The following is a 72089-nucleotide window of genomic DNA, read 5'->3' as shown; positions in this document are numbered from 1 at the left end:
GTCCGCACATGAACAGTAAGAGCAGTATGGCAAATATCTCTTGAATTTACTGCATGTTGCCTATGAATGTCCCTCCAGAAAATACCAGAAATAAATTAGGAAGCCTAAACTGAAATGTCAGCAATGTGCCATGTTTTTTTCCAGAGTTTCCTCTTACTGGAAAGCAGTACTTTCATTGAAGGCAGACAGCCTCACCCACATGTATTGCAGGAAAAGCTGGGAGAAAAAAAAAAGAGGAAATAAGAGTATGAAGGAAGGGAGATAAAGGTGAGTAGGGACATAGGTTAATGTCATAGGGTAGTCCTTGCTGAACATTTGGCTCATATCACCTTTATCAGCTACAGAAGGACCAAAGAGCAGAGTCATACAGGTTTCAACAATGGAATGGCAATAGAAATCTGTGTTAATTCCAGAATTCTGGAATCTCAGTATCCATCTATGGGGTATTTTATACCTTAGTGTAAAGTTAATTAAATCAGTATGCATTTATATATTTTAAGGAACATTTGCTGATGACACAGCTCAAAGTTTCCAGTATTCAGATAATTATGTTAGAGAATGGCTGGTCAGATGGCACAACAAGCTTATTCTAAGCTTTTCTGAAATGGTTTAACCAAAATTTTCAATATACTTATTACATCAACCTCTTAGCATTTGTAAAGCAGTATGACTGTTTTCAGTCCTATGAACTTGCACCGATTTATGCCAATGAAAGAGTAGGCACTGCCGTAAATTCACAGAGTTCTTTTGAATTCCATGGACTTACATCCTTTATGCAAACCAATTACCACATTATGCAGAACTGGTTGTTTACAATCTGTGTTGCAAGTATCAATCAACTTAATGCATTTCCAAGCTAGATTTCCAGTCTAAGCTAATCATCTAAACCTCTGGATAGTGAATGCCACGAAACAGTATTTTTTTCCTTGCACTAGGGCATATTTCTTTTCTCCTAATGTGGATTCATCTGATCTGTTTTAGATGCCTACTTTAAGAGATATGACATCTTACCCTAAAACTGCCAGTCTCTGTGGAGATTTACAGCCATCTGAACAGATTAATTCCACATCAAGCCTTAAAATAAGGTGACTCACCTTTTGGAGAGTTTGTGTGACTCACCTTTTGGAGAGTTTGTAGCTTTTACTGTGAGAATACCCCAGGACATGAATCAGATGAGTAATTTTCACTTACATTTGGGACAGAAGAACTCTTGCCACAATTCCAGGAGCTTTCAAAAAAAGCAGAGATCCAAGAGCTCATCAGTTTGTTAAATAATTGCTTCTTCTTTCAAACCTACAAATGCATATGACCCAAGAGGATAACACAGTCCTAAATTATATGGGAAAAGCGCTAAAAACATTACTTTTAAATGGTATTAAACAGCACCAATGGCCAGAAGTTAAAATGTACAAAAATATACGGGAAACCAAATGGATATCCTGCAGGAGAAGTACCATTTAATCTTTTCTCCTCCATACTCACCATCAGTTTAAAACAAATTAAAAATCTTCAGTATATGTTCATACCTATGAATGGCAGACATTGTGATCCAGTCACTTTAGCTACTCTGTGCTCATTACCTTCTGCTCTATTGAACATATTGAAAATGAGTATGGACAGCGATTAAACACACAGGTATGAAAACTAAGCCTACAAGATTTATTTTATTCCTACAGCATGCTCTGATTTAAAAAATAACAAACAAAAACACAAAAAACCAAAACACACTCAAGAAAAAAAAATGAAAACAAAACTCATTATATATAAAAGAAATTAAAGTAGTAAAGCTATAGCCCTGTAAAAGATGGATGAAATTATAGTGTATATATAGAGATACTTTTAGGATAATATGTTTGAATGTAATAAAAAACAAACAGAAAAAATAGCCAACAAAATACACTGACCCCAGTGCAATAGAAATTTTTAATAGTTGAATACACGTCTCTCACATTCACACGACAAAACACAGTGTGTTAGGGTTAGCACTATCCCATTGCTAGTAATCCTCATCAGTAGGAATGCAGTACTGAAAAACTATCAGTTGCTGCCTTCTGTAAAAGGCTTCAATAATTTTATATTAAAGAAACGTTTTTATGTTTACCCAAAATATTTATAGAATTCTCTCCAGGTATTGAATTAGGAGAAAAAGAGATTTGAATGAGCCATGTCAGAACAAAGAATAACTATTCTATGAGTTTACTACTCAGCTTATTACTCTGAGCTGGCATTTGCTTTGCCACCTTGACAGTCTGAAGTAATTTAGTAGATTGTATACCATCACTACTTTAATTACAATGCTTCGCTGAGCAGTCACTTGTGCACTTGCTAAGAATTTTCTGCTAAGAAATTGTTCTGTCCACTGCCATCAAGCCATAACTTGAGGACTTAATAACAGAAGTACATGTAGCAAAAAGCTACTCGTGCGGAAAGAATGACAACCACTACCACACAAAAAACCACTGCAGTCAGATGCAAAAGTTAAATCTCAGGCACCGAACCAATCCAGCAGCCTCCTGCTAAATGACTCTGTTAGATCTCAGCTCTGCAAAGATGCAGGGAGCCTCCTACTGCAGTGCCGCTTCACTGAGGTGCTTGTAAGGACTGATTTACCTAATCTTAGACCCTCCTGTTTTCTTCACAAAGATATAACCCATCTATCACACTCCAGAATCCTCCATTTCCTAGCTATAAAAAGAAGAAAATTGTATGTGAGAAACAAAAAAGGGTTACTAAGAGAATCCCAGTTGATCATTTCATATAAATAAAATCTTCCTTATGAGAACTCAAAGTAGCTCTAGGAACACTAATTAATAGCTTGCTATTAGCCTTAAAATGGCCTTTACTTGCCCCAGTTTCACAGACAGAGAGGCAGACGATGTTCAATTACTTGTTCAACATCACAGTCTAATTGTGCCACCTACTCTGACTGCAGATTTCTACAAAAAAACCCATTAATTCCCAGCATCTATGGTAAGGATAGAAAGAAGACCAGTAACTTCTGACAACTTGGTCTGGTCCTTTATGCATGGAAACAAAATCCAATGTTTCCTCATGAAAACTAAAGACTTGCATTTTTCAGTATAAAGATATGTAGCAATAAAATTTCCTGAGGCTACTTGGATGACAGTCCAGCTCAGTTTGGAAACAGTTCAGGAAATTTGGCAGGATATTAAAAAGAAAATTTCTAACTATCATAACTGTAGGGGGGAAATCCTTCTCTCACAAACAGTTGCATCTGTGTAATTAAGCTTGGCAGGGATGTTGTTTTCTGGTTCTTGTAACAGAGTTATCAGCAATGGGAGGTAGTTTAAAACTTGTGAAGTAGGACAGAGGCTCCTCCTTTACCATGGACTATGCATTGAGAACACACATCACTCTCAGTTTAATCAATTAAACTTAGTTAAATTGAGTTAAACTAATTTGTATTACGGTATAGGACAGGGGATTATCTGCCAAGAAAACCTTGAAACCGGGATACAAGTGATCGCATGAGAAAAATGTTTCCAGCCAGAGGGCTGCAGCTTCTTTTGCTGGCACAAGGACAGTGCAGTACATAGCAGCTCCAGTTCCAGAGTAACTGAAACCCATCTGAAAGAGCTTGAGGATTTTATCTCTTTATGTGTCAAGCCCTGCAACATAAAGGGTAGCAATTACATAATTTTCCACTCCATATCAATTTGGATTCCTCCTATGTATATCAACATAATTTTCAGTTAACACTTTTTTCCTGCACATGAACTTCTATGTATTTTAATTTTTTTCAGCTCTCTTCCAAATAGATCCTAATCTCTCAGCTGATTTTTTTTCTCAACACACATTACTTTAATGACAATGTTAATCTTCTTATATTAAGCAAGATAGAATTTATTTAAAGAAATTAGATATCAAATGAAAGCAGAGATAAAAAACCTGCATAAAAACATAGGAATTAGCACTACATGCATCCGAGTTGTCTATACACAATTTCTTTCCAGTTGGTATCAACTTTTTAACCATTCACACAATCTATCGTAGGTACTTTTAAGATTTCCTTTATGATTAAGAATTCAAAATGTCAAAACAAATAAATGTCTGTAAATAAACAGACACTAAACATTTATATCAGTGTTCACTTTTTCCTACATAATATCCAATGAAATGTTAAGGAATTTGCATATCAGAAAAACGTCATTCTTACAAGAGTGAATTACTCAAATATGAAAAAAAATTAGTGTCTTTGAGGTTCAAGAAGCAATAGCTACACCAAAAGCCTGGTATACTCCTCTATTAATAGGTTCTGACACATTTTCAGCAGGACTCTGCATATCTAGTTTTTTGTCTCTAAAAGTACACTTATAAATATATTTCCTCTGGTGACACTGAAGTTTTAAGCAACTCAGTCCTCCCTCATCACCCTCTCAAGTGTCCTGGAAAAATTGTTTCTGGTTCCAGAACATAAAAAAATATAAGTGAAACCATGGACAAAAATAGTGTTAGCCTCAGCCAGTCCTTTGCTCAGTTCATTGCAAATTGCCAGAATAGTTCTTCTACCAGGGCAAACCATGCTGATGAGCACTGGAGCAAGGAAAGGTGCATATGTTGCCAAGCAGTTGGTAAGTGTAGCAATTCTGAGAGAGGGATTTCAGTGTCACCAAGCTGGTTCAGCTCCAGAGCATTCCTGAGGGATTTGCTAACACACTGGGAGGTAAGTTAGGGCTCCAGCCAAATGGTGAAATGTAAATCCTACCATCTGTACTAAGACAACTGTCTTTGGTTTTTAAGGCAAAGTCAGAAAAAATATGCATGCATCACTTAGTATCCTTCTGTATGTTTAAAGTGTCATTTATCTTAATTTAAAGATAATCAATAATTAACGAAGAAAAACAGAAGGAGACAACATTTTAAAATGTTTCACTACAATTAACATATTAATAAAAAGTACTAATACAGAAATTCAAGTATTTTTTCCAATTCTAGTTAACTTGAAAAAAGAGCAATTAAGTTTGATGTGTATATATATAACATCTTCATAAACATTTTAAAAACAAAGATATTTAGATAAAGTTCCTAGTTTATTTTAATGAATGGTTACAAACAATTTTTCTCATTGTAAATGCAACCACTTTATGAGGTCAATAACCCAGAAACAATTGAAATATTTTAATACTTATGTCTACATTTTGATCTCTAAATTAGATACACAAATCACATGACTGTAAAAATATTGCAAAGCATTTTTGAAGATTCCTGTGGCAATATCACTACAAACACATTTAATGTCTGGACCAATTCCAATAGCACATTGAAATACAATGCAATATTTCATAGCTTTTAAAATTAAAACAATGGGTCATTAACACAAGGTTCCTTCAGATTGTCTTTACAGAGATAATGATAATATCAGAGAAAGCCTGGAACTGTTATCTTGCTTTTCAGTGTATTCTAAAAAACTCAGATATATTAAGTAAGGCCATACACTTCATGCAGTCAATTCTCAGTGGTATTTCAGGAGAGATTTATCGAACCAGTAGATTGTTTCCTCTCAGATACCACTGAGACATGCTTATGGAATTCTAAGATGTTTACAGTAAATTAGAAACTAATTAGTTGAACTGAAATGCCAGCACCTGCTCCTGCATTATTTAAAAGAATAAAGGAGCAAAAAAAAAAAAAAAAATCAACAGAAAAACATTTAGGGTTTCATAAATGGAGATAATACTTCAGGGCCTGGATTTCTCCAGGCCCATTTAATCATTTGAAAAGGTTGTCAGAATTATTGGGTTATGAAACTGAATCAATGCATCTTAGATATTTTTCCTTCCTGCAGCTTTATAGTCATTATTGTATTAAGATTCTGGCAAACAAGGCGAACAATATTCATGGTTCCTGCCATAACATTAAAAATGCATACCCATTCAGATTTTATGAATCTTGAATTGCAGCAGGAAATGAGCAGTTTAGATGATAATTGACTTGTAAGGATTAGAACCGTTCAGGTTTCCCTCTGTGCAAAGAGGAGGTTCATCTGAGGTCTTGCAGATAAATGATAATTCCTTCAAAACATCACATCTGTCTTTACTAAAAGGTGCTTTTGTTCTGCAACTCTATATTGTGACAATAACAGTTATTAGTAAATCAGATAGAGCAGGCACAGCTAGCCATTTTGTGGTGGTAAAATGAGGGTGAAATCAGATATTAGATACATGTGGTATTTCTTATAATGCATAACAAAATAACCTGCCAAACCTAATGAGTTTGTAATTTAATCAGGAAAGTATAGTACCCAAGCAATTCTGAATGGGAATGCGTACCATCAGTGAGAGAATCAAAGTAATAAAAATGCTCTGAGAAGAACTGTGTTTCATATGGAGAGCAGAAGGGGAAATTTTCATAGTATAGGAATTAAAAAGCTTCTTATATCAGAGAAAATTCCCTAAATTGGAACTTAGAAGTAAAAAAATATAGGTTATTTCATATGCTATTTTGGTTATAGCCATATTTTATTATTCCATTTCAGTGAATAATTACCAAAGTATAATCATCTTTTCTTGCTATCAGTGTGCAAGAAGCAGAAATATCTTCTTTTACTTCTTCTATATTTTTCCTCAAAGTATAAGGCACAGGAACCAAACAAATACCCAGGTGGAGCTTGCTATTGCAAACAGAAGCTCAGAAAGCAACTTCAAGAATATTAGGTTTCATTAACTGCCTAAGATCCCTGTTAACAAATTAAATATTTTAGTTTTCCAGCAAAGTTCTCTGATCTTTTTTTCTACCCTTTTCTATATTTTTTTCTCAGCTTACCCAAATGTCCTCTTAAATTTTGTAGCTACTCTAATTGCTTAATCTGACCTTCAATCAACTCATCAGATCTAACCTGCAATGCTGGTATGCTTAAAAGTCCCCAAAAAGCAAGAAAACTGGTTTTGTACACTTTGCTGGCTATAAATTCTGCTGTGACTTTCCTTCAGAATTTGTCTTTAAATCAGATATCAGACTATTACCTTTTTCATTTTAACAAAAAGAATAAAAATGAATTTGAGAAGCTCTTAAGATGGATCATGTTATTATAATATTCTATTGGAACATGTTTAAAAATATGTTCATGATTGTAATTTAACTGAACCATTCCCTTCAATGTGATATTAAACTTGTTAAGGTGCCATGGCATGTTTCAGTATTCACACACATTAGGTCCCATTTTCCCTATCAGTGAGCCTAATGGAAACACACACCATGCAGTGTTATACTGTGTTCTCCTCACACACTGTGCCGTGTTCCATGGAAGCACCACAGGGGATGGGGAGTGTAGATCCAGCTCACAGGAGGTCAGAACTATTCCCACAGTGCCACAGTTTCATGTCAAACAGAATGATTCCATCAAAAAACTATAAATATTTCCACATGACAGGGATGGGAGTGAATGGTGGAGGTAGAATCTTGCCTTTTTTTATAGAGCAGAAACCTCAGATTTCAGTCATCACATATCCCGTAAGTCTCACACACAAAGTCTAAAACATGGGCACCTGGGACACCTCTTTAGAGTGTACAAGTCTCTCTACCTATATTATGTGACAAATTTGAAGGAGCTCAAACACTTAAGGATTATGTATGTAAAATGCTAACCTAACTTTCTCATGGCTGCAATGAAAAGACAGGGTTACAAGAACACAGAAGCTTTCAAGTGAGGTGGGATTTTTTCTCAGGAAAAAAAAAGGATGATGATGAAGGAATGTTTTCCACTGGCTTTTGGTTTTGGAATATGCTGGTGGCTTTGGAATAATTTTACTTGAAAAATAAATAATCATAGGAAAAGAAGCACCAGTCATAGGTTAATAACATGGACCCAAAAGAAAAAAGCTTAAAGAAAAATACATGCTGTCATAGAATTATAAAAAATGTGACTTGAAACCGTGAGCAGAGACACAAGAGAGGTTCTTATTTTTCCTGTTTTCATTAAACTTGAAATTTGCATAAAATTTCTGGAAAAACAAAATAAGGATATGAAATAGACTCAGGCTTTTAATATCATTCAAAAACATATCTTAGCTCAAACTGGAACTGAACCAAGTTCCAAGTATTGTTTTGATGTTGTTGAACGCTGACATTCTCTCAGAGGCATGCACCTCAGAGGAATGGATTGACCAGGTGCTGAAATCCTTGCAGAGGGATCTCCAGCTCTAAGCCTGACTGCATTGCTTGGAATCTCCCTGCCCTATCTATCACCACATGCGTGGTCAAAATCTTCAGTAAAAACCATCATCTTTTCAGGGTCTTTGCTGTTCTTTACAGTTCTGCAAACACTAGCAAGGAGATCAGTTATTTAGTTGTACTTCGAGTTGAGTATTTGCTGCTTCTAACAAGAAGGATCTTTGTTTCCTAGTCTCCTACAGTGTTGAGCTGGTCACACAAAGCCAAGCCCTCTCCTTACTCAGTAGCACCTGCAATCTCACTGCCTGAGCACGACTGCGTACACGCATACACGTCTGCATGTGTGTGTTCATCCAGTGCAGGGGACAGGCAGGAAGGTCTGAGAAGTTTTGAATCCTGTTTCCCAGGATTCCCAGAGCTGTGGAACTATTCTTATTCCAAATGCAACACTATATTATACATTTCTTCAGTTATACAAGACTGTATGCCAGCTTCAAGGGCACTTCAAAGAGGCTGTGATTCTCCATTTGTAACACTTCCCATTTCCCAGCAGAGATGAAGAAACCCTCCTTGGCTGAAGTCTGAGCAGCATGCCTCACTGTACCACAGTCAGGGCCTTTTGAAACCGAAATATTGTGATTTCCATTATGAAACCAGTTCTGGATTCATGGGCTGGTTGAAAAAGTAGCCTTATTGGCTTGAATTCTAATGAAAATAGCATCAAACGCACTGGAATCAGACAGAAGAAAAAAGTTTGCTGTCTATTTCCTGAAACAGAAATACCTCTATTATTAATTAATCTCCCTAACTGGAGCAATCACAAATAATCCAGGTTTTTTGCTAATCACTTGGCAAGTAAATCAGAAAACCACATCATGCTTCATCAGCAGATAATAAATAATATAATGCAAGTTTCCCTATCTAGACATGTGTAAGGAGTTTGGGAATTAAGAGCAAACCTTTTAAAACAATACTTTCAATACTTGAGCATAATACAATCATTATTATGATAATGTTTTATTTATTATTACTTAAAACATGACTAAGTTATTTTTTGTTTCACATTAACATGTACAAAATTTGCATAGCAATTCCAAGGCACTCTCATTCAAAATCACATTGCTACATCTTTAATGTGGGTGGATTAACTGCTCCTCCTCTAAGTATTGCTGGCTATTCTTTTTCCAGCACAAGTCAATGCATTAGTCAGGCTATCACCACCCTAAACAAATGTAATCTATTTCATGCATTGATTAAGCCAGCAGAGCCTGAAGGAAGATTTCACCATCCAGGAAACCAAATGGGTATTTATAACTTCCATTTATGCTCTTTTTGCATACAGATTGTGAAATTGTAGAGGCAGCATTTTGGTTTCTGACCTAATGTATTCGAATAGAGGGATCAGTCAATTGTGCAAAAGAAGCAAAAAGAATTTAAATAAATGTTTCAAAGTCTAACACTAAGTCTGCCAGTAAGATGCAGTATATTTTAATATAAATATTACACAGGTTCCATTCTGAAACTTGAAACACACCAGCTTTAAAGAACATTTTGCTTCAACTCCTGGACCTCACTGCTGTCACTGCTCCCCAGATGTCTGGCCCTGTGAAAAGCACAGCACAAGATTCGCTCTGAGAGGGGGACTAACAAAAGATTAAACTGATTATAACCCCCACTGTGGATTTTAAGGGAGGTAATGCAAATACATGTATTTCCAGCACCTGTTTATTAAAACTGAATACTCTTACAACTACTCATGGCCCATTTGCAAGTACAACTTAACTCTATTAAATCATAATTCTCTGAATAAAAGATTTTGTCAGCACTTTAGAGTCTTCATTTTCCTCATTTCCAATCCCAGAGATTTCAAGTAGTTCTGAGCCTAGCTGGGATCACAAATTAAAAAAAAATAGTAAAATAAACCATGAATTTGGGTAGGTGGTTTTTATTTTTTTTTTGTTTTGTTTTGGTTTTTTTGTTTTTGTTTTGTTTTGTTTTGTTTTGTTTTTGAGGAAACAAACAGCTAATACAAAAAACTTCTTTGTCTTGTTTAGAAAAGTTATCTCCACAGCCTGCTTGCTGACCATGTCTTGGAGTAGTTACTTAAGGGGAGTCACAGGAAAGCTTGTACCCATTGATTCTTCCCCTTCTATTTTGTAAGATTTTGCCCCTCTCAGAAACAGAATCGTCTGAAGAAGACCTCTAAGCTCATCAAGTCCAACTGTTAACCCAGCACTGCCCTGTTCACCACTAAACCATGTCCCTCAGGGCCACATTCAGAGGTTTTGAAAACTGAAAACTTCCAGGGAAGGTGATTCCACCCCTTCCCTGGGCATCCTGATTCAAAGCCTGACCATACCTTCAGTGTAGAAATTCTTCAAAATATCCAATGTAAACCTCCCCTGGAGCAACTTGAGGCTATTTTCTCCTGTCCTGTCACTTGTTACCTGGGAAAAGAAAACAGCCTTTGTTTGGAAAAAAATATAATAAAATCCATTTTGAAGTGCAAAAATGACAGAAACAAAAAATCATAAAAAGCATTTCAAACAAAAAAAGCATTTTTGCACTTTGTTACATTGCCCAGAGTGACAGACATAAGAAGACCCTACATCTATTTAGAACCCTCCAGGAAAATTTAGGTTAATCTATGTACTGCATGTAATTATGCAAAGAAAAAATAAAGAAAGGATAGAAAGATCAAGATTGTCATGTAATGACACTTGGGAGAAAATGGGAAGTGGAAAGGCTGGACAAATCACAGGATCAGAGCAAGTCTGAAGTTGGCAAAGACCTCTGTAATTTAAGACCAGTCCTGCTCACAGCAGAGTCAGCCACAGCAGTTTGCCCAGGACCGTGCCCAGACAATCCATCTCCAAGGACCAATACTCCACAACATCTCTGGTCCTGTCACTACACACCCCTGAAAGAACTTGTCTCCACTACCCATCACCAGGTACACACTGATAAGTTTCTTCCAGGTGAACAAGTCTGGCTGTCTCAGCCCATCCTCCTGTGCCAAAGGCTACACCTTAATCAACTTTGTGGCCCTTCAATGGACTCTCCAATATGTCCCTGTCTTCCCTGTATGCGTCATTAGCATATCATGTTCACAGCTTTGTTCTCCGTTTGGTACGCAAGGACTTTTGGACATGCAAATTAGAAAGAGATAGCTAAAAAAAAAAAAAAAATAGAGCAGCAAACCTACAGTAAAAAAAAAAAAGGGTTTAATATTCCTGACAGGGCTACTCACAATTCTGCATAATTCCAATCTTCTGTTATGATTACTTACTTGAACAGAAAACATTGTCATCTCAACAAATAGTGCTAACATTTTATTTTTGCAGCCTGTGTTCATTATAATTTAAGTATTACAGTATGCTGTCAAACTTTCATGAAATACATATTTGTGTGGAGAGAGGAGAGGTAGCCCTTTGCTTTTCATTTTTCCAAAGCAAAGCAAATGTGTATGATATAAGAGTACAGACTAAAAAAAATCTTCCCTCTTATTGTATGCATTTTGGTAGTGCAATATAGTATGGGGACATTTTGGATAAAAAAAAAAAATTACAAGTAAAGGCTGCACTGAATTTATTTGTACCATAACAGACAGCTGTATCTTTAGATACATAGATAAGAAACTAACAGTCTGTAAACCCTACTACCTCTAATTTTATGATGTCTAGTACTAAATCCCATCTATGAAACTTGTATATTGAGTGGTGGGAATTTTCAAAGCAAGGATTTTTTTTTTTAATTGTGAACTCCTTTGAGAAAATCTGGAAATATAATTTTTCACATCAGGTTTCCAGATAATATACTACAAATGCTAAGAGCAAGTGTATTCTTCAATGAATCACAGCTATTCACACATGAAAATTCAGTAGGTCTTCTCACACAATTAGGCACTAAATTATGGGGGGGGGGGGAGGGGAAGCAAAACAAACAAATGAATGCCTAAATAAATATCTGTTATAGAATTGCCATTCATTTCTTGTTCACATTCAATTTTTAATAGTGTATTCTTGCCTGTACTAGCTATAAAAATATTAAGCATGTGCCAGTGCAATGGGCATACACCTAATATTTCAGTTTATATCAGCAATTATTCCTACAGTGGGAACAACATATAAAATATTTCTCTCATGAAACACACATGAAATAATTTGCCAGAGTATTTGACCAGTCAAATCTGGTTCATTCTGTTGACTGGTATTGATTCTGAACAAAACAGACAGTGCTGCATTTTTCAAAACCTAGACTCAATAAATTCACAACCACACCAATTGAGCTGACAAACCAGAAGCCATACAATACATTTACATTCACAGCTAGCATGCCTTCTCTGATCTTTTCCCTCCAGACATGAGACTGTAATATGATTTATTCTACTCTATTATTGCTTTCTATGTCCCAGTCCATGTTTTTGCTTAGGGACGCATGATGAATCAACTGCCAGGGGCCAGCACACTGAAAAAGTGAGAATATGAAGACATGATAAGGCGAAAATGTGATTACAGTTCCAAACTGCCCCCAAAAGAAAGTCCCTGTCACCACAGCTTACACACCACAATTCAGAAGACTAATATGAATCAAGAGTGAAAAGTCAACCAGAAATTTTAAGCAGACAACTGAAATAAAATTACACGGTATGTGCCAAAAAATGAGTTGAAATGAGACAGAAGATTAAAAAATCCTGTAAGCTGAGAAAACCTAGCCTGCAATTCACCTAATTTATCAAACATTTTCATCAGCTTGCACAGAACTGTTATCACAACATTTGCATTTCCATAAACTGCTTTCTAGAGCAGCTGAGAAAAAAAAAATTTAGAAACACAGTTATAAGTGTACTCCTCCTTACCACTGCCAGCTTACTAGAGGTTGTTGCCTGCCCCATTGCTGGCAACCAGACACCCCCAGAGCTGCAGCCAGCCCTGGCAGCATTGCCCTGCAGGCTCCCCTTGCTGCACAGAGGGGTCAGCTGAGGGGAATGGCTGGATGCTCTTGATAACAGGAGAAGTATCAGGGGCACCACTGCTGCCCACAGCATCCTGCCATCATTACCATGCTTTATTAAGAGAAAAGAGAACCTTTCACAGTAATGTGGAAACATTTCCTGCAGCAGGAGGCTTTGCTGGAAGGCATCACACCCAAGTACTGCTCTGCCGCTGTAGTGCTGGACCTCTGAACCTCAGTGGGATTACAGTGATAATCACTTTTGACTGAAGGCAGAACAAGACTAAAGAGGGAAAAAGCTCACAACGTGCAAACTGTGTCAGCCCTTGGCATGAAGACAGACAGCTCGGGAAGCTCCTCTCTGTTAACTGGTTGAGTCCACTATTGTTTGTGCTTACCATTGATAAAAGCCACAGATATGCCAGCTGTCCAAACTGAAGGATGAAAATCACCTTCAGACAACTTAGATGACAAAAAGGAGGATTTTTAGAGTTAGTTTGCTTCTCCAGCTCTCATTACTAAAGAAAGTTGTCTTCAAATGTTGACTCTCTTCATTTATTTTAGATACATTACTTAAGCTCAGGTGAATACTAGGATCATAGAATATCCTGTATGGAAAGGCCCCAAAAGGATCATCAAAATCCAGCTCCTGGCTTTGCATAAGACTGTATCAAGAACCACATCTCATGCCTTAGTGCATTGTCACCCCATGTAAAAATTGGGTGAGTTGTTCTAACTATAAAGATCATCTGGTAAGAGCATGTTGAATTTTTGGAGGACAAAATAAGAACAGAAGAATCCCAACCACAAGATAGAGCAGATGCAAGCAGAGCATCACCCCTACTGGACAAACCACCTGGAAGTACAGACTGTGCTGAGTGCCTCTGATCCTTCACCTTTATCTGATGAAAGGTGAGTGTTCTAGAGCAGACACCAGAACAGTGAACACTCCTTCCCCACATGTGTCCTCAAGACAGGTGACACTGCTTTGTGGAGTACATAAAGAATCAGATCCAGACCAAGATCTTTTCTGCATCTGGATGTGATGATATTGAAGGCAAACAGCCTTTAGACAAGTCAGTCAAAATCTACCTATTTTTCATTATAGTATGAGGAGATGCAGCTACATTCTCCTTCTCACATTCAAAGAGAGGGAGACAGTTTCGGGAAGGACTCTAATACTTGCCATGCATTTTTTACCTCAAAACTTATCTACTGACATGCTAGGCACTCCTGCTCTCCCTCCCATCTCTCATCAAACTTAATCTGACTTTTTTGCATGGCTGATGGGGGTGCTGCACACATCTGCATCTGCATGGGGCACTTCCAGGAAAATACTTCCCCAGCACCACAAGGCTAGTAGTGCAGGTGTAATGGCTACACTTTTTCCCTTTGGCAGAATTAAATGTTCTTGTATTATCTCAGCATTGTATTTCTCCAAATGCAGAACAAATTGACCACTTATTCTTAAATTATATATATTTTTTTTCCTAAAGCTGTCCTAAAAGTTTCCAATGAAACTTTTCCAGAAAAATAGACCATGAAATTCCTTCGGCAGAAACTTCAAATCTCTAGAAAAGACTGAAGAAAAGTATCTAAGGAATTCATATAACTCCAAACTTTTCACAAAGAAAAATTCTACTTTCTGGTTAGCTCCGTTCCATCCTCATCAGCCAGGTTTCATGAAAAATAAAGTTATTTTTCAATAAAAAGCCCTTACCTCAAATCAATATTGTTCACCAACAATAGAAACAAGAAATACTTATATAACTAGGAACCATCTTAAATATATATATGGTACCCCACATTAAAATGCTTATATTAATGTGTCTAGCAATAAAGGGAGAAAGCAGAAGTGATGGGAGGCAGAGAACTGACAGAACAGGATATGTTACAGACTTCTGTGGGACTTTTATTATGGTTTGTGAGTAAAACAGTTACTTTTCCATGGTATCTGACTTCTGTAGATTGAGACAAAAAAGCAATAATTAAAATTAAGAATAATATCTATAAAATCACATTTACTGAGATAAAAGCAACATTCCTGTAACTGAGACCCATATGGAAAAATCCTGAGTTAGAGTCTAATGTGGTCCAGTTGATTTTCTTCAGTTAAACAAATTACACTGCTCTCAACAGTACAGAAGGTGTCCTATGATGACCCAAGTGTGCTCCTGTGTACATTTATAATGTATTTAATATTATGCAGATAATATGACTAATAAGATACATAAAGAGTATTTTCAGCCCAAATGCCAGCTGCTGTTGATCTGGAAGATGAAGCCTCTAGATAAGAAAAAAAATGAAAAACATGAAAGTATCTTTTAAAGCAAGTAAATGTGGTATCTTTGACTGTTGCATCCCGGAGTTTGGGTTTAGATTAGGGTTTTTAATTTATGTTAAAATAAGTCAAGTTCTGTAATCCCGCGTTTCCCCCGTGTTGTCCCCCCCCACGGTTTCTGCCCCCATGTTGCCTGTTGCCGGATTCTTACCCCTGTGCCGCTCCTGTAACCACCCTGCCGTCCGGCCCCGGGAAACCCCGTGCTGGCCACCCCGAGCCACACGATCCCGCTCAGCCCGCGGCTCGGTGCCCGCCCCTGCGGGGTTCTCTGGTTGGTCGCTGTTGCTGGCGTCACCGCCACGGCAGCCGCCCCTATTGGGCGGCAGGCCGTGGATCCTCTCACCCCGCCCCTCCATAAAACCCTATCCCGCCGGCACCCAGGCGCCATTTTCTCCCATGCGAGTGCCGGGAGCGGTCGCGTCTTTCCATCGAACCGCGCCATGTGTGACCAATAAACCGTTCCTGCCAAGCACGGAGTAAATGGACAAATTCCTTCCTCTTTGCCGGATCCCTAGCGCATGGTAACAGAGGCTGGCCTGCCCATGTGCCTGAGACACGGAGTCGTGTCCGGGAACCCGCGGCAGCAAACCCCGGCAGCACGTGGAAGCTACGCCACAGCCGGGCTCCCAAGAGCTGCGTGCAGCCGGGGAGAGCGAAAACCCACGCCGCATTTGACTGCAATTGAAAAATATATTATGAACCAAAAATTTATGTTTCACTAGTTCAGCATAGCCCCATCTGAAAAGTTGTGCATTGGGAAAAACAGTTCTCTCCTTTCCAGTGTTCTGTCTTCTTTTCCAAGGAGGAGTGAGTGACCCTGAAGAACCAGTGAAAGATTGCACACATGTGCTTATCATATTTCTTTTATGATGCAAATACAGTGCATCCATAATTTCTGTTGCACTCAAGGAATTGGTTATTAATTTTTATTTAATACTTCTAGGTTTATTTCAACCATTAAAACTCACAGGAGAGCACTTGCCCTCTAAATATCTCTACTAAATAACTTACAACTGTGTCAGACACTTGCCTTGGGCTTAATCACTTTTGGTAGGCACCAGCACAAAGACTTACAGATGCAAACCCTGAGGTCTCTTGTTCAGTTGCAGAGTAAACCCACTAAAGTTTGAATTGCTGGTAAATATTTAATGAAAAAATAAGCTCCTTCAATTTTTTTACTGTCATATTTCTTTTCATCTGTTGTGCCTCAAGAATAATTTCACAGATCAAAATGCATGAAGTAATTTAAAACAATTTTCAAGTGTCACATTGATTTAAAATATTTCCTCTTAAAAGATTCAATTTTTCAAATTGTGTCATGATTATGCAATAATTGGAAGATTCTCTTAACTTCTCTAATTCTGCCTTTTAACACAAAGATATGTGATGATCCCTATGCCTAGGATTAAAGTTGTTTTGTAGGATATGCTTTTGTGAAATTAATCACTGATAACAAAAATGCATAATGAAATTTCTGATTTAGCAGAGGCTAAAATTACTAAGAGAAAAATAGGATAGAAGGGCATCTTGAAACCTCTGTCCTTGATATACAATTGTAAGTCAACTGGCATTTCTGTCTTACTTATTGTAAAAATCCATGTCTTTAAATGGTGATACAGCAAGTTCTCACAGTAACAGAGTAGCCATAGTAAGCATGTTAAGGGAAAAAGTGGAATAAAACTTATTTAAATTTTCAGTGGATAAGGCTTTCTCCATGGGTCTAATGTGCAGCTCTTCAGTATAAAGATGTTTTCTTTTAACAACTGCTGGAGAAAAACCTAGCTATATACACTATTTTACTGTAAACTCCCTGTGTTTACAGTAAAATCCACAAAGTTTAAGTTTGATTAATCTACTTTAATGCACCCATCTCTCACTTCAGTGACAATCATTAGTGTCAGGCTTAATCAAGAACTCCAGATTTTGGACACATGGTAAGGGGTTATCTGGCCTCTGTATTTTTTCAAATACTATAAAGGATTTCTGCACAGAAAACAAACAAAAAGCTAATATATGTCTAAAAATGAACTTTTTGGCCTTTGTTTATAAATAACCAGTGTCAGTCAGCCAGGGTTCAAAAATATTCACTCATGGGTAAGTAGCTAAACTGAAACTATCAAGAGCAATCTCCAACAAGACACCTTAGGGACATAGGATTATATAGGTCTCTAATATTATGTGGTTTCTGCATCCTGTTTAAGCATCCTGGAGCATAGGCAAAGTTCACTGATGTTCCCTTCAACCCATCCTTACATCCTTAACCAAAATATTAAAAGTAAGATAGTCCAAAAATCACAAGACAGAAATTAATTTTTGTATGCTTCTGATGGCTCTTTGTGACTGCAAACACAAAGCAATTGTGAAGCCAGAATATCTGATCAGAAAAGCATTATCTGATTGAAGGAATCCCTGGAATATGTAACATCACTGGCATAAATCCAACATTACTTCTCTAAATTGCTCTGAAGACATACATAATAAAGAGGAAAAAGAAGGCATACCCGAGGTATCAAAATACTGACATATTTTTAGCAGGACACAATTCTGCTGCTTTATGCCAAAGTGTAATAATTTAAGTTTTGAACTGACCTTCCTATTTTTTTCTACACTCCCTTGAACCACAGCAAACCCCGCTCAGACACCCATCATTCTAAGACTGACTGGAATAATGAAAACATAGACTAGGGGCAGAAAGAAAGGCACTCACAAGTGTAAGTGCTATCACTGGGACATTTTTCCAAAAAAAGATGCCTCTGCTGGCAGTGTCAGTTTTCCCCCAGTGTTAAAAAATGCAGTCTTGCATCTTTGTGAAAACAGATCAACTCTCAGTGACAGAAGAGTTGGTGTGTGAACTATTGCAGGAGCTCAACTTTTTTGTTTTCTGTCTCTGATATTGCATGGGATATAACTAACTTTAAAAAATATGTTTAGATTTCATACCCAGTCTTGTCTCACACATTTTATTTGCATCCCAGTGTGTGACCACTCAGGCTACCCAACTGAGTTGGTCATTATCTCACAGCAATCTCCGTATCTCAGTTTTCAAGAGGATTTGTCTGCTCTTCATTAGCCAAGGTCAAATAGGACTAATGCTTGGAAGATTTGTACCTCATTAGCATTATCTTTATTGCCATTATTTCACAAGCTAACAAAACAAAAAGGAATTATTCCCCAGTTAGTCCCAAACATTCCTACCCTTCTCATTAGTATTGGCATAACCCTTTTCTCTAGGGCAGCTCAGAGCTCAGTTCTTGAAGGAAAGGCTGACAGCAGCAAAATTATGGTACCAAAAGGGACAGGCAGAAAACACTCTCCTGATTTATAATCAGATTCGCTTATTGTAACAACCACTTTCTCATTGCTGGACTACTTAGATCAGTTTATGTAATTTGTCACGTACTAGAAACTACTTCTTGTTGTAACTGACAAAGAAGGGTGTGTTCCCTCCCATGCTTAATCCAGAATTTTAACCATCAAATGCTGTGCAGGATCGTTGGCATGGTGTTTTAATTCAACTCCTAATAAAAAAAGAATATTCCCATTCTGAAAATCACTGACCTATGCAGGTATGATCTTTTTTGCACCTCTGAGTGACAGACAAGTAAAAAATACAGTTTCAGGATGAGATGTGACATGGGATCTCACATGCTTCCCATATAAAACTTGATGGTCTTTGCAATTCATTCATGTCTAAATGCATTCAAGAGATAAATCTGAGGTATGATCAGCTTTGGAAGAGACAGACCTAAAAATAAGGCATCTCAAGTGAGTAGAAATTTCTACAGAAATTGAGATAGATGTACTCTCTTAGCAATCAGTGGTCATTTTGTGGAGCATCAGAGGATTTAGGCACAGTTTGCCTTGATTTCTTGATTCTCATAAGTGGATCCTAGCTGTCTAGACTAAGTTGACATATGTACATGCACAAATAGAAGTAGAAAATAGCTATGATGCTTGGGGAGTGCTCAGATAATGGAGGTATTAGATATTTAGCTACAATTACTTGAAGCAAAACAGGATTTTTTAGGTAAATATGGATTCAAAAGTGGGACTTACCTACTTTATTAATTAGTGAAACAGTCACCTCCAGAAAGAGATTCATCTGACTTTAGATAAGATATTGTAGCAGAAGATAGATCACTCTCTTTAGGGGTTTATTTCATCAGCTGTGAAAGAAGTTTAATCACTTGCCTCCACATTTTTAGCTGTCCCTGACAGAAGACAGAAATCCCCACCTTGGACACCAACAAGGGTTTTCATATCACCAGACACAGATGCCTAAGGATCTCATTTCCTCAAGTCTTTTTATGTAGAGAGGAGGAAATGCAGAACACCAATTTTAAATTATTGTTTTGCACACTTTCTTTGTTGAATCTTTTTTGATTCTTATTTCTAAACATAAATTGAAGTAGTCTCAGGGTGGTGTTTTGTGGGCAAATATTTGTGTGAGACACTCTAGTAACATAGTGTAGGTATTTAATACAGCTTCTCTCTTAGGAAAAAAAACCCTCAGGGCAGCAATTCTGCAGTTCATTTGTGTTCTTAAGTACAGTGTCTCAGAAAGCCAAGTGCTAAACTCAGTGCATTTCTGCCTAGCCATCATTACAGGCTTTTGTCTCACCAAGGAGAAATATGCAAAAGTGCTTACAGAGCCATTTACACATAACCAGGACTGCAACACCTGCTCTTAGAGCGAGAGATCATCTGCTTCTTCTGCATCCAGTAGCACCCAGCGAGATAGCTGTGGATAAAACCATATCCTACCAGCTAATCCCCTCATGCCAGTGACCTAGAAGGCTGACAAGTGCAGTGTTTTCACAAGTGGGCCCTACTAACTAATGACCACACATCTGAGTGATAACAGCCCTGTGATAACCTCCCTCTCCCAATCCCCAGCTCAGCATTCAACTCCACAGAGCACACGGGGTTCCAGGGGTTTAGCTTGTCATTGTTATCACTCATTAAAACATACACAAATGTTAAAAATAAAGGTCAACTGGAATGCAGGCTGTAGCAGTCTAGCTAGGATTTTATAAAAGCCTTCTCGCCTTTACCTTACACAGTCTTTTTTTTCCTGTGAGAGGGTTTGACAGATTAAGGGTCTTGTGAGTAGTTTCATTCATAAAGTGGGGGAGATGATTCTGTCCTTTTATCATCATCATAATTTGAAAGAATCCAAGTTACCAAAGGCAGAAGATAGTAAAGACATCTTTACTCCTTAATGCATAATCTTTACATAACACAGCATAATAGGCAGCCTGTAGGGAAAGCAAAGAGCCTGCAGCTGATGTGACTGACTGACACAGCCCACACATTGATTTCACAACTGGTGGCAAATAGACACTGCACTTAAAAACCAGACTAGAAAAGTAAAAAGAGGGCATGACAAAATTCAGGGAAGCTGGAATTTCATACTTCGATCTGCTATTTTATTTATTTGGTTTTGGTTTTTTTTCCATCTTGACTGACTTAAGGTCACCTAACTGACTTGTTATTTAACTATAGGGCTAATTGAAATAACTTTTATTTGACCCTTCTTGCAACCCCTTCAAAGACCATTCAGAAATGGCTGTTCTTCCTTGCAGCTGCAAATATTGTATTAATTCACCCAGGAGAAATGGTTTACCCAGCACTGACAGTCTGTCATGTCCTTATCTGACCTCATCAACTGCTGTTATAGGGGACTGCCAGAGGAATCATTCAGTGCCCTTCTGATTGATTACAGTATTGATTTTTCATCTTCTCCTTCTTCTGCTAAAAAAAAAAAAAAAAAAAAAAAAAAAAAAAAAAAAAAAACCACCAAAAAAAACACCCAGTAAAACCCCCAAACCAAATTATCTATTTTACCAACCACAAAGCCATTTCAGAAGTTTGTAAAGAAAAGGTTGTGATCCTTGACAAAAATATGCAGGTCTAGCGTACCAAGGACTGAGCAGGTATTTGGAGTCTGTTCCTCACCCTAGATTCTGGCCTCGTTTAGTTTTCTACAGCCTACTCCTCTCCACTGAAAATAAACAACCATCATTCTTACAGTAGGATAATCAGACACTTTTTGAAATTGTATACTCATTACATACTGAAAATAAGTAGAGTAGATTGTAAAATTGCAAAAAGCATGACAATTTTCAGGTCCATATATAGGGACCTTAAAACCATTCTTGAATATGAAGAACCAAAAAAACCAATTTCCAATAGATTTTCTTCATAGCATACTTTACTCCTATTAGAGAATTCTCCTAAAGCTTGGTAATCATTTTCCTCTATTGAAAATTCTGCAGTTCTTATATGCACCCTATTTATATGTCATGCAATTAGAACCATGCAAGATTTTAGAGTGAGGCCATTAATATAAGCTTATAAGATGCCTGCATAGACCCCCTACTTGTAACAATCCATCATTTAGGATTTCCATTTGAAAGGTGTTCTAACTTGATTGTTTTTATTTAAGAACTATACTGCTTGGTGAAGCTCCACTGGCACGAGGAAGACTAAGAAGCATAAAAGAGCATGGTAAGTGGTACTTTTTGTTGTTATGATAGGATTTTAAAGTAATAGTTCAGGATATTCTATTAGCTAAACAAAAAAAAAAGTTCAAGAAAATGCATGAAGGAGAAAAGCTCATCATAATTCAGAATGTCATAGCTGTAATCAAACAAAAGACTTGTGTGATTATGCATGAAAAAAATTCTAAATGTCCTTTTTTAAAAAAATGCATAAAGGTTGAGAAGGATTGAAAGAAAGAGGATGCAGATGTGCACTAAGGAACTTGTTTTTATTACATTAGATAGGTGCTCTTATTAAAATTCAGTAAACAATATATTATTACAAATATTTTGATTTGATTTTTTGCACTGTCACACACGTGACAATAAAGCATATTATATCTTTGCATTAATTATGAGACTGAAAAGTGATAATTTTAAATTACTTTAGTCACTTTACATATAAATAACCAGGTGGTACTTTCTGGTAAATAATAAGAAATGTTGCATTTAAATTTGAAGATATTGGGGTAGTAAATTCCATAGTAGTGAGGAAACAGGCACATTAGTTAAGATTAAAAAAAGATTATTTTGCATTCCTAAACTCCATTACTAAAAAGGGATAAATTTGAAAGGTATGAACATTTGTGGGTTTTGTAATCTGTATTGCAAGTTCTAAAAAAATCCTAAACAACCACAAACTCTCCCCATCCCCAGAAGAGCTAAAAATGGCTGATAATAAAACATCAGTTTAATTTAAAAAAGGTCTCATAAGTATGCAAAATATGATTCTGAAACCTGTACCTTTTGATATGTTGTAATTCTGTCACTTTCATGAAGCTACAAGATTTATTTATTGCTTACTGATACAGTTCAAATTCATTTTGCAATAGGACTCAAAGGAAAAAAAAAAAAGCTGTAACTGTGTCCAAACTAAGGAATATAAGAACATAATTTTTTTTCAATATATGAACATTAACCAATTCAAGAAATTATTTTAGAAAATATCTCATTGGTATTAATGATGTTTTCTCATTAAACAGGCAGTTGTGTCAAATGTGGCAGATTAGACTATCACAAAATGGGTGCTTCTACTTTTCACTGGGGGATTAATATTGATTTTACCTTTGAAGCCTTAAAAGTTTGTGATAAAGCATCTTTGTCATTCAGAAAAACAAAAAGAATCTTCTCCAAAATACTAATTTTTGTTAATATATATTCTAACATTCTTTATTAGCATATAACTAATTTTCCCAGAAGACATATGAAACTACAAAATACAGGAAAACCACAGCAGTCACACATAGAATTTTTAAAAATAACACACACAAAGACAGTGAAAATGTTCCTATCATTTTCAATTATGCTGAAATATAAAATATTAGTTTCATAACTAGACTCAAGGAATCTAAGATAATTCATGGCATTTTCATGACAGCTGATATTTCTCTGGCTGGACCCAGACCAAGATTCCAAACAGCAGATCTGGTCTGAGGATTTTGAGGTGGTCTGAGAAGTTATTTGTTTTTACCAGTTTTTCTTAAATGGTTTCTTGAAACTGGCACAGGAAATTGTCTAAAAAGCTATAGAAGAGTGATGGCTGGGTAATATAAGCCCCCAAATTAATTAACATATAGGGTGACATATAACTTCATTCTCAAAGGAAGACATTTAAGTAGATATATAGAGGACACTAGCTAGGCTTTGGAGGCTAAAATGAATGTTTCCTCTGTTCAGCTTTCAGACATCATTTTTCTCTAACTCATTTGCAAGACTACATTTGTAAGGGAGAGAGCTAAAAATAAGTTATTTGGCTAAAAATAGAAACCCAACTGTATTTCTTTGGTGGTTAAATTACTCAGGTGAGCAGCAAGATGACCAGTGCCCTGAAGAACTGCTATGGCTTCAAGGAGAGGAGAGAAACTCTGGTTTCAAATCCAGGAGCTTTAAAGAGACGTATTGCCTTAGCCTCAACTTTTACTGGCAGGCTTTCTAGCAATGGAGTACATAGCACTGACAGTGAATAAACCCTATCCTGATTATGCATTGTTTCCCCTGATGGCCCTTTAAATAGTCAGTGATCCACTGTGTCATCCTGCTTATCTTCAAAGTAGCCTAAACTGAAATGCCTGAAAATCTCAGATGGAAGTGAAATGACTTGTAATTTATACAGTTACTCTGAAGTTCATACACCCTGATAGCTGCACTCTGGTACTATTTTTAATTATATAATGGACTATTTTTGTCTGTAGAAGCAAGTCACTAACAATGGCACAAAATAAATAAAAAATGCATGAAACAAAATCCCGGCTTACATATAAAAACTGTATCCAAACAATAGACAATGTTAATCATAAGATGCTCATGTTTTCACAGCACAGACATTTTATATAGCTTAAAATCTAGCAAAAAATTCACACTGAGAACCATGTTGTCTGTATTCTCACCATAACAATATTCTTGTCTCCAATAATATTTATTTCATATACAGACTTCCACTTGCATGAATCTTCACCAAGGACTGGAGTTTCGCTTTTCTGCTTTCTGTAACTTATTATTTTGACTTTAGAAAAATAAAATCCCTCCATATTATGACCATGTAAAACTTCACATAATTATAGCTATTCAAACCACAAAGACATGGCAAGTAAAATGTATCTACAATAGATACCACCTCTGCAGCAAAAGAGGATTAAAAACATCTCTCCGCAAGATATAACAGATAATACTTTCACTTGAACGACATTCATAAAACTATACTTGTGTTAATTACTGTGTTTCAAAAACATTAAGAAATCCTCATGTACCAAGTTTTCAAATAAGGCATAAAATCACAGAATATGCTGAGTTGGAAGGGACCCACAAGCATCATCCAGTCCAGCTCCTGCCCTGCACAGCACCATTCCCCAGGAGTCACACCATGTGCCTGAGAGCATTGCCCAAATGTTTCTTGAGCTCTGTCAGGCTGGTGCTGTTGGACAGTTTCCAACAGCTTTCTATGTTCTTTATGCTGTGGAACCCAAAACCACACACAGAACTTGAGGTGAGATTGTACCACTTCATAATTTAAACTGAAATGCCAACATGCTCAGTAAATTTAAAATAATAGAAAAAGTTCAGGAGGTAGCTAACAAACTTTAAAGAAGCAAGGGTTTTTTGACTTTTTGCATCTATATGACACAGTCACCTAAGGAAGGCTTTTTTTTTTTTTTTAATTCTGTAATATATATATCAAACTTACAAATATAAAATGATGCATGTAGGTTGGGTTGATTTAGTCAGGGATTTTATTAATGTTAGTTAAGTTTGTTCCTTGTACCCCTATTTTCCCTCAGAGTGGTTTGCTCCAAGTTGTTTACCACAGGAGCTCCTGCCACTCAAACCTGTCAATCTTCTCACCTGACACAGTTTTCTCCTTACATGGTTCTGTCGGTCAAGGTTTGCTCACTCCTTGTCGGGGTGTCAGTCTTGTAACCACTCCCTGCTTCTTCATGAAAGTTCTGCATCAATCACCCCACCTTAGCACTGCTATTTGTCCCAGAACACTGAACTCTGACATAACAGAACTCTGTTATGTTCCCATAGGTTGTTATAATCTATGTCACTCCCCTGTCTTTTGTCCATATTGGCCGAGGCAGGTTTCCACCCCTGTCCGCCCACCCCCTACTTAATCTGTTGCAAGTTCTTTGTCCAGCGGCATTTGCACTGCATTCAGTCCACAGATCATCCCGCCACGCATAGGGGAATAAAAGCTCTTTGGACCAGCAAACAAGTGCCCTTCTCTCATCCCTTCGTCTCCTCTCATTGTGAAGCTACCAAAGCTGCGTTACCCACGCCGCAGCGCTCAGCACTATCAGGGTGGCAGACGCCATTACCCTGGAGTGCCCGCTCACGTGGCGGCCATTCAGCCTCACAAAGGCAGCGCTAGCCAGTGCTTCTCGACTGCTTGAGGTCGTAGCAGGAAGCCACTGCAGATGGGTTCCATTTTGTTCCCTTTTCCTGTTTTCCCATCTCAAAGAGATCTCAGATTCACAGCTGGAAATTGCCTGCTGCATGTTCATCTCTAAAAAAGTAGGTGGTATAAAGTACATGTCTGGCTGAATTGCTATAACACATCAAAGCATCATTAAAAGAAAACATTCCTTAGTTGCCAGTTGTTTTTAGCGTGGACAGACCCCCACCATGCTGCCCCCGCCACACTGTGCAGTAATGTCTAGAAAGATATTTTGGCAATCGAGGGAAAATGGCTACACAGGTTCCCATTATCAATTTGAAAGAAACATCTTAAAAAAAAAACATAAATCTGACAGCTTTACACCATCTGGCACCAAAAGAAATTAATTCTGATTCAAATTTCTAAACTGTATCATTTGTATTTGGCTTTACAAGTTAAAATAAAACCTTTTACATGCTGTCCTAAAAAAAGCAGTCAAGTCCTTTAAGTAAAGCACAGAAAGTATTTTTTTTTAAATAGAGATAAGTGCATTTCACAATCCGTGAGGCTTTTTTTTGGAGCAAAAGCAGTCCTGTGATGTACTATAATTATTGCTACTATCTGTATGTGCTAAAGTTGCTCTGACAGCTCTCAAGCAGGAACATGACCTACTGCTAGAAAACATAAAAAAAATCCCCAAACATTACTAATAATGTTAGTATTACATTAGTGGAATTACGTTATGGTGGAGATATTACGTTAGTGGAATTACGTTTTAGTGGAGATATTACATAAGTGGAATTGATTACTTAACTTTAATCTTTCAGGCTATTCCAAAGAAAAATCTAGAATCAAAACAATCAAAATCTAGAAGTTACAACAAATATTTCCAGGAATTTATAAAGATCAAGACCTTTAAAAGCAAGAGGTGGGCTAGATTCTGCTCTTACTTCTACCAACCACAAGTGTAAATTCTCTTACTTCAAAATTACTGTCATTGCTGCAGAAATTGAATAAGATTTTTAAAGGGAAAGTTCTTCCACTTTGGCACTATCATCACAAGTCATCCACAGCTCTTGTGAGTTTGATTCACATAGCTATGACTCCCATTTACAGCCTACTACGCAACAAAAATTTATGGGGTTTTGCTTACCTGTTAAAAAAAAATAAAATAATATTACAAGTAAGGAGCTTGTAGATTTTGCTTTCTTGACACCATAACTTAAGTCTTAAAGTTCTTCATTAAGTTTCTCTGAAAGCTATGAATGTACAATTTGAACTATTTGCCAATTTTTGACTTGGGACTACTATGTGTATGAAAACCATACAGTTGCTGTAGCTACACTTTTAACTGTAGAATTCTATTTATAAAATTTATTTAAAATTTGCAAATTATAGGGAGAAAGTACTGAAAACATCTCCCACTTTCATAGGTTGCAGCCTTTGCCTTACATTAGTGCTGCAGCCATAGTATGATTCTGCTTACACTGCAGTTGAATGTTTATCTTCAGAATTTTATTTTCCATGTTTGTCTCCTACTGTTACCTTCTTTTCAGAAATTCCAACAGAATGTGGAATGTGCATGTATGATTGCTGCAAGTAAATCAGACACTTAATTACACACAACTAACTTCTTAATATAGGACTCACCTCACCTAGATTGGGGCTGATGGAAAGAATACGTACTTTTAATGATCTGTTCCCTATATCTGGGAATAAAATATATTTTAAATATTTAAAAAATATAGATTAAATATACCACAAAAATTTTGTGAGTTATTTCCCAGAATTTAAAGATGCTAGAGTTAATACAGGTCCAGGTTTGGTCAGCTGAATTCTCTATATCTTGCCCTAAGTACTGCCCAGTATTATTTGCAATATTCTCCCAGGTGGCTGGGAACCAGGAGCCCCCACTTCTCTACCCCTGAGGGAGACACATCAAGTAAAATTTCCTAAATAGCCAGTAGGTTTTGCCAAAAAATTAGCAAATCTCAGCAAAGTATGACAACAGTTAACTGACTGTTTCTGTTCTAGGGGCTGTGGAAATACATACAAAGAATTACAATTCCGTATTCTACTGGAATCATCTCTTCCATGGAACTGCTAAACAGTATTAAATAATACCAGAGGAAAGGAAGGGAAAACAATCCTGTAAATTAATCACCTTCTGTAAGATTATGCTAAATGCTATACTTAATTTCCCTGGGACAAGTCACAGTCGGGGATTACAAGGTCACACAAGCAAATCTTCCTGCAGCTTGGTGCCTATTATGTTAATTCAGCAATGTTTGTTTTGTTTTGTTTTCTCCTATTATCAGCACAGTGGATGTGTTCCATTCAAAACTGTTACTATAGGAACTCTATGGTAACATATAAAATTTTCTTTTCTTTTGGATGAAAATATCAGAAAATTGATGGATAAGTTGTTTAGGTAGAACAATAGGGCATTTGATATTTAATCTGCAAGCACTTAATAAGAAGTATTCCAAGTAATGGCACAGTGTCATTATCATATCACTTAGTAAAATGGCAGCAAATTATTGTATTATTCACATCTCGTTGGGTCCATGCTATTATCACAGAGATGCCTTTAAAGATGACATTTAACATACTCCTTTTACACAGTAAAATGGTTAAAAGCACATTCAAATTTTAAAATGTTTCTGATCTCTTGACAGCTCACCAAAGCATTCTGTGGGCCCCCCTGCCTCTCCAGTAGTTAACTGTAGCTCTAAAACTTCTTGTAATTATGAACGTTGCAGTCACACTAAATTAGACTGACAGTTGAAATACTGATTACTAAGGACTTATTAAGGACTACTTTGCAACCAATTATGCTGACATTTGACTTGATTTGACAGTTGAATTGAGTGGAAGATTCCTCCAAAACAGTAGAGAAAAATTTAATTTATATCCTCATCATTTTAAGATAATTGTTCAGGACAGATTCATTAATATACCACTACAAAATTTATTTTTATCCCAGCTTGGAACACCTATGATTCAAATGATGCACAAATAGTAAAAGCATTCAGTCTTTACCACGTCTGCATTCCCTTATACTTGATTTTTGGTGACTATTACCATGGGATCTCTGGATAAAACAAAACAAAACAAAACAAAACAAACAAAAAAAAAAAAAAAAAAAAAAAAAAAAAAAAAAAAAAAAACAACAAAAAAAAAACCACCAAAATTTAAAGCCAGCTAATAATCATTGACCATCAACATGAGCAAGCTGAAAATAGGTTTTCAAATTTAAAAATATTTTTCCTGTGAAATGATCAAAATTTTTAAATGCAATTATATCCAACTTCCACTGCTATACCATTACATGCAAATTTATTGTCATTATATCATTTCCCTGTAATTTCTCAAATATTCCTGCAATTTAGTGGATTTCACCTGGAAATTCTCTGAAACTCATACTTCATATTTTTTTTATCATCCAAGTAAAAATTAACAAAAAAAATATTGCCCCGTACTTTAAATTCAACTACTATACCTTCAGAGCACAATGTACAGCACAGTTTGGTTTAGAAGATGATTGACAAACATTTATTCCCAAGAAAACATCTTCTTTAATAGAGGTGAATATACACTTAGGGAAAATCAAGAGAGAAAATTTCATCAGTGAAATCTCTAATGTCAGCTGAGGGGGGGAAAAAAGGGAGGCAACAGATCCTTTCAGCCACAAAAGAATCAACAAAATATTTTCACAATATTTTAAAACCTCCTGTAGAATATAAGAAATATCAACAACCTGTCTCAAATTAAAAAATGAATCACAGATATTGTAGGTAGTTTGCTTATTTTTATTTTCCATTGCTGCCTTGTAGATACCAATGCAAAATTCCATAGAGAAAAGTACAATTCAGAATACCATTCTGCTTCTTAGAAGGTACTGATTTCCTTGCATGTTTTCAGGACCAAAACAACTTAATAAGTGAACTGTAGTCTGTGGTTATTGTAGAAATGAACAAAACTCTCTATAATTGACACAATTAACAGAAAATTAAGAGCATAATATGCAATATATGGGCAATAGTCTTCAGTAAAACCTGTTTTATAAGGATTGTTATTATTTTCTAAAGTCTGGTAAGACGCAGATATCAAGCAGCAAGGTTTTCTCAAAAGACTACATTTCAATTCTTTCATTTCTTGTCTCAGGACAAGCCCCATAAACACAAGCAAGGCTGTTGTTATTCAATACTAAAAATGACTAGAATTTTTTCCCAAAACTCAAGGGTCTTATAATGAGTCTAATTAGTTAAGCTTTTTCACACCTTCAGCACATAGGCAAAGAACAGGATAGCCAAAGAGGCACACTCTAAATTGCAAAACGTATTTCTTATCCTGGGCTCAGAAGTCCTTATGTCCATTAAGATAATAAAAAAAAAAAAAAAAAAAAAAAAAAAAAAAAAAAAAAAAACCAAAAAAAAAAAAAAACCAAACCTGCAAATCCTTCCCTGTCAAAGACATCTAATTACAAGTAAAGAAATAAATAAATGAGAACAGATCTTTCCATTTTCCCACTTCTAAAAAGTTATTCATATCTCTTCCCTATCTGAAGAATCTCTTACATTTTTGTACTTGCCTCAGCAAAATAGGTGCTTTGTAATTTACAGGGATATTGAAACTATTGATTAGAATTCAGGGAATGCTGTGGTATATCATGTCAAAGAGCAGTTCCAGAGATGTTATCGTATTTCCATTACTACATGAACTTCATGCTAGACAAGCTAACTAGAGTCCCTGTGAATTGGCCTGTTTGCCTGTATACCAGGGAAACATTTTCTTATTCACTCATATGTGATTGATAGGATGAGATTATTTATATGTCAGTTGAAAAAAATAAATATTTAACTGCAAGGTGAAGTCAAACTTAACTGCAAAATGAATTTTTAAGTTTCTTGGATGTAATCTATTGATGCTAATCTCCGAACACTGATGTACATAGCTGGTTCTCAGCTATGTACATGGAATATTTCCACCACCATGAAATATTTCCTTAAATGGAGGTTCACACAGGAGGTGATGTGGCAATTCCTTTCCACTGACAGTGTGGAAAGATAAACTGCAAAACCTTGGGAAGATATCAAACTGAGGTAGCCATTGTTTGCTTGATCCTAGAGACCAATCGCAAGCCCAGCAGGTAAAAATAGGTCACAACTGAAAGCGAAAAGAGTAAGATACTTTGGTTATTCATTAAGATCATCAGCCACTCTGAGGCTGGGAAAGTGGGATCTGACTAATTTTTATTTACCTAGTAACATTTTTCTTCACTCTGATTAGACGTGATTTAAATCAAAAGATTGACAAAAGTCTTTCCAGCAGCAGTTTAACATATTTCTTGTATTACTAGCTGTCCTTGATGGCCTGTTGCTCAATGGGGCTATGTCTTTACACCTCAAAGAATCATTTGTAAGTGTCTTTGTAGGGAACTTGCATAATTTATACTTACTCCCATAGAATCATCAGCAAATGTTATGCATTTATTTTTTTTATCTTTCTCTTTTTGAATACCAGATTTGTTGGTGGCAAAGGTGGTAATAACTGAACTGGGGAGAAAAGGCAGCTTGTGAATGGAGAACAAAATTCAAAATTACATCTAAAAGCTTCTTTGCAGATTGTTTGAGCATAAAAATAACTTCCCAAGCTCACTAATGCAGTTTGAAAAGAAAGTATCCAAAACAAAATAATTTGGCTTGTGGACACTGAAAAATCAGCCAGGCATTTCAGAAATGCTTCCAGTTTCCTTAGACAGTTTGGCAACTGGGAAATTCTATGCCTAGAGGTGAAAATCAGAGAAAATAAGCAATAACTAAAAGTGGAAATTTTGTTTGCTCTTCACAAATACTGGAAGGGAATTTTCAAATTAAAATAGGTTTTGAAAGTATGTGGTGTACATAAGAAAGACAGCTGTTTTAAAGAGAATAGAAGGAACCTAGTGATTAAGGGATACTGCGATGATTAAGGGATTAGATCATCTGATATTTGAGAAGATACTGAGAGAGTTGGACTTTTTCACCCTAGAAGAAACAAGGTTTAGGATTATTTTATCCATGTGTATAAAAATCTCATGGGAGCCAGTAGAGGGGATGGAGTCAGATTCATATTAGTGGTACTGTCAAAGGACTAGAGGCAATGGAAGGATGTTGATATACAGAAAATTCCACTTGGACATCAGATTTATTTTTTTTTTTTTTTACTGTGAAGGAGGTCAAAAACTAGAACAGATTACCTAGATAGGCTGTTGACTCTCCATCCTTGGAAATATTCAAAAGCCACCTGGACAAGTCTGTGAACAATCCAGGTGACCCTGTTTTGAGAATTCTGGAAAACTCAGTTATTCACTGTCTTCACCTCAATTACTGGTAAAAGGAATGACTGTTTATTATAGCTGAAAAAAATGCCCATGTGCTAGTAGAACCATCATGTCCTGGTTCTACATGGCAAGGTTAATTTTTGCAGTAGCCAGGAGGAGGTACAGCTGGGAGAGGTGGTGATCCTATACCACCTGATATTATTGCTGGCAGGGAAAAGGAGTCTTCCAGGGAGAAGGTGTCCCCTGGGGCTGGTAAAGCATTCAGTGTGAATCATTTGCCCCTTTCTTGTACCCTCTGTCATTAGCCTTGTTGCTGTTACTGATCATTTTCTTATCTCATTGCTGGTTCCAGTAAATGGTTCTTATCTCAGCCTATGATCTTTATTTACCTTTTGTACCTCCAATTCTCCCCTCCTCTGAACCCTTTGGAGAGGGACTGGGGAAGGGGGGCAGTGAGGGAGTGGCACATTTTAAGTGGAATCACTAAAATAGAGAAAACCATTCCTAAACCATAACAAACCAAAAGAAAAGTGGTATCAAGTGCATTTTTCAGTTAAAAAAAAATAACAACTAGATAGCAATTAGGTTAAATTTAGGAATTTAAACTTGATACTAAAATTTGGTCAGCTGAATAGCTCTCTGTGCTCCTCCTGGGGTCCCTAGTCCCGACCTAGGGACTTGGTTCAGTTGGCTGAACAAAATCATTGAACACATTTGAGATTCCCTGGGTTTTTAAGATATTGGCAATATGCCACTTCCTACAGAAGACCTGAGTTCCTCCAGATTGTCATCTGGAGTCTACTTGTGATACTATAGATCATCTTACATTATATTTCATATCGATATTCCTGAAGCTGAGGCATAGTGCTGATACCCACTGATTATGATTACAGCAAGGTGGAGGCACCTAGCACATTGGAAGGCATGAATGTGGACATACCAATTCGTCTCCTCACTTGTGAGCTAAATATGACACATATTATGGATTCTAAAGGGAAGTAAATATCAAAATATCTGCAAATCTGTGCTTAAGCATCCTAATGTGAGAAATATGACCTGAATCTTTAGTGTCTCTCTCAGTAAGACTAATTTTATTAAGACTTTTATTTCTACTATTGTACGAATGTTACATAATTAAGACAGACCAAGAACTTCAGCTATAATTTCATATGCAATAAACAAAATTATCCTCCAGTTTTGTACAACTAAACTCAGGACTATTCTCAGTATCCTTATATAAACTTTTCATTCCACCAGAGAACAAAAATGTTGAAAGTGATAAAACTCATAAGCAGGGGGAAATCTATCACTGAGACAAGTGAAGTACATCCCATTCACTTCAAAATCTATTGCATCATGTGCAAATGTCTATTTGTCTTATGGAAGCCAGTTTGGAAGTGTAAGGGGATAATTAGGAAGAATGATCACATTCTAGCTGGTAAAAAAATGCTTCATCATCTTCCTATTGTCATTATAATTTGCTCATGCATCAAGTTCTAGATGACAAATAAGCTATAGCTTAGGATGCAGTAGTTGCATATCAGTCTATTCCAAGAAGCTATAAAAAAGAGAAAAGGCAACAATTTTCTCTACAATGAGTACAATTGAGCTGTAAATATAAAATAAACCTTTCTCATCCTTTTACATTGTAAACATTTCTCTGTCAAAAGATTTATAGTCTTCATTGCTATCATATCTGGGAACTTATCAATATTCTGCCCATTTCTCCTGGTCTCATACTAAAATTATGCAGTTAAATGAAAAGAGAAGGATTAGGCAATTTTCCTCTGTTGAAGTTCACTATCTCTGCTGAATCAGCTAAATCACTCCCCAAAAGGTAATCCTTACTTGTAATCCTTTCTTCACAGAGCAGGGAGCTTTATCTTGGTGATTAGTTAAGCTTTGAAAAAAGCAAAAATTTCCACCACTGAAAAAGATGTTGTTTGGAGCTAGGAGGTACTCAGAAATTGCACATAATGAAGGTTGCACATTAATCAATATAGCCAATTAACTTCTTTTACAATCAAATTGAAACATTTTTACTAAGGTCAAACTGCTATAAAGCAGTTTGCCAGATGTCTTGCCACTCTTGTTGATTTCAGATGCAAAAAAACCTGCAATTTTCATTTACATGGGAAAATAATTATTTGATGCTGTGCACTTGCAGCTACCCTCTTAATTTAAAAGCCTTTGCTACTTCTGACACATGGAATTTATCACAGACCAGCAGGAGAGAGAGAATTTCACAGAAGCCTTTTGTTAGATCACGGCAGAGCAAAGCGCTCCATGAAGAGAGTTGCACCTCTTAGCAAACACAACACAGCGCAGGCTGCTTGACAGGGAGATGTCTTTTTAGCCTCATCTACAATAGTCATTTTACTCAGATGCTGAGCCCACACTGAAAATTGTCAAACACAATGTATTAACTCCATGTACCAAGAGAATCTCTCTTAAGTAAGGGGTTGCTTAGTGGCAATGGACTTTGTTACATCCCTCTATTTAGCCACACTGTGGCTAAGTACTCTACAACTAATGCAGCAGTGAGTGTTTGCTGACTGCATTGCTAGCAGCAGCTAGCAGTTTAAATGGTAATCATGAAGTTAAATAGACATTTTTAAGACAACATTAAAAACATTATTTTCAACATCCTCATTATTTGCCTTACAAAATGCCATACCTTGGTACCATCTAGAAAAACTTCTAAATCCAAAAGGCATGGCTGTGGTATGGCTATTATGAAATTATCTTCATATGAGATCAGTATTTTGTGCTAGCATAAACTTATTTGTTTTTGCAGGAAATCACATCCAAGCTAGGGAGAGCATAGTGTTGCATTATTCTTGGAAGAGATTACAAGGGGAGCTCAAAGTCTAGAAGTGGGAAGAAGAAAAAAATAATACCTCTTGTCTTTCAGGTCTGGGTTCTTTACACTGGACACATCAATCAAAAGCAGGAATGGGCAGTTCATGCAGTCATGAACACTGCTACAGTGGTACTTGTTTCTTTCACTTTCCACACATCAACACAACAAGGGCAAGAAGGGAGAAGACCATCTATACATAAGTGATTTGGGATTAATGAAATTGCCATCTGGTGTATTCTGTGTGAAAGAGCAGGCAAAGAATACAAAATTGCCGCAGACAAAATCTACCGTGGCAGAGCTTCTTAGCTCTTTAATAGGTGTACAAAGTCACTATGGATCCTGGCTACAGGATCTGAAATAAGAATACATACTTCAGAGTAGATAGAAACCAAGCCTCTGAAATGTTTACTAAAAGATGGTAAGTTAAGTGATTATTTTCATATTAAGTTCATGTTAAATCATATTAAATGCTATCAATAAACTACCAAAGTACAAACATGCAAACCATTTTTTCCTTAAGGCCATGTAACTTCAGACACATTTAACTGTGCTCAAAGCTATGTTCACAACTACTGCAACCACATTCACGTATTTAGTATCTAAGCATGCAAAACAGTATGTTAGAGAGCTGGGAGCTCTTGGCATGCATAAATACAACTGTGAAAATGCACATGCCCTTTTACAAAACACTTGGCCCCACATTAAAAAAATACAGTAATCATCTAATCGAAACACAGGAGCAAGACAAACTTCAGAGAAACAGATTGCCATCGCTCTCATGTAACAGAACACTACCACTTTCTTTCCTTGGTTCAATAAGGTACTGATTTGTTACAAAGTTATTACAGGGAAACTGTGCACTGTTCAAGAGGAGAACTGAACATACATCTCCTTACTTTAAAGTAAACAGCACATGTCCGAGGGCCTTTCAGCAGGGTATTTTGTTTGGAGCTTAGTTTAAATTTAAATCATAGGAAATCTTAGCCAAGGAAAATCATTTTGTGATAGGTTTTTTAATCCTTTCTGAAATAAATACATCAATATTCTTTTTATTTAAGATTATAATTTGATTAAGCTATTTCCAAAAGCACTAGATATAAAATCATTACTGTTTTGCTCAGACACATTACTGTCCACAAGTGCTGTGCAATTTGATCAGTGTGTCACATTGCCTAATGTCTTCAACTTGAAGGAATTACTTGACTGTTCTATTTGATGGTTCATGCTACTGGGGCAAAATGTTAAATAAAAATTGGCATTACTCTTTCATGTTCCTGAAGTCTTAAAATATTTCCATTGTAGCTCTCAGAAGATAGCAACAATATGGGAGATGAATAGCAGGTCTTTTTTGCTTATGAACAAGACACAGCATTAGCAACTAAGTGCACTCATTGATGTTCAAGCTGGAATTTGGGAGAAAACAGAAGGGTTTGATGGAGCTGTAGTTTTCATTTGGCAAGTTTATTTTGAAAATAAAGCTTACGGTGTTACCAATAGGAACACCAACTTCTCCATAAGAAAGTTTAAATGCTCCACAGGGGAAAATTATGTAATACACTTCTAAGGGAAAATTTCTTCCAAGCTTGAAAAGTTGTCTCTCATTAATTTAATCTGCAAATTAGAGTAATACCAAACCTGGCTCTTGAAGCATACTGCCAGCAAAAAACAACAACAACAAACAACAATAAATTGAATGTCTTCATTATGAAACATTTATGAACAGTTTTAATTTCCCTCAGGCTTGAAGGGGTAGTAAGAAAGGACAATCAGAACTACCAAAAATGTGAACTAGGAGTAATTGTGGCAGGATTATGGGCTGTCTTGTTTCCAGTTACTGCCTGGCACATTTTCAGCTGTTCTTATGCTTTACTATGCCCTCTGTGCATCAGAATGAGGAACGGAGCACCACTTCCATTCATGATCAATGCCACCCATACTACAAATGCACAAGATTCAAGAGACTCTGGTATTTTACAGAGTGACATAAATAGTGCCTTAAGGAAAGCATAATAGTTCCCATTAAACCCTGATAATCTAGATTTAAAATCACTTGACATGCTCCATTATGAGATCATATCTTAATTATAATTTTACCAGTTTTTAAGCACTGAGTTGGAAATTTTCCCCGCTAAGTGGTTTTTTTTAATTAAAAAAACCCAAACATTAAATATTTTTTAAAGTAGAAAAATGTATAAATTTTTCCTATGTTAAAACATTTGCTAAACTGTCTTTGAGCAGCTGAGGATGATTCATGTTTGTAATTTGGTGAGGCAAGTCACAAATTGTTTCTTCTCCCATTTACAAGAAAATTTGCCTTTTTCACAAGTTTCAACTGTGAGAGCAGCCTAGAAGAAACAGTCCTTCCCTCCTCTCTATTGTCATTTCTGTTCATGGATACTCTATGCAAGTTGTGGAGACTACAACATGAGAGTAGGAGAGGGAACTGATCTTTGCTGAGATGGGCTGGCAGGGAAGGGGAAGAAGATGCTTGATTTATTATCTGATTGAGCATCCAGAGGAGGGAAAAGTTAGCTGGACAAGGGAACTATGAGGAGAAATAAAGAAATTGAGTAGGAACAAGAACGACAGTGCAGATGTATATCCCAAACATGCATCCTCTTTCCTGGTCCTTACAAGGACACCTGAGTTTCCTTGTTTTTCCTCACAACCACACTCTTATGGGTGGTTGGGACTCCAGGGTTGGGAGTGCATCATGTAGCAGATATAGTTCAGGGCTCTGCTGGGAAAGAAACCTATTCCATTGTGTCTCATCCCATCACTATGCAACTTTGAGAAGAGTTTGGCTTTAAACTCCGTGTACAGAGAAAATGTATTTAACATTACATCCCTCTAAATCTTCTCTGAAAGAATAATAATTGTGCCTCATAGGCCTTTAAAATCAAATCTCCTGACTAGACCCATGGCCTTTATTCAGTGGTCTCAAGGTCTCAAGACTTGTCTTGTTACTATCTACCTTGTTTTCTGTTAAGAATCTGTGTAAGATTAATATTTCTGATTAGCTCAAAAGTAACCTAAGTTCTGTTCCAAGATTATATGGATATAAATTAGAAGAGATTAATCCTTTCCAATGTCTCTACATACTTTGGTGAACCAAACAGGCCCTTTGTTGACCCTGACATCCACTGCCAAGGTGCAGCTGCCAAGGCACCACTCTTTTCTCCTTCCTACCAATCAATGATTTCCATGCAGTCCTTGAGAAACTGAGTATTTGAAGCCAAATCAAGCCCATGCTTTATTTTATGTTTGGATTCTACTAAGTTATTAGTACATAGCCAGCAACAGCACATGACTGGCACTGAGTAACAACCTCACCCAGATTCTTCTAGAAGGGCTATGTTTCAAAGGAATAAATGGGTATGTTTCACATAGGAATCCTGTACCCTTCAAGGGAAATAGAAAGATGTGGGTACAGAACTGGAAAGCACACACTTGATTTAGGACTGACCATCTCAGATATAGCTGCCATGCTTAGATTTCATTCATGGAAAAGAGAATAGCATCTCTTCTTGCTGCACAAATACAGGGAAATAGACTCATTAATGTCTAGAAAACAGCAATATCACATTGATAAGCAAAACAGGAAGCTCTAGAGGGGATTTTAAGAGGTGTGAAATAAATGAGAGGTCAGACATTGAAGAACAAAGACAATATACTGAATAGCTGCTCAGTAAGTTAGCAGTGACTGAGATTGGGATCCCATGAAACATAATGTGTTCCTATAATTAAGGATGATATAATGTGCACACAAAGAAAGAGCAGTAAAAATATGCAAGACAACCTTATTTCCCACATTTCCTAACTTTTGGGTCTTTCCTGGCTCTATTCTTAACAGGCTTCTAACACCCTTTTTATGTGCAATACTCTCTGCTAATCCAACACTTTCTTAAACTCAAAGAGCTAGAGCGAGAGCTGTAAACCATCTGGAACAGTTGCAAAGCAGATTACTGCCAAGAAATCTGTACCAAAGTATGTCCTATCCCACTCCAGGCCTGCCCTGCATCAGCTCTAAGGCTGAATGACTACAGAAAGACACTAATTAGAAAATAACACTTCAAGCTGCCTCCAAAGCCTGCAGTCTTTCCACCTACATCTAAACCTCATTAATATGTCAACATTCAACCATTACTCTGAGACCTTTCATGAAAACAGTAATAGCATTACTTGCTCTGTCATTTAGGGTCACCAGCAAAGAAAGGGTCAGCCAAGGATATCAAAAGGAATTTTCTAAGATGCTCTAAGATCTAGGGTGTTCCTCTGCACCTTATTAAATATCATACAATTATGACAATCAAGCCATACAAAGACACCATATTTCCCTTTTACATTGTCATGTGAACTTTTTATTAAGCATTCCCATAGAGAAATAAAAGATTGAAGGGTTTTTTTCTGATTTATATTAGTAACCTCACTTAATTTCTAACTTACTGTATATTATATAAAATTATTAATTTAATATAAAACTGTATATAAGTCTCAAGACTATTAAATATATATATATATAAAAGAAGGTTACCAAAGCAGTTCGTTCAGACAATTTCACAATGCTAGATGATGATCTTTGACTGATGGATATTATATTGACATAGACAAATTAAAAACATTTAATATCAACATATCCTTCATATCCCCCAAAATCCAAAAGCTCAGAGAAGTCTAGAGTTGATTGGATAGTATAAAAATCTGCTTATAAATAGTTAGCTAACTTCAAATATAAGTTTTTATCCAGGTTATTCAGACTGATTTAGGGCTCATTCCTTGAGAAGGTTCCTACTTGCAAAGCTTTATTTGTGCAAATGAATTTCATGAACACAGAGAGAAAGCAATGCTTTTCTCAATCAAGCTTCCCTTAACTAGAAACACTCTTTTCCCTAAGAAATGTTTATGTCATGCAGGGAAGAATTCACTTCATCTAATCTTTGGTAACTAAGAGTTAAAAATCTCAGCTTGTCACCTTAGGCTAGTTCCTGGGAAGAAGCTGGCCCTTTGAAGATTGCATGTGACTTACACATCAATGCAGGGTATTTCACAAACATATTGTAGGGCAACGAATAACATAATGAAACATAGAGCAGCCACAGTGGATCAGCCCAAAAGCACATATAATCCAACACCCTGCGTCTATAAGTGGCCAAAATCAGACGCCCAAGGAAGAGTATAAGAAAACACAAATGACCCTTGACCTAAGTAATCTTCACGCCTCTAGCTACCAAGGCCTCAATGACTTCCTAACCTTGATGTTTATGTGTTCAATAATATGTGTTTAATAATGTCTTTTATTTTTTCCCGATGAAATGCACCAGACTCCCATTGAACTTCTGTAAGCTTTTAGTACACCCAAATCATGTGGAAAGGATTTCCACAGCTTAGCTAGACACTGAAAAAACACTTCCATTTGTCGACTCAGAGTTTGCCTCCTCCTAGTTTAATGTAATAACCTTGAGTTCTTGTATTGGAAGGGAAGGTGATTGGTCCTGATACAGATTCTTTATGCTTTTCATGGTTTCACAGATCTCTATCATTTTGCACATGAATTTGTTCTGCTAAATCTCCAAACTCAGAAAATGAAGATTACTGTATTAACACACATACTAAGCTTGAATCATGTTTGTTAGCAGGATCTGTGAGCTCAGATGCATTAACTCTCCAGAACGACTAAAACAAGCTTTCAGATAGTCACAAATACCTAGCAAAAGTATAGTCCCAGACTTTGGGGGAGAATTAAGAATGAGAATTAGATAAAAAAGAAAAAATACTCTTTGAAGGAGGGATTTTCATTTCTTTTTTTACATTGAACTATTGTTAATATATACAAACAGCTTCCTCTACTGAGATAGAGGAGTCGCATGACTCATAAATCTGTAGATTCAAGACAGGAGCATCATTTCTTAGTTTCCAATATTTTAATGGTATCTTTCTGATACTTTGATCCTAAGAGGACACATGATTGAAAAGACTGAACATTAGAAATGTCCTGCTTATGTGAAAATTTTCTCAGTGAAACAAAGCCAGCACACTCATGATTACTCCATCCATTGTGAAAGATGCCTCAAGTGAGGCCTAGGAGACTGAGGGCTTGCTGATGGAAGGAAAATGTGGCTGCTTTTGCTGCCAGTAGTAGCAGTTGATGTGGCATATGCTCTTATACCATGCAACGTGATCAGAAAAAAGCACAGAGGGCTGCATTTGCACCCTTGGCAGATGTCACTATTTTCAACTGCCAGAACAACTTTTGGCAATCCAAGTGTAAATTAGATTCGCCTTGGAGTTGCTGTAATTCAGGCCAACCCCACCACCAGCCAGAGTGCAAGTACAACAAAGCACAAAGGTGGCCTAAAACCACACTTGTCCTCATTCATTTGTAATGTCTGTATCTCAGCTTGAGCTAAAAATCAAGCCCACAGCCTGTGGAGAAGGGGAAAGAAATGTGTTCACTAACCAGAGTTCCAGCCTGCTCTTTTCAAATCCCAAAACTGAAGCTGTTCTTTGCCAGTGAAGACCTTTCCTGTCCATTCTGCATGTTCATTAGCTATCATAACAATAATTAATTAGGATAAGAATAGGACATATAAAACATTGTGAAGCTGAAAATTCATTTTTCCAAGAATCACAACCTTTCTCAAGACATGGGAATGCAATAGTGCTGGTCATTCATGGCTGGTTTAACATACATCTGGGAGAACAAGGCTTTCCTGGAAAATCTATCTTTCACAAAAAAATCTTAGCAAGCCACTCTTCTTTCACTCAGTGAGAGGAGTAGGATGCTTGATTCCACTGAGACCCAAATATCTCATGTGGAGTGCAGACAACCTGAGAGGTTTTATGGTTACTTTGCTCTTACTAATCACAATAAGCCTTATGAGTCTTATTCTATAGAGGCACTTGGAGACAATTTTGCAAGATTTCACATTCCATCAACATGGAAAAAGCCAAATAAAATACGTCTGTCTCAGGTAATAGTCTTAAATTAGAGGAGTCATAACAGACTCTAAGAAGCAGTGTGAATTGAGTTCTTCATTCAAGAAAACAGCTACAGGGTGACCTGATTCACAACAGATCCTGGTCTCTTACAGCACAGGAATATGTAATTATAAAAAAAGCCTGGAAGTAGCAAGGATTAAATAACGTTGCCAGGGCAGCTTGTTTCTAAAGGGCTTATTACAGGCATTAACCGCAAATCTGTGATTTTTCTTTTTTCACATGAATTGATGTCATAATGAGGTTTAAATGGAGACTCAGTGTCTACTTTGCCTCCCAAAGGAGAGGGGTTCCCCCTCTAGCCTGGGCACAGTGCCTCCTTCTGCTGTGCTACTTAATGCAAATGTAAACAAAAAAGAGAGTCAAACCATGAGAGCTGAATTCATTTCCAACTGGCTGTCATAGGTTTTCACTTTGGTCTCCTCATGGTTCACAAGGGTCCCTTTCAAGTCTGGTTTATACAGAAGATGCTTATATGATAAAAGGGTAAAACCCAAAGCAGAAATACGGTACTGATTTTGAGATGGAAACAAACCTGCTTATAGAAGCAATCCATGTGAAACATTGATTGTAGAAATCTTTAACACTTCAGTTATTGGAGCAGCTGAGAATAAAGCAGGAAATCTCAAATGAACAGCTATTTTTTTCTACCAGCCCTGAAAACTAATGTTTTAGTATAAATCTACCCTTTCCAACACATATTGCATCCCCTCAGGGCTAGCTCCTGTGTAAGCAGATTAAGTGGTTGCCTATGGCAGCAAAATGTTAGGCATGGCAAAATACTTAGAGACTGCTTATTGTGTGACTGTAAGCTGGGTGAAGCAGACATTTTCCAGTGTTTTGAGGGCTACAAAAACCCTTCAGACACCACCAGTTCCCCCATTTCTTCCATATAAAAGTCAGCATTAAAAATGGCCAGTTTCACATAAATTAAATCAGTTTGGTAAATTACAAACTCAGTGGCAGAGAATAGCAAAAGCCTGTACCTTTTAACAAATAGATAAGAATAATATGGAGAAACCTGATGCTGTAGCATGCTAATTAGTGTTTTGTACTCTTAGACACACTCTTTTTGTACTCTTTTTGTAAACTGACAGAACTATGTCATTTGTGGGTCAATATATTGAGAGCTACAGGGTCATCATCTTGAACTTTTAGCCATGGAATATTCAAGCAGCTGCTGGGTATTTGAGAAGGCACTTGCCAGTCCCAAAGTGGAATTAACAAAAGTATATGTATGTTTATGCATGCTTAGAATCTGATCACAGAGGCTTTTACTCACTACACTTCCTTTAAAAGAAAATTGAGTCACTATAAATGAAACACATTAAAAACTATCTTAGCAGAGAAAATGTTTAACACAGAGAAAGAACAGCCAGAGATGAGAATGCAGCAACAGGGCAGGAGATGATACGTTGTTTCCAGTGCTAAATCTGTTTCTCAGAATACACTCCACCATTGCTCTTTCTTATTGGTTTATACCTTCCTTCAGAGCCGGGTCTGTGTGGTTGTGCTGACTCAGACTAAAACATGAGCCTTCAGCACTGCACCATACTCACCACCCCTCACCCAACAGATTATTCTACACTAGTACATACTATCTATGTTGGCCATGAGTTTTATTCAGTAATTATTATGACAGTGGCTGCATCAGGCAGAACAAGTTACCAAAAGGGTGCTTCAGCTATGCCATTTAGGACATGTGGGACAATTGCAAGCAATTCTTGCTTGAGAAATATAAATGCAAGGTGTAATTGACTGCCATGAATCAGATATGCAGGTAGTATCATTGCTGAGACTGGAGTTCCTGTCAGTATGTCCATGCTAATTCTCTGAGAATAGCTGACTTGCCGTGGCACAGATACTTATGGCAGCACAGGGCTCCATGCAGGGCCACTGCCTGGGCACTCACTCCAGCTGGAGAATGCAGCCTTTTTCACTACACTAGGAGGTTACCCTGGCCAGACAGCTACACTGAGCTGGTGAGTCCAACACACACTGCAGAGGCTAAACTACAGAAATGCACCCAGTCTAGAAGCCATCCATACCTCTAGGAGACAGAGAGCTCCTAACAACCTTTCTTTCTGGCTAAAGTAATTAAAAGCCCTCTGGCTTTATAGGGGTCTGGAGGCTATAAGACATCACTGATGTAATGAGCCACAGGCAGGGCTGCCCTCCTTGGTGTAGGAGATGTCCCTAGGACAGGAATAGGGCTGCTTTAAGAGAAGACGGGAGGGAAATTCTAAACACCGCCTGCAACAGACAATCTTCTTGTAAGTATCCATGCTGGCTTCTTTCAAAATAATATCCAGGCCTCTTGAATTAGTGACTTAAAAGAAACAGACTGATTGCAACCAAATTGAGGGGTAGATTGGTACTGAAGGCATACCTGTGTGCAAGGAGCAAGGAATCAGAACAAAGAGTTTGGAACATGCAAAGGATAGAAAGGCAGACTGGTGTTTGTGGGCTGGCTTTCTTCTTCCTTCAATATATTTTGCTTCTATATTCTAGCATTTTCTATATGAAGTTATGAATTCTTATTTCAGATTTCTTTTCTCACTCTACAAGTGGCAGAAATTTAAAACAAGTAAAGGCTGAAAAGGGTTAAATAATTCCTACCAATAAAAAATGTACTTCAGCTAAAATTCAAGATTTTAGATTCTCTGAATTTATTATTGTAGACATTTTCCAAAAGAATATGGAAATTTGTGTTTCAACTCACTATGGAAATACATTTTTACTACTGGTTAATTTAATGGACTTAAATATTCTCCAGTTCTGAGGAGTCACAGACAGTGTTTTGGATCTATACACACTGCTGTGAATGCACCTCATTGGAAGCAAACAGAACCTTTACTGAATGTCATTAGCCTTCTATCCATAAAAAATTATCCACCACAGACAGAAATTTCAGCTGTAAAAAGCATTGGGTGAATAGCTTTTTGACCCAAATTTTATGCATGAAGTTCAAATTCACAAAATTTATTTATATTTAATTTATCTCACCCTCTTCTCAGGATCCAGATCACATATGTAGGGCACTTTAATTTCTCTCCTTTCTCTGAATCTGAACTCCCCCCAGGAACAGTTCCTTTGCACTAATTATGCATCTCCAGGGTACACAATTTAAACAAGAGCTACCTTGTACTAACAGGGTTGATTTGCTTGTGCTCACGAAAGCAAGGAGAGTGCTTTTCAGGACAGGAGCAGGGCAGGCAAGTGGGGGATTCTCTAGGTTTGTAATTAAAGTATTCTTTCAATAACATTCTGGAGTTGCTGAATGGCTGCAGATTTTTCTCTTCCATTGTAATAATCCTAAAATGCCATTCATTTATGAAAGCAGAAGTTTCATTTCACACATAAATTCTATGAAAGGGTTGTCTTGAAGGATACTGTATTATTTATGGTTGAAAAATATCACTTTTCTCTGTTTTTCCTCTACATTTTTTTCCTCACCCACAGCATGCTGTGATTTTTAGGACTCAGTTCTTACTTTCTACTCATGCATAAACATTTGCAGAACTATGGCCTTCAGTCCTGATCCTGCAAAGGTTCAGTCTGTTCATAAGCCAGTAAATATAAAGTGGCTACTGTCAAGAACATGATTTCAAAACCCTCTAAAATTCTAGATTAAGGACTGTATTTTATGATTTCTCTAAAGCATCTCTCAGAAATGCATTGGAGTACTTTAAAGTAATTCTTGCTAAAGGATATTTTTCACATTTATAAAAATTCATTGCCTCTATACAGCATCCCATCATTCTGCTGTCTTTTAAACAGTCATTAGGTCACTTCAGAGATGGATGAAAAATTTACTTCTCCTGAATTCTAGTAGGAACCCTAAAAAGTATGTGGGTTTTCTGCCACTTTTTATTTACTAGATCCCTGTATTTCTCCCTTTAATCTTCACTGCTAAAAACCTACAGATTTATGTTAGACTGGATTATAATATCTTCTCCATAAATAAAATTACTTTTTTTTCTGAATCAAATACACTATTCCTTTATTTGTTCAAAGTTCTCTATTTCCATTCATAGAGAGGTTATTTTGGGAGCCTAATGAAAAAGCAGAGTTGCTGGTGAGAGTGGCCAAGGACAGGCAGAGTTGGAATGAATGTACATGGACCTGGATGGTCAGAGATGAGCCCTGAGGAAGCCTGTGGCAACTCAGCAGTATATTTATCAGTAAAATCACAAGTAGCAGTCAAGCACAAATTATCTGCCAGATCAGAGAAAGATGAATAAACTTCAGCAGCCAATTGTACCTGTGTTGGCTTTCTGCTTCCATCTTCCATTCACCTCTTCGATCACACACATATTGCTTCAGCTAAGGTAAGAAAGTAGCATCCTGGTGTGGAAATGATTATCAGGCTTAATTTGACTATCAGTTCCCTCTGCTCCCCTTTAATGGGTTAAAAATGTATTTCAGCACCATTGCAGTTATCACAGGAATAACACTGTAAGATAATCTGTCAGAATCCCTTCCAGAGATCTAGCTGCTTGATTCCTGGCAAATAATTGCATTTGCAAGTGCATCAAAAAGTAAAGAGTGTCATCGATGGTTAGGTGTAGATCACCCATCTTCAGGAACTTCCATCATTAAGCAGAGTACTACCTAAAAGGCCAGATAAGTAGAGGTAGGGTCATCAAGCAGTGAACAGCTACAGCAAAGCATTTTTTTGATCATTACAATGACAACAGTACAACAGAGAACCACTCCTTGTAAAAGAACTGGGAAATGGCAGAACATATGATGGTCATCCCATAAACTAAGGAAATACTTGAGTAATTGATGTGTGTGACTTGGTGCATGTGACCCACAAGTACCACGGACCAAGAACCTTACATGAGATAAATATTGCCTCCTAATTCACAGCATAGATTTCAGCATTCCTACCTCAGATCTCTGCTAGTAGAAGTGGAGTACATCAGGAGCTGTCTTGTATGTCAGGAGCTGTCATCTTCCAAAATGAAAAAGTTTGTCTTCTTCTCAATGCTAAATTGAGCATCATAGGATGTTCTGCTGCATTGCCAAAGGCACTCAGCAAAGACCTTCATGAAATTACCTTTTCACCTCAGCATTTCCCATTCACTGGTGCTCTTCCCATATTTTCAGAATGACACTTTACACAGGCACTGCTTTTCTCATGGCTGCATGTGTCCCATGGAGTTAGAAAAACATGCTTTTCAGCCTTAATTGCATTGCTTAACAAGCAGGGGAACAAAAGCCTAGCAGGACATCTGGTTCTTCTCTTGTTCTTTCTCCCAGCTTTTATCATCTGTCACTGTATGCTTTCCCTGAAAAGGAGGCAATGCTTCTCCCAGAGGAGCCTGTTCAAACACAGTTTCATCACCTGATCCTTCTGGAAACGGGGACTTTCACAGGCCTTGCCAACCATGAACTCACGTGGCATAGTACTGAGTCCTGGAGCTGGGATCAAAGAAGTGGAGAACTGCCAGCCTGGGTGTGCTATGGACAGCAGTGTAAGGCAGATGCAAAGGCATCCTCCTTATGTTGATCTTCCAGGGAGCACTTTCAAAGACAGGCCTGACTATGGACATGGAAGGTCTGCCTCAGAGCTGCACAAAGGCACAGAGTTGTGGCACCCCAGCACACTGATCACAAGGGCCTCCTCACCACAGGCTACCCATGAGCTGGAGACATCTGCTGGGTCCAGTGCACGAGTACAGCCTCCCAAGGACACAGCAACCAAGTGAGCTGGAGCTAGGAAGTAACTAATCTGGTATGCTGGGCAGCCATAGTATCAGCCAGCATAAACACCACATCAGGCTCTCTGGCTGATTCAACAGAAATACATCACTGTACAAACATGTGCTCACACCTGACCTAAGCTTGTGGTCATGAATGTCCAGTCTAGACTTAACAATGATGGGACCATTACTTCAGTCATTCTCTACAGATTGCCAGGTGCAGGTGTGGTGGATTTATTTTCTTTTTCTTTTTTTCTCCATAAATCCAACATGACAAGACTCATCCAAGTACATTTCCAAGGGCATCTGTATAGATATATTTCCTGAACATAGCTACACAAAGTACTGTACAGTAGGTTACTTGAAGCATATTGAAATCCAGCATGGCACAGCTTTTAACACATTAAAAAGAAAAAAAGGTGGAATAAAATAAGCATGTAGAAAACATAAATAGACTCTTCAGATCCTAGTTTACTGAAACCCTTGAAGCTAAGCTCCAGTGTCTGCATCCTAACACTGTTTATAGCACTTAAAGTTTGTTAGATTCTTCTCTGATTATTTAAGGACTAATCAAAATTCTGTGTTCACTCTGGCAGATTTTGCATTCCTCTGATGACTAACGACATTCCAAACAAGTCTGAGTACAGGCATTTTTCTGTGACTTTTTTCCTCCTTTAAGATGGATTATGCTGTCATCAGCAGGTGTGAGGAAAACACAGAAGCCCAAGTACTGAGTATAACAAGTAAGCAAGAACTGCATTTAAATTAATTTGAAATGCAAAGCAAGTGACTCATGTCTAAGCAGGATTTTATAGTGCTGGAGTATCTTGGTCCCTCACCAGGAAAGGATAATTGATGCCCAGACTGGGGATTGTCTCTTCTGGCCTAATATATGCCAATATATATTTCTCATTCTTTGAGAACTATTCACATCTGTTACATGAATATATATAGATAGATTCCTTTCATCTAGCTAAATATAAAGTTCTTTTGTGTATAAATATATGTTTCTAACAGATATGTATAAAAAAACATCAGAATTGTATTATACTAGTCCCAATCCTAGAGTTACAGAGCAAAAAGCATCTGTGCTTTAATAATGCTTACTGTTTGTCTCCCTTGTCTGCTTTCATAGCTCACGCTGGTTCCCATCTGCACTAAGACAATGTAGCATAAACATCCTCCAAAAGTCCCTGCTACACATGAGCTACAGTAGCTGCTCTCTCAGATGATGCTCCTTTCAGCATGATTTATACTCATTCTAACTCTTACCTATCACATTTGACTTTGATCCAGTGATTTTTAATGAATTTAGGGAAAGCAAATTATGTGTGACTTACTTTCTAAGCAGATGGTGTTTCACCTAACCAGGAGTGCCTGAGCCCCATCATCTTGTCTTTAGTATTGGTGTCTTTTATGTGTCAGTTCCATGCTGCCCACCCTGCCAGGAGTGTTCTGACCATGGGACTCCTCTGTCACAGGTGGCAGAGCAGGTGAAAGGGTGAAGTTGGGGTAATTAACTGGTCATTAGGTAATGATACTAAATTCATTCACTAAGACAGAGACAGCCTTCATTTACTTGTATTAGGTGTGTCTAATTCACCAAGGCAGCCAAGAGGATTATGTAACTTGAAAGTTGATTTACCTTGGAGAGGGATCTCGCCTGCTGCCCGCTGCCAGGAGCCATGGACAAGCCTCGGGTGGGCAGGCAGGTGGGAAGGCAGCAAGGCACAAAGATGGGTAAGCAGACAGGCAGGAAGGTGGACAGGCAGGTGGGCAATCAGGTGGACCGGCAGGCAGGCAGAAAGGCAGGTAGGTGGGGAAACAGGAGGGTAGGCAGCAGCAGGGGCACAGGGCAGAGCCTGGGAGCATGCAAGGCCCTCCTGACCCACAGTTCTTGCCTGGCTACCAGCCAGCTCATCCAGCAGCCTTTAGTGTTTTCCCCATGTAGCTCACCCAGAACCTACAACATGCCTCTCTTCCTCATCCACACTGGGTGGCAGAGCCAGGGCTCTCCCTGAGAAAATCCCACTGTCCTCAAGGAGCCACTCTCGGCCATGCCTCTCCCTGTGGCCCAGCCTCATCCCTGGCTCAGCCCAGCTCCTCTCACCCCTGCAGTCCCCAGGCACACAGTGGCAGGGCAGGCATGTCCTGTCTGCTGCCCTGGAGCTCAGTGCAATCCCTCTTCTCCCCATCCATCCTGGAGCCCTCCAACCCAGGTCACATCCTCCAACTGACACACTGAGTTGATGATGGCATGCAACAGCCTGATGACAGGATTGTTTTCAACCATAGCTAGAGTAGCACCCACAAAGGGGTGTATACCTCTGACACTGTGAAGTGTCCACATTTTCACATGTATTTCTACAGAAATAGGAGTTCCAGGATACTCTGAAGCAGATTTACATCGATGCCTTTTACCAGTGCTTTGCAACCAGAAAAAGGCTTGAAAGTAACTGTTCACTGCCAAAGTGATACAGGGGAAAATGAAAATCAGGGACTCTTACATTTTGTTTTTTAATCAAAGCCTTTCAATTCATCATTTGAAGTATTCTTATAACTATCAAAATATATTCCAGGTGCTTTATACCACAAATGTTGATCATTATGTAAGTATTACAAAGTTTATAATAATTATGCCTGCAGTTCCATCACCTGGGATGTGAAAAATATGCCTGTGAAGCTCACACAAAGAATGCAAGCACATCACAAAAAGCCACATTCCAGGAAAAATCAGAAGCTTCATGTAAATTCTTTCAAGTGATAAAAAATGTTTAGACTGTTGTACTGCAATAGGAAAAAGTAAATGCAATATCATTAGAGTCACAAATAATTTTTTATTTTTATGTTCTTTTTCTGTATATAAATCCTGAGTATTTAAGGAGTGCAACCCAAATATGTAATATTCTTAGAAACAGTAGGAAAAATTAAAATAGTGAGGAAATAAGTTTTCATAAAATATGGAGAAAATTCAGAGATGATTTACACAAAGGAGCTGGTGCGTTTTCTCCTCCAGCCATTGTACATTGTACACATTGTGGTCAGATTCCCTAATTTAATAAGTTTCACCATTCTTAGTATTTCTTTCTATGCCCTGGATTGTCAACAAAGAAATTACACGAAAATTGCATTTTCTAAAAAAAAATATTTTTCTAGTCCTTTAAGACTACTAAAATTTCCTAAATTAATAAACAACAAATGAAAAGAAACAAGAACTGTGTAAATTTTAAACAATTTGCATTTTGTGCAGATGCACTCCTGTACTGACTGCTGTGCAAACCCATGCTGTTATATTTGTCACTTCAGCCCATGGTTAACTCAGCCAAGGAGTACAAGAAAGTGTAAATTATATTGATGTGGGGTCTTTTACAAAGTCTGTCAGACTAACTTGCACCTAATTACCAATGTGTGGCTCACACCATTTCATAGCACCTCTTTTCTTGTGTTGCAATTTCCCAAGCAGAATTCCTTCCCAAGCTGGAATGAGATGAAAGAAGGAAAGGATACTCCATGTAATGTATCCATACAAAAGACAATGCAAAACTGGGGTCTCAGTTCATTAACATTTTGTATTGCTAAATTTCCCATTTATTTTCCTTTGATTGTACTGAAAGCTTTTTACAAAAGTAATGAATCACAGAGCAAAATGATATTATCACAATCACATTTCCATTCTTATCTGATGCTACTCTGAATTTAGAAGAGTCCTGTAGAGCATGGGCTCTTTTTAAATTTTGCTGAGATCAGTGTGTGTCCAAGAATCTATTTACATTTTTCCATTCACTTCAGAGATATAATCCTAAAGAAACTGCATAGGTCAAGACTTTTCAAGGGAGCTGGTCACATTTAGAGACATTTCCTTAATATATTTAGGTTCTTCAATTTATAATTTCTAAAACCTACTGGAATTTCACTGCTTGGGGGTTGTTTCCAATTTTAACAATTAACAAATAAAATGGGTTTGAATGATCCACAGTAAACTGATCACAATGATGATGGGTTCATGATGTGCTTATAAGTGAAAGTTGAGTTTAAATCTAAGCTTAGATTAAATAAATAAATTTGATATTCCAGAGTCTTGAAGCAAACTTTGTATGCAACCTTTAATATACATTCATCTCTGAAACAGTGGCAAATGATATTTTTAATACAATGCTTTAATGAGGAATCTTGAAAATGCTGTTTTGCTAATCCTTAATTTGCACGAATGCCGTTGTAGATTTTCTGAATACATTCCTGACTTCTGAAATGTTTGGTTTAAAATTTACTTATTTTTATCGTTGTTAAGGTGACTTCAATAGTGCTGAGCAGGGAAATAGCTTTATATGATAGCTGTCCTAACCATGCACATTTAATTACTTCACCTCCACTGCATCTACTAACCATACTACACTTCAACCTCCTTAGGGCATACCCTGTTATTTTCTTCTCATGTTTCTCATCTCTTTCAGATCCCTTTAAACTTATTTTTCTCTTTCCTAATGTTTACAGCACCATCCAATTTAGGATCACCTGTGATTTTTCTCAAAGTGTTTTTTACCCCCGTTTCCAGAATGCAAATGAAAACATCCAATACGATCAGGTCTTACACATGCATTCATACTGATACATAAGCACATATTTTCAGAAAATCATTAGCTTTATACTGTAATGCGCTGCTGCTTACCATTGGTTTGGAGTCTGTGTTGTTTTGGTTTGGGGGTTTTTAATACCTTTGAATTAAGCAATTCATTCTGGGAAACAGCAAGGAAAGCAAAAAAAAAAAAAAAAAAGCTACATTTTCAAAGATTGTGTAAAATAAAGAATTAACTATCTTGTAAACAATGCTTTCTGACACCTTGTTCATGGAGTTTGGTATCAGCACTTGGTCACATCATTCCGCAGTAATTCTTAAGCAACTGGTGACTAGTAAATTACTACATCTGCAATCAGGTCTCGGGTGCTGTAATAGCAGCTATCTATAGAGGTCAAAATACTTCAAATAAACAAACTAAGGATGTAGGTTGTTTCTATGTAAAATATAAAAGAAAAAAAAACACAGGAAAAAAGACAGATGTAGCCATATAAATATGGCTAGACAAGAAGTCAAAATAGCCATTTTAGAATGCAGTGCAAGTAATATTCATTTGTAAACCATCTGAAATTCAAATTTTTGTTAAGTGCCTGCTGATTCCTAGAAAAGACAGTTGGCATTTTTATTATGACTACTTCATTTATTGACTTAATGCTGTATATAATCTTTCTAAAACAAATACACCAAATTAATAATTACTCAAACTCCTGCAATGCTCTCAAAACAGGATTCACTATAGCTCAGAGTTGTGTGTGTGCATTTTTTTTTTCCAAGCAATTTAATTGTATCCTTTAAGATCATTAAGGCTCAGGGTCAGACCAGGCTCTTTATTCTTTTAAACAGATGTTTGGGGGATCCTGGCTGCCCTTTTTTTTTTATCACCTTCTGCTAATTACTATCTGCCTATTCTCTCCACTCCCTGGCTTTCAAGCAGCCGGTGGGCCCCTGAATACCATCTGCTCAAAATTCTGGTCCCTGCCCTCTATTAGACCTCAATAGACCTTAGTCTTTTTTCTTTTCCATTATGGAGATCATGCATGCATTAGGTGGGTCATGTTCCTTTTGCTATACACAGTGGCACGTGCCAATGCCCTTGAGGAATCAGCTGCAGGGATAAATTTACATTTGGCTTGCTTCCCCCAAAACAACATTAAGCTTTTGTTCTCCCACTCACAATTTCATACAATTACAGAGATATAACTGTCTACTTTAGATTATAATGAAATTTTAAAATATCTTTTTAAAGCAAAAGAGCTTAATTAAATGCAAAAAGGTTAAAAAAAAACTACAAAAATTAGAATTATTAAATACCTACTTCTAATTCCTGAATTTAGATAGGGAATTTTCTCAGCTTCCTCAAACAAAAACTAGAACAGTCTTCTTATCTCAGGCACTACTTTCTATAACTTAATTTCTGTATATTTCTTATCTAAGAAACAGTGCATATCAATTTGAAATTATAAGGAAATTAGTCATATTAAATGGCATCTATCCAGCGCTGTTTGCAGCATCTAAAAATGGCAGAAGGGATTCCTCCTATAATAAATAGTTCCCTCCTCATTTTGGTTGGCACTGTAGCCATATAAATTACTTTTTGTTGGCCATACACTGCAGATTACAGAAAGAGATTTAAGGAGATTTGAAAACCCAGAGCAGAGGCTGTTGCTTCCTGTACTGCTATTATGATTAAACCCTGGAGACCATTTTAAGACTGTGTTAAAATTTGCACATCTTTTGTGTAACACACGAGTCTTTGGATCACCCAGTGGGTCACAGTTGGTTGACTGTCTTGCTTGAACAGTTATAGAAAAGCATTCTCTCTCACAGAAGCAATCAAGCTGAAAGCCTGTAGATCAGCCTTCCAAGGCCAGTGGCAGTCTCACTTGTCAGGGTCCTAAAATCTTCTATTGCACTCTTACACTCTGACATATTATGCAGGATTTATCTAACATTTATATGTAAATTATTCTAGTTACAATTGTATTATCTCTACCAGCATAGATTAATATTATTATCTGTACCAAAATGGATTGCTATAATCTACAGAGTATTGATAATTTCTGACTGGCAAAAATCACAGCTACTCAAAGCTAATGCTGTTGGAATAAACAAGGCTGTAAGTTTCTTAAACATAATTTTAATGTGCCATAGTATATTTTATTCTATTTCCCGCTCCACTTGTGCTAGTCCACTTCCACCAGACTGATTTCTATAGTCCAAAAACCTCCCTTAAGCAAAAATTCCATCTACTGGCAAAATAGTTTTTTTCCCTCTTCAAGTCTGTGAATTTCCTCCAAAATATAAATACATTTTCTAATTTATTGCACAGAAGATCTTGTTCTGAGCAAATGCCATTTTCAAACTGGTGACATGTTAGTGATGATAAAGTGTAAACACTTTCCTCTGAGCTACAAAGGGTTTGAAGTAAGAACCCCTTCCAAGCCTATAGATGTCATTTAAAAGATCCATATTGAATTCAGTTAGCTTTCTATCAGCTCCTGGTAATCTGCCTCCACAGAGAGAGGATAAAACACCCAGAATATATTGTATGTCAACTGCTTTGATTATGACATGTTCAGAGTTTTATGGTCTCAGGAATCATGATGCTTAGAAGAGAAGGTTCAGACAGAGCTTCATTGCTTGCCCTGTCTCACTGTGAGTTTTCTGGCATGAAATCAACAGGAACACCACAGGCATACAGGTTTCCTAGTTTTCTTTGTTTTAATGACAAAAAATTGTCTTGCTTCCAACAACAAGTAACAAAATTAATGCCACAACTTTTCCCCATCTTGGGCAAAAAATTTAATGGTGTTTTCTTCTTCAACTACTCTTCCTACTTTGAATATCAGTAACATCCATCAGAAAACCAGGTGATCAGAATGACTAACTTTAAAACTTTTGGAAAAGTGATGAAAACATTTTTCACACAAAAAAAGGATTCCCAAATTCATACAGAAGTGTCATTTCATGTAATTTTGAAAACAACTATTTTTATTCTCAAAAAATGTTTTTAATGCTTTTGTGTTTCAAATTAATTATTTTAAATACTAGAAGACATTTTAGGGATTTTTAAATCTCCCATGGCAATGAAAATAATTTTCTTTATTTTAGAAGTGACTTGGCATTTCAAAAAGAAGAAAGTTTCTTTAGCAGTATTGTCAAAATGTTTAAATGAGATGAACTTCAAAGATAGTATCCAATTCATTTAACATAGACACTAAATTTGCCCTAAAGTTGTAGGCATGTAATGAACCAGACCTTTTGAAAGGTTTGCTTTGATTTTTTTCTATAGAGAATACAGAAACCTTGGCACCACTGAAGTTCTTCAGCAAGAAGGTCCTGACCTCATCCTAGGACCACATATTAAGAATCTCTAGGTTCAATGAATGTAAGATCAAAGAAGGATACAAAATCATGAACTCCAGTTAGAATCAGCACTTAAACTCAGTACTATCTTAAGGTTCCCTCACATGGCTTTCTTGTAGTTGAAAGCTGAGGAACTGGAAGGGTTTGTTTGTCTGCCTTTTGTAGGTCCTAAGAGGCTACATAATTTTATTTATATGTCAAAGACAAAAAAAATAAGAAAATACTAGTGAAAAGAGCCTATAAATCTGGATATGTAATCTCCTACTCCAATCACTGTTAAACCTGCCAGTCTGTGAGAGTTCAAACAAAAGTTAACAAATGCTGACTCAGCTTTAGCTTCACTCAGCATTCAACGTTAATATTTATGAAGAAAACTGAGAATATATAGCTTCAGAAATGTTTGTGCACCATACAAATGGAATGAAAGAGCTACAGCACTCTCCTTGGGAATTAGATCTTTTATATAAACGAGTGTATTCAAAAAGCGTAACTATAATAATGTCATTCTGAAGAATGCGTGTGTTTTCATTAAAGATTTACAAGCTGAATTTGTAATAAAAGTGGAAAAATATTCTGAAGCCTAATTCAGAATAATACTGAATTAAAGGGCAAGTTGTAGGCTTATTTACCTATTAATTGGATTTATTCTCATCCTCAATTCTAAAGGAATTAATTTGAAGGATCATTCAAGACCTGGACTGTTTGTATGTAATGATATGTCTGTCATCATTGTTACAGGTGATCTTCCCATGAATCTGGATCCCTTTGTCATCCAGGGACTCTTGTCACATAGTGAAATGATGTGGAGGATCTTCAGTATTAAGACCCTTAAATGAACTGAACAGTCTTCTTACTTGTAGCAATTGTGGCTGATAAAGCACTCCAGAAGGAGAAAGAGCCTCCCAAATGTTAAAGTTTTTAACAGTTCACTGATCATAGAAAATGAGAGTGCTGATCATCCAAAATCATCTTGCTTTTGTTGCCAGATGTATCTTTAAACCTATTATTGACTGGGTTCATGATCAATAAGGGACTTTCATGTGGAATCCTTATGCAGTTCCACAAGATTTCCCCTGCTCCAGGAGGTGGGCATGGAAAGATGGAGAACAATACATGAAAGATTCATCTTATATATGCTTACACATCTAAAATACACACAGCTGCATCTTAGCTAGTCATCATATATTCCCATTACAGCTGATGAAGGAAAATTAAAGTCTTCAGCAAGTAGTTCATCTAATCTCTATTAAACTGCTAGTTCAGGACGAAAATAATTATTGTAGTTTGCTAAAATGACTAGGTTCCCATGGCAATCAAGGAAGTCTAAGTCTATGTGTTGACATGAAATAACTACTGTCTGCAGCACAGGATATTCTCAGGTCTCTTCTTGACAAGTCAAATTTCTTATTAAGAGGCTTTCCAAATATATCCTATGAAGATAATGGGCAAAGACTCTTTTAGCTGTCACACCAAAATGCAGAAGTTAAGGGGTTTTCATTTTTCTCCTTCCAGAAATAACTTTAAATGTGGGTCAGGGGAGGAAAAGCCTTGTTTCATTTTTGCATTCTTGAATTCAGAAATAATGGACAGTGGCTGATTCCTCTGATTCGAGAAGATGGAACAACTGGCCCTCAGAGCTTTCCAGTACATTTCTGCTCCTCTAGAATAAGTACTTTAGTGCAGAGTCAGCATCCTGTGTAATGTTTCTTACTTAGTCTTTTTTTGGTGCTTTTCACCAAAATCACATTGATTTCTATGTCATTAAAAGAAGCTTTAGAAGACATATGGCTTAAAGGATAGCACTGCTTGGGCTCCCCATAGTGTAGTAATACAAATTCTGGACACATGGGTTGTTCTTTGATGACTTACTTTATTAGGTTTCCAAACCACACTGATGCCCAGAGGGTGTGAAAAGAATTGAAATAGCTTTACACTACTACAGGAGGGTTGGGAGGGCCCCATTTTATGAAACTGAGGTTAACACTAAAATAACATGTGACAGATGGCCACTTTTTGCTACCCATCTCACTTGACCGGTATTTTTCTAACAGTCAAAAGCAATATATTTCTCTTTTCTCATTAGAGAAAAAATCCATAGAAAATATTTTAACTGATTACTTATTTCAGCTTTAATGTTTCTAAACACAGACAAGGAAGAAAATTATATCCTGGCAGGTCAGTAACATTTACTATAATATTGTTAAGAAAAGGGATACTCAACTCAAATGGTTTTTCACTCAACTCCTCTTGTTGAGAAAAAAGCCATTTTTTTCATCTCTAAGTCTTCTGTTTTTATAAGTGTATTGTTTTGAGAAAAGTAGTCTATCATTTTTTAGTTTAGGACATACTCAGTTTTCCGTTATTTAATACTAAATTTTCTGCTTACTCCAATCTTGTTTCTGATAGTAGCCAGTGGCAGATGGACATGAAAAGCTTAACAGAAACCATATAGGTAGTGAATACAGCTTTGACTCACTTAACTCAGTTTCTGGAAATAAGAAGTTCCTGAGCTGAACGTTTCAATTAGACTTCTGTGACCAAGATTTATTCCATAAATTTGCCTAATGCTCTTTTCAATCAGTTTGTATTCTGACCATCACAACACATTGTGGTGACAAGTTATGGTTTTTCTTTAATTACATGTTATGGGGGGAAATGCTTCTTTTCCTTTATTTTAGGCTTGCTGGCTTATAATTACATTGAATAGTCCATATATTTTTTATGTTATAAGAAAGACTATTTAGCTCCTCTGTAGTTCTCACGTCAGTCAGTAGACAGACCTTATTAAACCACACCTATCTTAGTACATTTCTTTTTATTCCATATTAGTTTGTGTGATCTTCTGCAACATTTTTTCTCTCTTCTCTTGGAATATTTTATTATTCAAAGTCCTAGTCTGATGACATTAAGAGCCATGGACTCCTAAGATGAGTGTTTCATGAGAAACAGTCACCTCCAACCATATTCTCAGTCATTTTGCTTAGACAGCTCCTCCGAATTTTGAGACCATAGAATGTTTTTAATCACCTTTTAACAATAAATTCTCCTCCTGTAGTACAGGAATACAGCCTATAGTATAGTATAGTTTACCCTAAGCCAGTCCCTAAGTAACATCTGAAACAGGTATTACAAATATTCCTATGTTTATGCCTCAGCCCTGTCCTGATTTTCATGATCTTTCTTTCTAGTCTTCTCAGCCAAGTTTACTTGAATCATCTACATACTTTCAAGCAAACAAATCAAAACAGTGTCATAGTATCTTCTTCAAAACCGAAAAGTCTTTCTTCCTGATGGAGAGGATTTAAACATCTCTCTCTCTCTCAAAACTATTTTGGTCTCAGAAAGAAAATATTTCCGAATAGTTTTTCTTGCCCCACACCAGGATGCCATTGAGTCTCCTTTCACCATAGTTTTTAATTCCCTCCCTTCAACACCACATGTCTCAGCAATTTTTATTAGTCGTTATTATTCTCAGGTTGCTTCTCATTTCAAACCTCTTTCTCCTTTTTCTAGACTTTTCCAAAACAAATTTTGCAGGATGGGAAATACACAGTATTCTCACACACTTCCACAGGCTTCAAAATCTTTTCTACTATAGAGGACAATCTTACAAGACAAAGAAGGAAACACACATGTCAAAGATTTTATCAACCACAAAGCACAAAACATGTGGTTAGTGGTGCAAAACATACTGCTTTTTCCAGGAATAGAAAGGGTTCCTCTCAAAACTTCTTTGGACAGGTGTTCAAACAGATGTAACCAACTTCAGAGAGTAAAAGGATGTCATGAGTCAGCTTACTCAAACATCAGTAGTTTGAGTAAAGCCTGCAATGCAGCCCTCCTTCCTATTAACTGTGCTTCTTCAGAGGATGCTCTCAGGTTACCTTCAGTTTATAGCATAACCCTTTGCAGCATGTACAATTTTAGCAACAGTGATGAAACTTAGACAATGATAATCCTCCACTAACATTGCTATAAACCTCCATATTCCCATAGGAAATATGGACCTATTATCAACAATCATTGGTAAAATTTCCATCACCTCAAGATGTCACCTTCTGTGAAGCCTATCAATCAGACCTGTTTTCATGCCTTTGCATATTGCTACACAGTTGTTTTCAGTCTAAGAAGTCTAAGACTTGCTATGAAATTCATTACCTATATTTTTCACAGCTTCTGTAACTAACAGATTTATATTACTTATGCCCTAATTTTTTTTTTTTTTACATCACTGAGGAAGATAGAGAGAGGAAAGATGCAAAGAAGCAGATTTTGGTCCTAGTAATGAGATAATATATAAGCAGTGGAAACTACAGCTAAGAAAGTGAGTGAAATTATAGATATCTATAATAGTGTGCAAATAAACTAGGTGAAATCACCACAAGGTCCTTTTCTTTTTAAGAATCTCATTGCAATGAAAACATAAAGCCACTTCAAGAGCTAAGATTGTGTCACATCATATTTCCCATTCTTTTCCTTATTATCACAGCATTCTAAACAGCTTTTTTATTTTCACAAAAATGGAGTCTAGACATTTTTATAGCACAGTAGCTTCTATTCAGCTATTTTCATGCTGTAGGAATAAAATAAGTCAGTTAAAAGTCAACCATAATTAATTAGTTTCTCTTTAAAAATAGGAGGAAGTTGAATTTTTATATTACCGTGCCAATATTTGCAGGTTTTTTTATCATAAATCATTTATTTGCCCATTATTAGGTTGGGGCAGAAGGTTCAGAAGGCATCCAATAGATTTTCTTTTCTAATTACTTTTTTCAGTAAATTTTAATCACTATATAAATTCATGAGAACTCTTATTTTAACAGTAGAACACTAAACAACACAGCAAACTGGCTGTGTCCTAGCCCAGCCATGTCAGGTCGATATTAGCTGAGCTAGCCAATGGGCAACTTCATCCAGCTGCTCAGATCTCCAGAATCAAACAAAAAACAAAAGAGATTGATAAGAGGAAGACTTAGAGGGGCATTCATCTTCTTCATACATCCACTTACAGAAATAGTGGCTTCTGAAATGACCCACCTATTCTGGGCTCCCTTTACAAACAGTGAGAATAATGGGTATACTTCAGAACAATTTTAAATATCCATTTTAACTTAAGAATTACACTCTTTATTCTATCTGATGCACAGTCTGGATTTCCCCATGAGCAAAACAAGACCCTGCCATAGGTTCCATTGCCTTTTGTTTGGCATACACAAAGTGTTACTGATGATTACGGAGTGCAGGCTGTGTTCCTGGTCACCTGAGAAATACCGTGACACCAGCACTGCATAAGAGTTAACATAAAGAAGTGCATTTTTAGTAACAGATAACAGCTATCAAGCTCAGGAAGCACCACTGCTTAGTTTCTTCAAAGACCATCTATTTACTTCACTGTTGCCCGATGTTTGTGAAGTACTTCAATACCTTATTTCACTATGCAGAATATTTTCTTTTTAGTTAGTCTTGGTAGTAATAAGATAAATTAAGGAAATTAGTATATGACATTTACTAACTTAATGTGGGAAACTGAAGATTTAGTGTCCTTCAAAATAAATGTAGACTTTGGCTTTACTTCAGCAAAATATTAACACTCATGTCAGTAAGTCTTGATGTTCATTACTTATTTAATGGAAGCCAATTTCAGCTTAATCTTGTTTACAGAGAAAACTAGATTCCTGCTACAGTTAAAGAGTTATTTCAACATCTTAATAAAAAGCAGCTTTTTTGAAGATTACAACAGTGCAAATTTTCACAATTATACCTTAATCTCATGAAAATTGTTTTCTCCTTCTGAAGTCATGTTATTACGATTATCTCTTGTCATCTTTGTTCTGTTAAAATAAATTTGCAGTTTCAGAAAAAAAAACTCTTGAAAATATGAAATTTAAATGATCAAAACACAAGTTAAATAAAAAATTGTCTGCAATTTGTTTTCAGCTCATAATTTTTGAGTCAGTACCATTATTTTTTAACACCAGGGATTGCAATTTGAAAGAACAGTTTAAAAATGTGTTTGGTTTATCAATATATGATCACAAATTATTTCACAGACTAAACTAATTATTTTGAAGACCTGTATCTGGGACAAGAATATATATTGCCCCAATATATTTGGGGCAAGAATATGTATGTCAGGTTAGACCCCAACAATTTGGAATTTCCAAGAAACTGCAATTACAATATTTTTCTGAAGAGTTTACTATAGAGACACACTATTCTCTAACATTGGAAAAGCATGGTTACATGACAGTCACAAAATTTTAAGTCTTGACTATAAAATGTAAATGAACAAAAATTTGAGAATTTCACAAAGCCTCTACTCATGAAATCTTTCGTGAAATTTAACAGAAAACTATCTAAGCATACAAGTGAAGCCTTTGTATTATCAACTGAATTAAAAATAACTGCCACAGCTGCATTCCAATGTACATCTTCAAAGATATATCAAATTCATTGATTGTCAAACTGTTGCATGTCATCAGCTAAGTTCCTATCCTCTGAATAGTCTGCTAAAATTTTTCTGCTAGAGCTCTTCTGAACAGAAAGGTGACACACAAAGAGTAAGTTGTGTGCTTTACAGAGAGTTGTTCTCAGGTGAATGAGGACTAAGAATTTGTCCTCCATGGCTACTTCCAGCCTCACCTCAAGTGAGAGTGTTATAAGGACCCAACAGAGATAAAAGGATTGTCACTGGTGTCTTAGTTTCAGACTTAAGCATTTGCACTTTCAGGCTTATACTATGAAGAATAGCCAGACTTGATGAATGAAATGTGTGTTGTATAGCACATACACTCCTCACATGCATAATGGATCAAACATCTCAGCTAGATGTTAGTTTTTCAAGTCAATTGAGTAAATGAGGCATCAAGAAATCCTGGCATAATAAAGTAAAATTCTGTATCATAATCAGCTAACAAAGACAAGTGCAACAGTTGATGAAGAGCAGAATAAGAAAGCACAATTAAATCTGGCATGCATATCATCAAGTCAAAATATCACTTGGTTATGGAAAAATGTGGTAGAGCAGCATTCATGAAGGGCACTGCCTTAGTCTTCTTTTCTAGTGTTGTATAAAATTACAGCAAGATTGTGTTTTATTTAGACTGGCAGTGTTCCTAGAAAGCACTAGTTGTGATGCATGGAGCCTGAAATAGTGGCTTTTTATTTGTACTCAAAGCTCCAGAGTATTGTTCTGTTCAATCACTTATAGATCAGGCTGCTCAGTAGCTTCCATAAGCACTGGAACAGTGTGAATAAATTGTACTGACAATGCTGACAGCTCCATACCCTGCCTAAGAAAGACCTGAAAGACTCTAAACTTTTGCTTTTTCTTTCACTGAAGGGTGGTCCTTGTGTCCAATACACTGGTCTCCCTCCTTTACAAGATTCCCCTCTTCTTCCCACATATACAACATTTTTTTGGCAAAATGAAATAAGCTTCCTACCCTCAGGTTCTAAAAAAGTATTCTAAATCAATCTGTCTCTAAACATAATTCAGAAGACTAAAGGAAACCTGTGTGAGTACAATAAAATGTTGTTCTTTATAAATTCCCAGCTGGCAGGGGTCCCGTTTCCCTGATATTTCTAATCCTTTCCAAGTTTGTTCCAGACAGAAATAAAAACACAACAGAATTTTTATAAATAATATCTAGGTTACCAATTCCAGTTCTGGCTAACCCTCATATTTAGACCTTTAATTTTTGTTTTAACTGTTGGGGGAAGAGAGGGGAGGGTCTGCTTGTTTGCTTGGGGTTTTTTCCATAAAATTAATTTCTGAGTCCTTCTAAAATACTTCCCTTCTCCCAAATAAAGATTTCCATCATTTCTGTGTAGTTGAAAATTCAAAGTATTAAAGAGGGAGTGAGAAATTTAACCATAAAGCAGTGGCAGTTGCAAGGTACTGTAATTAAGGAAATAAAAGCAAATGTGTTGATAGCTCTGAGGCAATTACTCTTGTTCACAAAAATTTTAGCCACTGCTCATTTTGGAACTCCACATGCAGGTACTGATACTATAGAAACACACGCAATACGTTTATCACCAGATTACCTACCTGCTTTCTTTCTTTTCTTACAGACAGGTTTTGGTTAGAAGCATGCATCTACACATCTTTCAGTGTAGGGACTGCAGTAGTTCGAAGGCACACAGTATTTTGAAGAGCTAGTATCACAGTGTGCAACTGTCACTCCTTCACATTTGATAGAGCAGGAGTTGCCAAATGTTGTGTACAGACAATTACGCTCAGCTTCCTGGGGGGTAAACAGGTCAATTTATTCTGCATGCAAACTGAGAAAGTTTATTATACAGGAACATCTACATTTTCAAAACAAGGACAGTTTTAGTGATGTAATTTGATTACAGGGAAAATTTAGGAGCTAATGTCATGTTAGTTACTCATTTTCCCTCCCTTTCTTTTACAGAAAAGGACAGCAGAAAGCTGTGTTGTGTGGTTGATATGTCTGAGGGACAGGATGCCATCCAGAGGGACCTGGACAAGCTCCAGTAGTGAGTCACAGAAACCTCATGAGATTCAACAAGGCCAAGTGCAAGGTGCTGCATCTGGGTCAGGACGACCCTTGGTATCAAAAAAGGCTGGGGGAAGAACAGATCAAAATCAGCTCTGCTGAGAAGGACTTGGAGGTGCTGGTAGATGAGAGGCTGGACATGAGCCAGCCATATGCATTTGCAGCCTAGAAAGTCATTCAGATCTTGCGCTGTATCAAAAGCAGCATGCCCAGCAGGGCAAGGGAGATGATCCTGACACCGCTTTTGTGAGACCTCACCTGCAGTGCTGTATCCAGGTATGGCGTCCTCAGCACAGGAAGGAGATTGACCTGTTTTGAGTCCAGGGGAGGGCCACAAAAATGATCAGAGGGACGAGCATGTCTGCTGTGAAGACAGAGCAGCCTGGAGAAGAGAAGGCTCTAGCAAGACTTTTTTATGGATTTTCAGTAACTGAAGGGAGTTTATAAGACAGATGTGTTGCATCCCGGGTTGGTTCAGTTAGGGGTTTTAATAATGTTAGTTAGCTGGTTCTATGTACCCCCATTTTCCCCTCACAATGGTCTGCTCCAGGTTGTCTGCCATAGGAGCATTCCCATGTCAGTCTTGTAGCCACCCCCTGTTCACTCCTGAAAGTTCTGTGTCAGTCACCCCATCCCTGCAATCCCATTTGTCTCGGAACCCTGTACCCACCCCTGTTGTGTTCCCGTTGGCTGCCGTGGTCCACGTCACTCTCCCGTTGCCTGTCCCCATTGGGCAAGGGGGGGCTTCCGCCCCTGTCTGCCCGCCCCCTATTTAACCCCATGCTTCCTTTGTCTCACTGCCATCTTGACCATGCACGCGCTAGGGGATGTCGCTCCAGCCACAGCAGCAGCCACGCAGGAATAAAAGTTCTCCAGCCACGCAGGACAAGGTATGCCTTCCCTCACCCCTTTATCTCCTCTCAGCGCTGGCTATAGAACACGGCTAGCCCACACCGGAGGTTCAACCCCAGAGCTCTGCACACACATGGCAATCCTGGTCCGGCCATAAGGCAGAACCTAGCCAGGCTCCCCAGCCGCCTGAGACCGGGGAGAGAAGAGCACAACGCCGCAAGGTGGAGTCAAACTTTTAGCAGGGCCTGTAGTGGTAGCACAGGGAGTAATGTTTTAAACTAAAAGAGTGTAGTTTTAGAATAGATATAAGGAAGTAAGCTTTTACAAGGGTAGTAAAATGCTGGCACAAGTTGCCAGAGAGGTGGTGGATGCCTCATTGTCCTGGAAAATTCAAGTTCAGGTAGGACAGGGATCTGAGCAACAGAGCTTGAAGTACCTGCTCACTGCTGGGAAGCTGGACTAGGTGACCTCTAAAAGGTCCTTCCCAACCTAAACTATTCTATTGTATGATTCTAAGTTCATCTGTCTACTCTATTAAACTTATTAAACATTGTGATTAGTATATTGATATTTCTGCCTGACTCTAAACTAAGCCTCTAGTACTTTGTGTGAAACTTCATAATGTCTGCCCCTGGATTCAGGGTTTACAAGCTTATGGTAATTAAATTGGCTTCCTAATGTTTTTTTTGCAAATCAACAGACAATAGTTGTACCTCTTTGAAATACATCACGGCTGCCTACAACAGAACAGCTAGACCATTTTTTCCCTCCACTGGAGTGAAAAAGAAGGTAATAAATGTGTCACACTGCACTTTGTCCATCTCTTCACTGCAGCCATCAGTTTTTTCAACTCATAGTTTCATTTTGAAACCTCAGGTGCATATGTTTAACTGTCTGCACTATTTATAAACAGACACACAAGCATACATATGTGTATTTGCATGTAGTTCCTAGAACTACAGTTCAGAAATTGTACAGGGAACTACAGTTCAGGAACAGGGTCAGTGGTCACAGACTACCACCATTTTAATAGTAAGTAGAAGAGAGAGGAAAAATTAAGCAAAACCACAGGATCATAAATGGCAGAATTTTATATATTACTGGTGGTTCTCAGACCAATATCTGAATAATTATGCTGTGATAAGAATGAAATACCAAATGTGCAAAGCCAGAGCTCCATATGATCATAAAGTGGAAGCAGAAAGAATTGTCAGAGCCCCAGTCTAAGGCCACAGTCTGTTGATTATTGTTCTATTGTGAAAAACAAACAAAAATGTAAGCTTGTACAGCATATGAAAACACACATCACATTGCTGGCAGCATTTCAGCTTCCAAATGCAGCAAATGTTGAAGCATATTTAAATTTTCTTCTGTTGGGGGTTGGGTTTTTCTTTCCTTTTCTTTCCTTGTTTTTTCAAGCACTGATGACTGGGTGCTTGGGACAGTGGCGGGGAGGGGAACTCCTCTGGTTTTTTGGCAGTTTCTCTGAGGGGGGGGACAGAGATATGGTGAGAATAGAGGCAGGAAAGAGGAGGGCTGGGGGGTTGGGGACGCTCTCTCCCTCTGGGCCTCGAATGAGGACTGTCGGACCTGCAGCTTGGGAAAGGAATTCGCTACCACCACCATAACCCAGCTGGGAGCTGCTTTTCTTCTGCTGCTGGGCCCCACATCCCCCTGCCCTGCTGGGATGTGCTGCAGCTTCCAGCTATTGCCGTGGAGTTTCCAATACATCTTGTCCACAGCCCTGGGATTTCTGCTCATCTGCCGTTCCAGCTTGCTGTTTCCCAGAGTCCTTCTGGGGCACCGGGATCGGCTGCCCCAGGGTTTGTGGAGCAAAGCCTCTCCTGCGTCCCTTCCCGTCTCAGCCGAGCCGCCATGGCCGCGTGCACCCCGAGCCCGCGCCGCAGCGCCCCCTGCAGCCGCGGGGGAATCATCGCACCTGCCCTGCCCGCCGGGAGCCAGCAGCGCCCCTGCTGGCCGTGCCCAGAACTGCATCAAAGGGAAAGTGCCGCGGCCAAAAGGCCGGGACTGGGCTCCTGGCTCTGTTCAGTGTTAATGCCGTGGTTGTTGTTGTTTGTTTCCTTGTTATACATACTAGAAAAGAACTGTTATTCCTATTCTCATATCTTTTCCTGAGAGCCCCTTAATTTCAGAATTAGAACAATTTGGAGAGAGGGAGTTTACATTCTCTATTCCAAGGGAGGCTCCTGCCTTCCCTTGCAGACACCTGTCTTTCAAACCAAGACTCTTTCTCAATCTTTAAATCCTGCTTTATCTACTGTCACTTGTATGGCAGGGGCTGAAATTTTTGACAGCTGAAATAGGTGCCAGTGCACTACATCCACAGTCTTATCCAACAGCAGCTGAATTCAAAGAGTGCCTTTTCCCCAACTTCAGTGGGAGCTGAGTGACACCCAGCATCAAATGAAAACCCAATTATTAGGGGATACAATCTGAGTAATTAGTTCATGACTGCATTTACCTCAGATAATCTTCTAAACAACACTCCAACACTTCACCTTGGTCAGCCATGAGAAGTAAATCAGAGCCAGGAAGATCAAATCTCACATCCTCACAGCCCACTCGTGAAAGGAAGCAAACATCACCTTTGTTAAGGCTTTCTGTCCACTGGTAATTTATTCTCAACCTTTACGGCATTTGTTTTTGCCTCAGTTCTTAGCAAAACTGCTCTTTAAGGGTAACAAACTCACCACTGTCTTACTGGTACAGGAGCACTCCAAGAGCAGAGGGCCTGCACATGTACGACTGTTCCAGTCACATTCCCCTTATAAATACATCTCCCCTGCCACTAAAACTGTCCAGGGTAGGGTGGTAGGGAGGTGGTCATTTTGCTCATTATTTATTACATGCTTGTCAATATTTTGAGACTATTGTGCCTATATTTGTGAGGTAGAACATGTCATGTTAATAGGGAGGAAAAAAAGAGTCTCCACTCCATTAGAACGATTCTGATATTAAGTGTTTTTTTCTGATATTAAGTATTTTTTGCTGCAAGAATCATTATCAAAAAGGTGAAAGGAAAGGTTTTGTGATTGGAAGGCTTTTTTTGAAATAGAGTGGAAAAGGTAAGACATTCTTTGATGCAGAAGTATTGTACATATGGTTGGATTTCAATATTGAAACCCTGCCACAGAGCAGCAGTTTCCTCATGAGACAGGCTTTCAGAGTCCCCAGTACTGCACATGCACGACTCAATGGCAGCTATGTGTGAGTTCTTCAACTCCTCAACTTCAATCAGTGCAGGCTTTGAGAAAAAAAATTTAAAATATGCATTCAAAGATCAAAACATATAGGAATTGGATGCATAACAGAAATTTTAAAAAGTAGAGTTTGGGAAAATCCAAAACATGCTTGTGGCTGCCTGGGTGGTCCCTTGGCACCACAGCTGTTGAGAAGATGGAGAATTTTGGGCTGCCAGGTCCTTGTTTCCAAATACTAACCCCTCTCAGAGATCTGACACTATTGGCACAGTTTACCAAAAATTTTTACCTCTATAGAGCTAGTGTTACCCAAAGGAAATATCATCAGAAATGTTTTGTTCAGTTTTACTCACACGTGATGAGGTGCTAGATGGAAAGAAAAAAAGTGCTTGCCAGAACTCTGGAGGCATTTGGAGGCAGGAGGTCAGTACATGACTCCCTGATCCTTCCTCAGCACAACCACATGGAGTATAAGCACAGTAGTATTCTAAGACATTATAAATCACATAAAAACAACCATCCTGTCCATGGTAATTTTAAAAGCCTGGTTAGTTTGCCAGTAGGGTCTTCATAAGAAAGATTAGGCATGTCTGTATTTCTATTCTCCTCACTGTTTCAATTATGTCAGTATGGACCAGATTATTCAATTCTAATGACACCATAAATTGCCTCATTTTTTTTTAAGGTACAAATTCCTATTTTATAATTTAATAAACTTTAAATCTCTCTATTTTCATGATCTCTTCTGATAAAAGAAAATAACTCCATACAATCTCAGACATTCCTTTTTCAGGAGAGAGCAGAGATCAAACACTTCAAGGCTTACCAAAATTATGCAAACGTTTTAAAAAAAATTATAAAGGAGAACCTAGTCAGCAGAAGAGATCCATATTCAATACACCTTGATATTATCATGCAGGACTAAACTGAGAGAAATGCTGAAAAAAATAGGCTGTGTAGGATGTGGCTGATACCATTCTGGGTAGTTACCAGTTCAGGTAAGTAAGTACAGTGGTGAAAGGACATAATTATTGACAATATTCTCTTCTCAAACTGGTTGCTTTTGTTGTTTAAGATGCCACAGTTAATTTTAACAGAATACTCAATGAGCAGCTTGTCGCTGGGCTGTATGTATGGCTTGTACCATACAGTGATAAGACATGGGATAATTAGCAACTACTGACATGACCAAATGACATGCATACTCTGCAGCCATCTAATTTCTATCCCTTCTTTCATCTTTGCTATTCCACTTGTGTATGATAATGACAAAGTTATGAAAATGTTGTGACAATCTGATTGAAGAGACTGGGACAAGGAGACAGAAAGATAGAATATATAAAAATGAGGCATGTCCCTCATTATCTCAATGAGGGTCTTTTAAAATACTTTTTTCCGAACACTTTCTGGAGAAATATTCTTTTAGCACAGAAAACAAAACATGTCATACAATTCACACCCGGATGTGCCAACCTTTTGTGTTACTCCTTGGCTTGTTGTATCATATCTCCTGTCAATTATTATGTGTCATCTTTGGGTGATTTCCAAGTTATGATTTAATTAAAAACACCAGTCTTCTTTTCTTTTTTGACCAGGTCTTATTCTGCATACTTTGAAGAAAAAAATGTTTATTATTCTGCTGATAGTAAACAGTTATATAGCTTATTTTCATTGTCATTAACAGAAGCAATGATTTTAATTACAAGTCACCCACTGTGAAATATACAGAAGTGCACAGTCATTTCTAAATCGAAATAGAATGTATTATGTTTTCTGATATCTGATGAACTGTTCATAGAATGAAACAAAAATTGAGGCAATCTGTAGTGTTTGGGCTCTTAATACTCTCTCCTGATTGCGCTTTTTATCCACTAATGTGTAATACATTGAGTATCTAATAGTGTGGAACTTAATTTGCTTATCTCTGTAATGCATTTCCTTCTCAAACCTATAGTGACTGTAGCTTTGTTTGAAACTGTCACAGAGAAGCTCCCCAAACACCTTTGTTTTTATTGTCTGAGATGTCTGGTGGAGAAATAATGTGTTTTATCTCTGCCAAATTAGTTATGTTTCAGACTAAACAATATGATAAAATACTAATTTGGAACAGCAGGCAGAGTAAGATGCTTAAGATTTCCTTGGCCTAACTTGGCCTGGAGCAAACTAATTTATTAAGGAAATTTCTATTTTCTGTGTGATGCAAGTGTGGGGTTTTTTATTTCTTCAATGAGAATTTTTGATCTGAATACTATGTCTAAAGAATGTCATTATGAACGTGATCCATTGCCAGTGTCATTTTCAACAACTAAATCACTAAGGTTGTGGCATTAATCCTTCCCATTAAAACTAGGCTTTTATTCTCCCCAACTAACCCATATTAAGAAAAATTATCTCCAATTCCCTACATTGTGAACAGTACTGATCTGAGATTTTCAATTTCATGAGTGAGACAGTAATTCTAAAGTTACCATGCAATTACTTTCTATTTAAAACATATAATGATCACTTTTACTTTATTTTCATCATTTTGCAATATCCTTTTCTAGCACACGGAAATTGAACATTTTCATTTATGTCATAGTGAAAACCAAGGGATATTCTAGAACAGTGATGCACACAGACTCTTAGGGGGTCATTTTTTGCTGCATACACCAGAATGCAGAATCTACCCTACAGAAAATGCAATAAAAGCACACTACAGTATTTTCACTTAATATCTCTACATGTATTGGGTTTATAATAAGATCAATTAATATATAAAAATCCAAAACAAGACCTTTTCCTAAGTGTGTATATTATGACTGTTGAAGAAATACTGAGTATTTTCTTGAGATCCTGTTGTAAATAGCAACTTTGCTTTCACTCAATGGACTACTTTTTCATGAACCTATAACAAAACTGAAATCTGTAACTGCTTTCAGTTATGCCAAATCTGTGTCTATACCACACCACCTGTAATAAACAGTCGCCGGAAGGATGATCTCTCTAGTTATGACACAAGGTCTTGGGTTCTTCTCAGTTGATATACACAGAGATAAAATATTAATTCAATCAGTTACATTTTAGCAGTAAGATGAAAAGTAGTTTTCATGACTGAATAATTTCAACACCCATGTAATAAAACAGTGAGGATTAAGGATGAAAGTCACTTCAATTAATAATTCAAAATTAGACCTTCAGGCTGAGTTCCACCATCTACATATAGTTATTTAGTCCTGTTTGAAAGGCCTAGATCTGACAGATATGACATATTAGCCACAGAAAACCCATGCCTTTCTGGTGTGGTGGCTGGCAACCAGACAAGATACCTTTAAATATCTCAAATGGCATTGAATGCTAGTGGATGAGGAACAGAATCAAGGCTTTAATTTGAGTGAGTCATATAGCCCAAAATAGAGGATAACAGACTGATTATAATGAAAGAGTTCTGCAAGACTGATTGTTCTCTGTTGACAGCAAAGAGAGTTTGGCTGAAAGCTTAGACTGCATCCAAAATGACATTCATTCTAGTCAACTGAGATTTAGTCTATACTTTCATCTTGCTCTAAAACAGGAACTGACAGGTCAGCTGGTCATCCAAATTGTTCTTAAGTTTCCCTGGATTGTATTGACTGGCTTGCTATTACCTCTAATGGAGGCCTTGACATCTCACCCTCAAGGAGACATCTGAACATACATACTTTAATGGGCAAGCTCAGTGCCATTCTTCACCTTTACAGAGCAAAGTCTATCCAACTTTTGTGACTTTCTTTTTCTACTAGGAAGGCTTTCAGTTTTTTCACACTTTGTTTGCAAGACTATTCTATATTATGAACTT

The sequence above is a fragment of the Vidua chalybeata genome, chromosome 5 (assembly GCF_026979565.1).
Source record: "Vidua chalybeata isolate OUT-0048 chromosome 5, bVidCha1 merged haplotype, whole genome shotgun sequence".
NCBI lineage: Eukaryota > Metazoa > Chordata > Aves > Passeriformes > Viduidae > Vidua > Vidua chalybeata.
This window is presented reverse-complemented; position numbering follows the sequence as displayed.